At 41.3% G+C, this 62,841-nt stretch overlaps 7 protein-coding genes across 9 annotated transcripts; 6 read left to right on the plus strand and 1 right to left on the minus strand.

The window, feature by feature from the left end:
* Positions 1-10,455: 10,455 nt before the first annotated feature.
* LOC306927286 (N-acetyllactosaminide beta-1,3-N-acetylglucosaminyltransferase 3-like) lies at positions 10,456-11,613 on the plus strand (the record flags this gene model as incomplete). Its single annotated transcript, XM_079506995.1, has 1 exon — positions 10,456-11,613. One exon carries the CDS (start codon positions 10,456-10,458, stop codon positions 11,611-11,613), a length of 1,158 nt encoding a protein of 385 aa, XP_079363121.1.
* A 5,436-nt stretch (positions 11,614-17,049) lies between these two features.
* On the plus strand, positions 17,050-19,426 carry LOC306927287 (N-acetyllactosaminide beta-1,3-N-acetylglucosaminyltransferase 3-like; the record flags this gene model as incomplete). The annotated part of the gene is made up of 2 exons (XM_079506996.1): positions 17,050-18,181; positions 19,371-19,426. 2 exons carry the CDS (start codon positions 17,050-17,052, stop codon positions 19,424-19,426), a joined length of 1,188 nt encoding a protein of 395 aa, XP_079363122.1.
* LOC306925824 (serine/arginine-rich splicing factor 1B-like) lies at positions 19,243-22,988 on the plus strand. 3 transcript variants are annotated; one of them, XR_013790308.1, is made up of 3 exons: positions 19,243-19,886; positions 21,066-21,262; positions 21,448-21,588. XR_013790308.1 is itself a non-coding variant. In XM_079504925.1 (2 exons), exons 1-2 carry the CDS (start codon positions 20,451-20,453, stop codon positions 22,107-22,109), a joined length of 1,422 nt encoding a protein of 473 aa, XP_079361051.1. In that variant the 5' UTR covers positions 19,243-20,450; the 3' UTR covers positions 22,110-22,988. The 3 variants fall into 3 exon arrangements, 2 of the variants coding, with proteins under 2 accessions (XP_079361051.1, XP_079361052.1); XM_079504925.1 differs by having other exon boundaries at positions 19,243-21,262; positions 21,500-22,988; XM_079504926.1 differs by having other exon boundaries at positions 21,066-22,988.
* A 6,538-nt stretch (positions 22,989-29,526) lies between these two features.
* On the plus strand, positions 29,527-30,684 carry LOC306927288 (N-acetyllactosaminide beta-1,3-N-acetylglucosaminyltransferase 3-like; the record flags this gene model as incomplete). The annotated part of the gene is made up of 1 exon (XM_079506997.1): positions 29,527-30,684. One exon carries the CDS (start codon positions 29,527-29,529, stop codon positions 30,682-30,684), a length of 1,158 nt encoding a protein of 385 aa, XP_079363123.1.
* Positions 30,685-39,103: 8,419 nt separating this feature from the next.
* LOC306927289 (N-acetyllactosaminide beta-1,3-N-acetylglucosaminyltransferase 3-like) lies at positions 39,104-40,261 on the plus strand (the record flags this gene model as incomplete). The annotated part of the gene is made up of 1 exon (XM_079506998.1): positions 39,104-40,261. One exon carries the CDS (start codon positions 39,104-39,106, stop codon positions 40,259-40,261), a length of 1,158 nt encoding a protein of 385 aa, XP_079363124.1.
* A 6,774-nt stretch (positions 40,262-47,035) lies between these two features.
* LOC306925920 (arrestin domain-containing protein 2-like) lies at positions 47,036-49,985 on the minus strand. Its single transcript, XM_079505069.1, has 2 exons — positions 49,625-49,985; positions 47,036-48,162 (listed from the first exon to the last, which is right to left on the minus strand). Exons 1-2 carry the CDS (start codon positions 49,800-49,802, stop codon positions 47,966-47,968), a joined length of 375 nt encoding a protein of 124 aa, XP_079361195.1. The 5' UTR covers positions 49,803-49,985; the 3' UTR covers positions 47,036-47,965.
* Positions 49,986-54,811: 4,826 nt separating this feature from the next.
* On the plus strand, positions 54,812-57,109 carry LOC306926583 (arrestin domain-containing protein 2-like). Its single transcript, XM_079505935.1, has 5 exons — positions 54,812-55,161; positions 55,548-55,762; positions 55,898-56,000; positions 56,184-56,440; positions 56,698-57,109. The coding sequence occupies exons 1-5, from the start codon at positions 54,924-54,926 to the stop codon at positions 56,941-56,943; spliced, it is 1,059 nt and encodes a 352-aa protein (XP_079362061.1). The 5' UTR covers positions 54,812-54,923; the 3' UTR covers positions 56,944-57,109.
* Positions 57,110-62,841: the final 5,732 nt, after the last annotated feature.

Genomic DNA, 62,841 nt, shown 5'->3' on the forward strand with positions numbered 1-62,841 from the left:
CCTGTTGGTGGCGCTATAACAGGCCAATGTGAAAAGGGTGGGATATATTCCTCAGCCTAGTAAGAAAATGTGTGAAAGATTTCACGTAAATTGCATGCTGCGTTCATGATTTGAGGCTTTTGTTAAAAACGGGGCAATCTTGCAAACTGTGAAAGCCAATTATAGCCAATTAGGATGGAATATGAAATATCGGACAGATCCGACTTGAGCACATGACCATAGAGATACTGTGTAACGATTTGTGAGATTTTTGGACAGAATCTGGAGGAGTAATATAAAAAAATGTGTTTTACAAAAGTCGGCCTCCTGGTGGCGCTATAAAAGGCAGATGCGGAAAATGCAGGTCAAAGGTTTGTCCTTGGCCTCTAGGGAGTGTGCATGCAACGCGCAGATCGGTGCAGTTTTAGGTAAACAATGTGAAAAGCTGCCTCATGGTGGCGCTATAACAGGCCGTTCTGGAAAATGTGGGGCAGAGGTTCATCGTTGGCATCCAGGGAGTGTGTGTGCAAAGTTTGGCATTGATCGGGCCAACGGTGCCGGAGATTAGCTGATAACGGACGGACAGAAGGACGGACGGAAGGACACACACACACACGGACGGAGTGCAAAACATACTCTCTCCCCATGCCTTCGGCCTGGTGGAGACAACAATGATTTTCACATAGGCCTGAGTTTTCTTTCATGAGTGGGAGACTGTGGATTGTGCTCTCTGCCCTAGCTCCCCCTACTGGTGTGTTGTGGATATTCAACAGGCATGGGAACTGAGGAGATACAGTAATAGTATAGGTGTTGCGTCGTGCTCTCCCATTGAAACTAACTCCTCACTGTCAGGTGAAAGGAAGAGTCTAGCAGCCTCGATCCCTAGTCCTAGCGTATTGGAGGAGGAGGGTGTCTACACGCTCATTGTCTCCACCAGGCCGAAGGCATGGGGAGAGAGTATGTTTTGCACTCCGTCCGTGTGTCTGTCCTTCCGTCCGTCCGTCCGTCCGTCCGTCCTTCCGTCCGTCCGTTATCAGCTAATCTCCGGCACCGTTGGCCTGATCAATGCCAAACTGTGCACACACACTCCCTGGATGCCAACGACGAACCTCTGTCCCACATTTTCTTCAACGGCCTGTTATAGCGCCACCATGAGGCCGATTTAGGCAAAATACATTTCTGTAGATTACTCGTACACATTTTATCCATACATCACACAATTCGGTATACACTATCTCCATAGTCATAGATCAACACGGATCTGCACAATTTCCCATCTTCCATCCTGATTGGCTAAGATTGGCTTCCAAAGCTCACATGATTGGTCCGTTTCGAACAAAATGCCGCAAATCACAAACACAGTGTCCAATTTCAATGAAATTATACACACACATTTCCACTAGGCTGAGGACGACATGCCACTATTTCTTTCCCCAAATCAGCCTCACGGTGGCGCTATAACAGGCCAATTCCTGTTTTTACCTATAACTACATCGATCTGTATACAACTTATGTATGCGCACTCCCTAGAGGCCATGGAAAAACATTTTCCCCGAATCCCTCCACATCTGCCGGTTATAGCGCCACCATGAGGCTGATTTCTGCAAAACACATTGTTTATGTTAGTCGCACAGATTTCAACCAAATCTCACGCAAATCGGTACACATGATCTCTGTAGTGTAGTGTGATCAAGACGAGTCTGTTGGATTTCTCAGATTCTACACTGATTGGCTAACATAGTCTTCCAAAGTTTTCAGGAGTGGCCCGTTTCGTTCAAAATGCTACACATGTCCTGCTCATCCAGAATTCTATCCTCAGAGATGCTATGAGTTATCTGGCTCTGCATTTCCTCAACAAAATGAAGAAAATTGTTGCAAGAAACAAACAAACAAAAAAAACATGTTTATATTACTCCTAAACATTTTGCCAAACATCACACACACTCCTTTCTCCTGGTGGAGACCTGTGCCCAGAAGGGCACTTTTTCTAGTTTGCAATTGCTACCTATCAAAAAAATATATAAATACAAATATATACATACATACACAACACACATGTGGGCACATCAGAAGGCAAATTGCAAGAGTACAGCTGGGGCTCTCCAATCCAATGAATCACTTCCTTTATAAATCACAGTAGATAGATCCCTGGGCAAGTAATCTATCAGCGGTTGCCATATATTCATAAAGATATTTTCTCTCTCTTTTAATTTGGCACTGAGCCTTTCCATTGGAAGTACCACTGAGTCACTGATGGAGGTTTTTCGTGAATCCAATTAAACAAAATGCATTTTCTAGCTACACAGAGAAGCTTATTAAGTAGCTTAGCCCTTCTAGGATCTAGCACCCCAAATTTGGATGGCAGCCCTAATAAAAATTTCCCAGAATCTTTACAGATCGTAGACTTCATAATTGAACTCAATTATTTTGTCACACAAGACCAGAACCTGGCTATCTTGGGACATTCCCAGAAACAGTGTATATACGTACCAACCGCTTTTTTGCATTTAATGCACAATGGGGACCTACTGGGATCAATTTTATTCAAAATGTCAGGTGTTCTGTGTTGTCTATGAAGTATCATATACTGCATCTCTTTGAACCTGTTACTTAGAAAAGTAGACTGAGAAGATTTAATGCATTCAGACCAACAATCTTCATCGTACTCAGTTTGAAAGTCCCTTTCCCATTTCCTAGTCACATTATCGATATTATGTTTGTCGTAACTCAGAATAGTATCATAAAAATATGAAATCAACCCTTTCTTTTTAGTATAATGCATAATAGAGTCCTCCAAGGGTCCCGAGACGAGGCACATCTCGAGGAAACTTAGTGTCATTATTGATAAAGTGGCGAGCCTGTAAATAAGCAAAGAAATCTCTCTGTGGGACTCCAAATTTGTTCTTGACCATTTCAAATGACATGAAAACACCCTTGGCATCAAACAGGTTTCCTATAACTCTAATACCTTGGCTTTATGATACCATGAACAAAAAACGGCACTCCTGATTCCCGGGGCAAACTGTCTATTACCTATGAGTGGTGTCAAACATCACTTTGTTTAACAATTAAAAGGAACATCAGGCCTGGGCCATGGCTCAGCGGTCCAGGCACCTTGGCTGGTAACCCAGTCTGGCAGTGTGCCGCGGGTTCGACTCCCAATCCCGACGGCCCTCACTGCATGTCTTCCCCCCATCTCTCTCCCCATTTCCTGTCAGCCTACTGTCTGTCCCTCCATAAAAATAATAATATATATATATATAAAATAAAGGCTAAAGCCACAAAAAAACATTAGAAAAAAAGGAACATCAGATCCGAAAACATAGCTGAGCTTAGCTAAGTCAAGTGTAAACTTTAGGTGTCAGATTTTGAAGTTGGTTCATTGACAATGAATCAGTGACTATTTGTGTTTGTGGGTTGCTTTAAAGTACACCACAACAGGGAGTTTATCCAACAATCCGTGTATAAAGAGAAACAAACATAACCAAAGTGTAAAAAAGAGCCCTTTTACTGAGTCTTCAGTCATTCTATAAATGACTAAATATTGCCATCTATAGGTGGAAAAAAACATATTTTGTTGCATGGTTAAGTTCTAAGGTGAACCGAAATAATGTTTTGCTAGAATAAATGAGACACATTTTGGATTGTTTAGTTATTCATATTAGAAAGGTAAGAGAGATGGGTATTAATTAGACAGTTTTTGTTTCATTTTTAGCAATATAGCTTAAAGTTACAGTTAACAGCCTCAAACATCCAGAAGAAACACAAGACATCGACAATCTCCATCAGAAGAAGATCAGTAGTACGAGTGTATGAGAAGTGAGTGAAGAACATGAAACCATGATTAATCAAAAGATACAAAGAACGTCCCTGAGAAAGAAAGTAAGTAAGTAGATAGGTCGGAGAGGCTTATTTATTGCCCTTAAGTGCGTCCTGCCGACCCAATCAAACGTTATGGAGAATATACACACACACACACACACACACACACACACACACACACACACACACACACACACACACATATATATATATATATATATATATATATATATATATATATATATATACTTATTATGGAATACTGTAATCATAATTGTTAATTTTATTGACTGTCCTGCTACGTCAAACTGTGAATATCAGCAGTCAAAGGACAGCAGTGAAGCAAGACTTTTATTGGCAAGGACCATCATCTTTTAGGGAACTGTGTTGCTGTCTGACAGATTAATATTATACTGCATAATCAATATAAAAGCATAATTATCAAAAGGACAAAGGACACTGTACTTAATCATCTGTCAGACAGCAACACGGTCAAGATCAAGGTAAACTTTATTGTCCAATAAATGTCACTGCGGTAACGTGTGACATTGACAATCGTATGACTTTGACTTTGACAAGGGAAATTTGTCTTGGGCTTTCGCCCTAGCTGCAGCCACACATAAAACATCAGTGACAAACAAAAATACATAACAGAGGGGGCCACAACATTATACAATTGCACACATAGTGTGGATAATCTAACATCTCACTGTCACTGCTGTTTTAGAGCCTCGTTCAACATTTTAGTTGATGCTGGTACAAACGATTTCCTAAACCTGATGTACTTCCACTTTGGTTCTTTGTACCTTCTCCCAGAGGGCAGAACTCTCCATTTAAAATATGATTAACATCACCAACAAGTTTTTGTCTCCACCAGGCCGAAGGCATGGGGAGAGAGTATGTTTTGCACTCCGTCCGTGTGTCTGTCCTTCCGTCCGTCCGTCCGTCCGTCCGTCCTTCCGTCCGTCCGTTATCAGCTAATCTCCGGCACCGTTGGCCTGATCAATGCCAAACTGTGCACACACACTCCCTGGATGCCAACGACGAACCTCTGTCCCACATTTTCTTCAACGGCCTGTTATAGCGCCACCATGAGGCCGATTTAGGCAAAATACATTTCTGTAGATTACTCGTACACATTTTATCCATACATCACACAATTCGGTATACACTATCTCCATAGTCATAGATCAACACGGATCTGCACAATTTCCCATCTTCCATCCTGATTGGCTAAGATTGGCTTCCAAAGCTCACATGATTGGTCCGTTTCGAACAAAATGCCGCAAATCACAAACACAGTGTCCAATTTCAATGAAATTATACACACACATTTCCACTAGGCTGAGGACGACATGCCACTATTTCTTTCCCCAAATCAGCCTCACGGTGGCGCTATAACAGGCCAATTCCTGTTTTTACCTATAACTACATCGATCTGTATACAACTTATGTATGCGCACTCCCTAGAGGCCATGGAAAAACATTTTCCCCGAATCCCTCCACATCTGCCGGTTATAGCGCCACCATGAGGCTGATTTCTGCAAAACACATTGTTTATGTTAGTCGCACAGATTTCAACCAAATCTCACGCAAATCGGTACACATGATCTCTGTAGTGTAGTGTGATCAAGACGAGTCTGTTGGATTTCTCAGATTCTACACTGATTGGCTAACATAGTCTTCCAAAGTTTTCAGGAGTGGCCCGTTTCGTTCAAAATGCTACACATGTCCTGCTCATCCAGAATTCTATCCTCAGAGATGCTATGAGTTATCTGGCTCTGCATTTCCTCAACAAAATGAAGAAAATTGTTGCAAGAAACAAACAAACAAAAAAAACATGTTTATATTACTCCTAAACATTTTGCCAAACATCACACACACTCCTTTCTCCTGGTGGAGACCTGTGCCCAGAAGGGCACTTTTTCTAGTTTTAAATGTATTTTTTTTTTTAAGTGTAGAAAAATAGTAGTGTTGCAGGGGCTACCATATATTTGGATGTTCACGTTTATTTTTGAGTGGTGCAACCACTCCAAGGAACAGCAATGTCCCTATGGGACTATGGGACTATGTCCCTATGTTTAGAGTACCAGTAGGGGCAAAAGTGGCGCTGTTGTGCCAGAAACAGAGAGAGAGAGATAGTGTTGCACTGTTGCCTGCTAATTACACAGAGAGAGAGAGAGAGAGAGAGAGAGAGAGAGAGAGAGAGAGAGAGAGAGAGAGAGAGAGAGAGAGAGAGAGAGAGAGAGAGAGAGAGAGAGAGGCAGGGGGAGAGGGGAGTTGCACCACTCAGTTCACACGTGTGTGATTTTTCAGGGAATTTCAGCTGTGATTTACAACAGAGTCAGAGTGGAGGGAAATGGAGTGTGTGAGAGAGAGTTGACTGTTGTGAATTATCTCCAATTCTCCATGCTGTCAACAACTCACTATTGAACCTTGAGGTCAGAGGTCAGTGACAGACTGACAGTGACTGCGGGGTTGAACCACAAGGAGTGTTGGTGTTTTCGATGAATCAAACATGGTTAAAATGGAGTTTGAAGTTACAATGGGTTTGTATAGGAAGGAGGCGGGGCAGCCAAAATTAATATTAAATATCGAAATACGGAATCGAGCAACTTAAAAACTGTCCGGGGTGTTCACATAAGCCTGAGTAGACAATGAAATTACCTAAAGTTGTTTTTTTAAGTGAAATATCTGAAATATCTAATATATTGATCTTTTCATTTTTTGTTATTCATGTCCTCACTGTATTGCATTACTGCTCTTGTTTTTTAATGTTTATGCCTTGCTTTTATTTTATTTTTTTCTCCATTGCTCTGTAAAGCACTTTGAGCTGCATTTCATGTCATGAAAGGTGCTATACAAATAAAGTTTTATTATTATTATTATTATTTAATAGCACTATTAGCACATCTACTTCAGATTGTTAACAACTGTAGTATAGGATATACAAGAAGCTGGGGGAACAGACAGGCTAACAAATGTAACACTTGTCTCCGGATAGAGTGATACTGTAACTGGTGATACTGTCATGGTTCTGGGACTTGCTCTCTGGTGGCCATTTCTGGTCATTATCAGCCTTGTATTAAATCAATAAGCCACAAGAGGTCTCAGGTGACCGGGTATTTTATAATGGCTGAGAGGCATTAATCACGCTAAATTAGCGTGAGAGCTATAAATCCACCAACAGCACAGTAAACAGTACCACTATCCCACATATTTAGGACTATAGTAATGCATTTTACAATTCTGTACGGTAAATGTGAAGCTATTGATGTATCATAAGAACGGGCGAGAATGATGAAATAACTAGAAAAAGTGCCCTTCTGGGCACAGGTCTCCACCAGGAGGATAGGACTGTGTGAGATGTTTGGCAAAATGTTTAGGAGTAATATAAACATGGTTTTTTGTTTGTTTGTTTTTTGCAACAATTTTCTTTTGTTGAGGAAATGCAGAGCCAGATCACTCATAGCATCTCTGAGGATGGAATTCTGGTTGAGCAGGACATGCATCATTTTGAACAAAACGGGCCACTCCTGAAAACTTTGGAAGGCAATGTTAGCCAATCAGTGTAGAATCTGAGAAATCCAACAGACTCGTCTTGTTCACATGACTACAGAGATCATGTGTACCGATTTGTGTGAGATTTGGATGAAATCTGTGCGACTAACATAAGCAATGTGTTTTGCAGAAATCGGCCTCATGGTGGCGCTATAACCGGCAGATGTGGAGGGATGCAGAGACAATGTTTTTCCATGGCCTCTAGGGAGTGCGCATACATAAGTTGTATACAGAACGATGCAGTTATAGCTAAAAACAGGAATTGGCCTGTTATAGCGCCACCATGAGGCTGATTTGGAAAAATGAGTGGCATGTCGTCCTCGGCCTAGTGGAAATGTGCGTGTATAATTTCACGGAAATTGCACACTGTGTTTGTGATTTGTGGCATTTTTACAGAAATGTGTTTTGCCTAAATCTGCCTCATGGTGGCGCTATAACAGGCCATTGAAGAATATTGGAGGAGGAGGGTGTCTACACGCTCATTTTAAATGTATTTTTTTTTTAAAGTGTAGAAAAATAGTAGTGTTGCAGGGGCTACCATATATTTGGATGTTCACGTTTATTTTTGAGTGGTGCAACCACTCCAAGGAACAGCAATGTCCCTATGGGACTATGGGACTATGTCCCTATGTTTAGAGTACCAGTAGGGGCAAAAGTGGCGCTGTTGTGCCAGAAACAGAGAGAGAGAGATAGTGTTGCACTGTTGCCTGCTAATTACACAGAGAGAGAGAGAGAGAGAGAGAGAGAGAGAGAGAGAGAGAGAGAGAGAGAGAGGCAGGGGGAGAGGGGAGTTGCACCACTCAGTTCACACGTGTGTGATTTTTCAGGGAATTTCAGCTGTGATTTACAACAGAGTCAGAGTGGAGGGAAATGGAGTGTGTGAGAGAGAGTTGACTGTTGTGAATTATCTCCAATTCTCCATGCTGTCAACAACTCACTATTGAACCTTGAGGTCAGAGGTCAGTGACAGACTGACAGTGACTGCGGGGTTGAACCACAAGGAGTGTTGGTGTTTTCGATGAATCAAACATGGTTAAAATGGAGTTTGAAGTTACAATGGGTTTGTATAGGAAGGAGGCGGGGCAGCTAAAATTAATATTAAATATCGAAATACGGAATCGAGCAACTTAAAAACTGTCCGGGGTGTTCACATAAGCCTGAGTAGACAATGAAATTACCTAAAGTTGTTTTTTTAAGTGAAATATCTGAAATATCTAATATATTGATCTTTTCATTTTTTGTTATTCATGTCCTCACTGTATTGCATTACTGCTCTTGTTTTTTAATGTTTATGCCTTGCTTTTATTTTATTTTTTTCTCCATTGCTCTGTAAAGCACTTTGAGCTGCATTTCATGTCATGAAAGGTGCTATACAAATAAAGTTTTATTATTATTATTTAATAGCACTATTAGCACATCTACTTCAGATTGTTAACAACTGTAGTATAGGATATACAAGAAGCTGGGGGAACAGACAGGCTAACAAATGTAACACTTGTCTCCGGATAGAGTGATACTGTAACTGGTGATACTGTCATGGTTCTGGGACTTGCTCTCTGGTGGCCATTTCTGGTCATTATCAGCCTTGTATTAAATCAATAAGCCACAAGAGGTCTCAGGTGACCGGGTATTTTATAATGGCTGAGAGGCATTAATCACGCTAAATTAGCGTGAGAGCTATAAATCCACCAACAGCACAGTAAACAGTACCACTATCCCACATATTTAGGACTATAGTAATGCATTTTACAATTCTGTACGGTAAATGTGAAGCTATTGATGTATCATAAGAACGGGCGAGAATGATGAAATAACTAGAAAAAGTGCCCTTCTGGGCACAGGTCTCCACCAGGAGGATAGGACTGTGTGAGATGTTTGGCAAAATGTTTAGGAGTAATATAAACATGGTTTTTTGTTTGTTTGTTTTTTGCAACAATTTTCTTTTGTTGAGGAAATGCAGAGCCAGATCACTCATAGCATCTCTGAGGATGGAATTCTGGTTGAGCAGGACATGCATCATTTTGAACAAAACGGGCCACTCCTGAAAACTTTGGAAGGCAATGTTAGCCAATCAGTGTAGAATCTGAGAAATCCAACAGACTCGTCTTGTTCACATGACTACAGAGATCATGTGTACCGATTTGTGTGAGATTTGGATGAAATCTGTGCGACTAACATAAGCAATGTGTTTGGCAGAAATCGGCCTCATGGTGGCGCTATAACCGGCAGATGTGGAGGGATGCAGAGACAATGTTTTTCCATGGCCTCTAGGGAGTGCGCATACATAAGTTGTATACAGAACGATGCAGTTATAGCTAAAAACAGGAATTGGCCTGTTATAGCGCCACCATGAGGCTGATTTGGAAAAATGAGTGGCATGTCGTCCTCGGCCTAGTGGAAATGTGCGTGTATAATTTCACGGAAATTGCATTTTTACAGAAATGTGTTTTGCCTAAATCTGCCTCATGGTGGCACTATAACAGGCCATTGAAGAATATTTGGGGCAGAGGTTTGGTATCCAGGGAGTGTGTGTGCAAAGTTTGGCATGGATCGGGCCAACGGTGGCGGAGATTAGCTGGTAACGGACGGACGGAAGGAAGGAAGGAAGGAAGGAAGGAAGGACACACACACACACACACACACACACACACACACACACACACACACACACACACACACACACACACACACACACACACACACACACACACACACACGGACGGAGTGCAAAACATACTCTCTCCCCATGCCTTCGGCCTGGCTCAACCGACCTTTGTATATAGTGTACATTGTACTGTATATCACACAAGGCAGTAATAAACCTTTGAGGTGAGAAATGGATACGGAGCAGCAGCGTGTCTGCAAAGTAGAATATGTCCCGAATTTACAAGACGGTTGCTTCAACAATTGTGGTGGAATTCACGGTCAATCAGTGATAGAAAATAAGGGCTCAGAGGCACTACTTAAAAGGTGATGGTGTTTTTGTGATTTAATACATGAGTGGACAAGGGAGATGTACAAGGGAGAGGCTGTCTGGTAATCAGAAGGTCACTGCTTTTCCATTGTTTTTTCTGTCCCATTATAGTGTGAAGGATGAGAAGGAAACTTTCTCGCAGGGTGGAGCGGATGGGCTTCATGCTGGTTGGAGCCACTGCGGCGTTGTGCTTGGTCGTCCTTCTTAGGCAAAGCCCTCCTACCAACGGCACCACGGGAGAAGTCACAGCAGGTCTGACGATTACAGCAGCCAAGCAAAGCACCTCCTCTCCATCTTCCTGGCCATTAATCTGCCAGAGGAACACGTCCATGGCAGACAACGTGACAGGCTTCTCCACTTTTCCCGCTCACATCCAAGACTTCCTGTACTACCGCCACTGCCGTCACTTCCCACTGCTGCTGGACGTCCCTGATAAATGTGGAGGGCCAGAACGATCCGGGGACGTCTTCCTCCTGCTTGTCATTAAGAGCTCCCCTGAGAACTACGAGCGACGAGAGGTGCTGCGTAAGACCTGGGGAGAGGAGAGGATAGAGAGGGGCAAGCAGATCCGTAGGCTGTTCCTCGTTGGGACAACAGGCAGTGGGTTCGAGCGGCAGAGGCTGAATCAGATGCTAGAACTGGAACAACACGAGCACAGAGACATCTTGCAGTGGGACTTCAACGACTCCTTCTTTAACCTCACTCTGAAGCAGGTCCTCTTCCTGGAGTGGATGGACATGAAGTGTCCACACGTCCACTTCCTCCTCAATGGGGACGACGACATTTTTGCCAACACGGACAACATGGTGGAGTACCTCCTTGGCAGCAACAAGGACGGAAACGGCACACACCTCTTCGTAGGATACCTGAATACGGACATGATCCCCATCCGTGATCCGCCATCAAACAAATACTATGTCCCTGTTCAGGTGCAGCAGTCAAACTTGTACCCTCCATACTGTGGCGGTGGGGGGTTCCTCCTGTCAGGATATACAGCCTCAGTCATATACAACATGTCCAAAAACATGCCTCTTCACCCCATCGATGATGTGTACATGGGGATGTGTTTGGCCAAAGCAGGTCTCAAGCCTGCTCACCATATGGGTGTTATGATTTTGGGGCTGGAGGTCCCATCAAAAAAGATAGATCCCTATCACCCCTGCTTTTACAGGGAGATTCTGCTGGTACACCGTTTTATGCCACTTCAGATATACCTCATGTGGCACAAGGTACGAGACCCTAACATAAAATGTGGGCCGTCACATTTCACCGTTTAGGTCAGGGCTCAGCAAGTTCATTTAGCATCGGGCCAAGTCTTTTCTAAGGCATTTGATGGCGAGAGATGTTGATAAAAGATGTTGCTGGTGTGATTGGATAGCCGTGTGTGTGTGTGTGTGTGTGTGTGTGTGTGTGTGTGTGTGTGTGTGTGTGTGTGTGTGTGTGTGTGTGTGTGTGTGTGTGTGTGTGTGTGTGTGTGTGTGTGTGTGTGTGTGTGTGTGTGTTGACACTTGGTCTCAAAGATCATGCAACAAAGACATTCACAGAGGTGTGAAACAGACCCATGATGAAAACAATTAAAGGAATGCAACCCACACTATGCATGATATCATAATGTCCTGTAGTAGGCCTACTATCTATCTCTGAATGATAGCCAAATCCATGCAAATGGTGTTTTCTTTACAAGAGTTTTAACTTTGACTCCAGTTATTTTTGCTATGATTCCCTGCTTTCATACGACATAAAAATCCACAATGACAGTCCTTCTATAGTTCTAATAAAAGTTTTTTTTTTAAAGTATGGAGAGGGGAGGTGTATACCGCCATCTAGTGACTGAATGTTGTCTATATGGATTGATTGATTGATTGAAATATTTATTAACAGTTTGCAGAATTACAGTACATTTCAAGCACAAACTCAATACTGTGAGTGGACAACCCAATTAAGCATTACACTTGTTTACAAGAGGGTCCACCTTGTTCAATTCATCAAAACATTTAGAGACGTACAAATAGACACTTCTATATAGTCAAAGAACAGAACAGGAATTCATCATAAAGGAGGTAAAAAGGGAAAAGAAACATATACAGTGAGGGGAAAAGGGGGTGGGCGGTGGGGGGGCGATTCAAATTTTTACGGGGGCCAGTTTCGAATTGCAGCCGTCCGTAGGTGCCCTTTGAGAGCGGTTTTGAAGGAGTCAAGGGATTCGCATGTCTTAATGACTGTTGGTAGGGCGTTCCACATTTTGGTGGCATAGGAGCGAAAATAATTTAGTCCCTTGTTTGTGCCGAATCTGGGTTGTACATGGTTCGTAGCACTCCCTCTGGTGTTGTGGGTGTGGACCAGACCCATTGCAAGATGCTGTACTAAGCCATTCCAGCCTGTCAAAGTGGGCAGGGGTGAGGTGGGTTCGGGGGGTGAGGCCAAGTAGGAGCCTGACCAGTTTGTTTTGGGAAGTCTGGAGCCTAGTTTTAAGGGCCTTTGAGGTGCTGTGGTACCAAGGATAGTCTAAGAAGGATGAGACGCGAAGACCGTACGGGCGACGCCATGTTGCTTTGGAAGGAAAGAAACATGCGCAGTTGTGCATGTCCAACTTCCTGGTCTCAACTGCGCATGTTTCTTTCCTTCCAAAGCAACATGGCGTCGCCCGTACGGTCTTCGCGTCTCATCCTTCTTAGACTATCCTTGTGTGGTACCAGGAGGTGCATGCATAGTCAAAGAAACCTTGTACGAGGGCTCCTGTTAAGGTCTTCAAGGTGTTTTTGTTGGTGTAAAGGTAGTTTGTTATCAGCGAGACAGGTGCGGATTCTACCGAGTTCAGAGCTGAGGGCCTTTTCAACCTGCAGTTTGTTCCTGTCCGAGACTAGCAGTGCAGAGTCATCTGCGAACAGGAACAAGTTGCAGTCACAAGCTGATTACATATATTAGGAACAGTAAAGGCTCTAGTATGCTTCCTTGTGGAACGCCGGCCCATGGTACTTTTACATTGTTTTGGCACGCATATTTGCCATGATTACTTAGTACATAGTTTGCTTGATTACTTAGTACTTAGTTTGCTTGATTATTTTTTGGTATATGCACCCTGGAGAAAACAATGCACTCAACTGTACCCTGTCACACAATATGACAGAACTACAGCTTGAATTGCACTCAACATATACAACACAAGCAGTAGCAGCAAAGAAAACCAGTTTTCTAAAGAAAGAAAGAAAGAAAGAAAGAAAGAAAGAAAGAAAGAAATAACGGCCATGAACAAAGGCCTACATAGTGTTGCCACCAAGCCAATCATATGAATACATCCACCCTGTCACAACTTTAACAACACCACAACATAATACAGCCTAGTATACGTATACTGTGCCTTCAATTCCAGAGCCAGAAACAGTTAACTACACAACATACAGCACAATATGACAACAATCCATCAACAGCATGAATCACAACACAATCAGTAGCAAAGAAAATAAATAAATAAACATGGTTCCTACCCTGAGATGTCTTCTGGCTTCATCAGTTGTGTTATAAGCTGTAAGTGATGGCCAGGTTCAACTTTGGATTCTTCTAGGTCAGGGATCCCAACCACAAGTACACGGACTGGTGCCATAAGAATTTCCCCCCTTCCATCACCAGGATTTTCCAAACAGCGGATAAAAGTTGTAACATTTGATTAGATATAGTCTTCTAGGTCATCCTCGGACGAGCCCTCCAGTGGTGTCTCCAGTAATCTCCATCCTTCATACATCTGTCTTGCTCACCAATACTTTCCTCCCCTGTATCTTTCTTTATAGTATCTCCATGTAGGTATAGGTGTGGGATCATTGGGATGCCCTTCTGATCATTGATCAATACCTGTGTTTTGGGTATCATAGAACAGGTTTGCTGGCTGGGAGCTCCCAGTGTCGATGGCAGTGGCCAGCCTCATTCTCCTGGCTGCTCTCTTTTCGCTCACCCTCAGTAGCCCTCCATACAGATGTTTGTTGGTAACGTGTTCATCCTGGTTGATGTTTAGTGCTGCACATAGCATGCTGGTGTACCCGTGTACATGGCTGCTATGGTCCGGAGCACTAGGGTTGGAAGGGACACCTAAGCCCTGAGAATGAAACACAAAGAAACAAAAAGTGGTTTATATTGGATAGTTGACACATATTCAACGTATTAGTATTAAGTAATTACAAATTTCAATAGCTTCTATACCAGATGAGAAATAGAACTTTACACACTCACACTCACAAAGAGATTTGGTGTATATGGGGTAAAAAAAGATCTTAACCAAGCATAGAGCCCTGGGGGACCCCGGTCAACTATGTAGGGTTCAGGGCTTAAACTTTAGGTGGTTAATTGGTTGATTGGTCTGTTGCACTACTGTACTTCAATTTCCACTAGATGGCAGCAGAGTCTTCTTTTATGACAGGTTGTGATAGGCTGCAGTAGAAGCCTACATTGAAACATCAGACAATATTAAGTTAATTTAGGACCTTCTAGCAGTTAATTTCGTTTTATTAAACACATTTCTTCCATGTAGCCCATGTTTTGTAATGGCATCATCATGCTATAATGCCCATGGATATACATTAACAATGATAAATGAATATGATAATACCTTTTATAACAAAAAATATATACATCGCATGGATGCACCTGGGACGTATCCTCAGTGATGTATCCTGAGGTCAACGCGGTTTCGGGTCTACCCACATCATACCCCTCACTCAGGCGACCCAGCCGGGGTGATCAAGTCCCGATTTACGTCCCAGTAGCTACCTGTCAGACGATATTAAGATCCTCTACTTCAGTTGTTCTAAAAGTGTGGTAATGGGACCCACAGGGGTCCCAGAGGGTCCCCAGGAAAAAGGAAATGTATTCAGATATTCAAAAATACCCAGCGTGTTAATTGTGACAGTGTGAGATTGTAGATTGGCTATTAAAAGAATAATAATAATCTCGAAAGATTACAACAAAAAAGGGGAAAAATAAAAACGGAAGTTTTACAATTATACAAATTGTAAAACTTATACATCCATACCGTTCATTATCACTTTGTTTGTTGAGAGCTGATGCTCTAGTCTAGCTTTATTCTCTCTTCTACAGTAAAAAGGAACTGAGAGTTTAATAACTATGAGGTTTCATAAAAGGATATTTGGAGCTGTACAGTATGTTACTGTCATGTGTTTGTAATGTATTTTTGTTACTTAATAAAAAAATATATTGTCTCACGTCTGGCAACTATATCAGGATTCCTGTAAATGCGCAGGTCCAGACTCCAGAGGGCAGGTGTATAAAACAAATAAGACAGAATCGTAGTGAAACTAAATGAACAATAAAACGAAGCCTCTGCACACTCAAACATGTTAAAATATCTGATTTTATTTTTTCACAGCAAGCTTTCATTCTTCAGGCATGAAGCAATCAGTGAATATATACTGTCACATGATTGCTTTATGCCTGAAGGTCTATGACCAAAAGCTTGCTATAAAACAATTAAAAAAATCTGATTATATTGATTTGTTTTATCCACCTGCCTCTCTGGACCTTTGATGATGATATACCGTAGGTTGATGTTAATATGTTATAGGTTTTTTGATGGTGGGTGGACCGTGATGGGCGCATTCTGTTTATGACTTTTTTGCTGCCCTTGTTCAATAAAACAGTCCATGCCAAGGTTTCACACTAGAATAGATCCATCTATGGGTGAAACAAACCCTCTCTGCACATAGAACGGCCTTGGTAATGTAAACATTTAATTATTGTGCTGTGTATATATAAAATTATTTCAGTGTGGTATGCAAATCAACATGCATTTACTTGAAACTTTCTTGAGATAGGTAGACTGCACAGTACATGCAACTAGGACTGCAACTATCGATTGTTTCTAAGTCATTTTTGTATCGATTCCTTTTTCAATTAATCAAATTAACTGAATCTTTGTATAGTTTTTTTGTATTCTTTATAGAATGTGATCAACTAAATGGATTAGTCTGATTAACCGTTGCATCTGACATTATATTATGCATTTTGTAAATTTGTGTGTGTGTATATTGGCTGCGCAACAGTGACACTTGGTTGTGAAAACAACGATATTTTCGTGCTCGGCCCCCATATGAGGGACCAGGGAGTGGGACCCAGCTAGGGACCCAGCCGGGACAGACACATTTGTTCCATGAATTAATTGACAATGTTCATTTCAGGCATAAAGTACTATAAGAATCATATACAGTAGTTTTGACCTTCATTCATCCATATCAGTATGGTATGCATTATACAAATCAACATGCATTTACTTGAATCCCTTTTTCATTATTCAAATTAACATTTTCAATTTTAGACACCAAGAGACACCAATAATTAATAATTGTAACTACAAGAGTCTCTAAGAGAAGCTCAACCGACCTTTTTGTATATAGTGTACATTGTACTGTATATCACAAGGCAGTAATAAACCTTTGAGGTGAGAAATGGATACGGAGCAGCAGCGTGTCTGTAAAGTAGAATATGTCCCAAATTTACAAGACGGTTGCTTCAACAATTGTGGTGGAATTCACGGTCAATCAGTGATAGAAAAAAAGGGCTCAGAGCTCAGAGGCACTACTTAAAAGGTGATGGTGTTTTTGTGATTTAATACATGAGTGGACAAGGGAGATGTACAAGGGAGAGGCTGTCTGGTAATCAGAAGGTCACTGCTTTTCCATTGTTTTTTCTGTCCCATTATAGTGTGAAGGATGAGAAGGAAACTTTCTCGCAGGGTGGAGCGGATGGGCTTCATGCTGGTTGGAGCCACTGCGGCGTTGTGCTTGGTCGTCCTTCTTAGGCAAAGCCCTCCTACCAACGGCACCACGGGAGAAGTCACAGCAGGTCTGACGATTACAGCAGCCAAGCAAAGCACCTCCTCTCCATCTTCCTGGCCATTAATCTGCCAGAGGAACACGTCCATGGCAGACAACGTGACAGGCTTCTCCACTTTTCCCGCTCACATCCAAGACTTCCTGTACTACCGCCACTGCCGTCACTTCCCACTGCTGCTGGACGTCCCTGATAAATGTGGAGGGCCAGAACGATCCGGGGACGTCTTCCTCCTGCTTGTCATTAAGAGCTCCCCTGAGAACTACGAGCGACGAGAGGTGCTGCGTAAGACCTGGGGAGAGGAGAGGATAGAGAGGGGCAAGCAGATCCGTAGGCTGTTCCTCGTGGGGACAACAGGCAGTGGGTTCGAGCGGCAGAGGCTGAATCAGATGCTAGAACTGGAACAACACGAGCACAGAGACATCTTGCAGTGGGACTTTAACGACTCCTTCTTTAACCTCACTCTGAAGCAGGTCCTCTTCCTGGAGTGGATGGACATGAAGTGTCCACACGTCCACTTCCTCCTCAATGGGGACGACGACATTTTTGCCAACACGGACAACATGGTGGAGTACCTCCTTGGCAGCAACAAGGACGGAAACGGCACACACCTCTTCGTAGGATACCTGAATACGGACATGATCCCCATCCGTGATCCGCCATCAAACAAATACTATGTCCCTGTTCAGGTGCAGCAGTCAAACTTGTACCCTCCATACTGTGGCGGTGGGGGGTTCCTCCTGTCAGGATATACAGCCTCAGTCATATACAACATGTCTAAAAACATGCCTCTTCACCCCATCGATGATGTGTACATGGGAATGTGTTTGGCCAAAGCAGGTCTCAAGCCTGCTCACCATATGGGTGTTATGATTTTGGGGCTGGAGGTCCCATCAAAAAAGATAGATCCCTATCACCCCTGCTTTTACAGGGAGATTCTGCTGGTACACCGTTTTATGCCGCTTCAGATATACCTCATGTGGCACAAGGTACGAGACCCTAACATAAAATGTGGGCCCTCACAATTCACCGTTTAGGTCAGGGCTCAGCAAGTTAATTTAGCATCGGGCCAAGTCTTTTCTAAGGCATTTGATGGCGAGAGATGTTGATAAAAGATGTTGCTGGTGTGATTGGATAGCTGTGTGTGTGTGTGTGTGTGTGTGTGTGTGTGTGTGTGTGTGTGTGTGTGTGTGTGTGTGTGTGTGTGTGTGTGTGTGTGTGTGTGTGTGTGTGTGTGTGTGTGTGTGTGTGTGTGTGTGTGTGTGTGTGTTTTATGAAATTAATTTAGCATTTTTACATTTAGTTACTTTGTAGATTTTGATTATTTTATACAAAATAATATACGTCATAGCACTTCATAGTATATAGTGTATAGTAGTCATAGCACTTCATAGTATATATGTACAGCATAGTATAGCATATATGTGTAGTTTATATGTATAGTGTCATTATATAGATATGTTCTAGTTATAGTTTATATGTATAGTGTCATTATATAGATATGTTCTAGTCACGTTCTTAGCTTACGCATGTTTCGCGATAAATGCTTTTTTACATATGTGATGTATTCCCATGCTTTTTGTTCTTGCTTATTGTAAATCGCTCTGGATTAAGAGCGTCTGCTAAATGCCTAAATTGTAAATTGTAAATTGTAACCACTTCAGCCATACAGTATATGCCAACAGTAGCCTATACGTTTTGTCTAGGGATGTCCCGATCGGATCGGGTGATCGGAAATCGGAGCCTATCATGTCATTTTCAAATGATTGGGATCGGGAGAAATACATCTGAGATTTTCTTTTTTTATTTCAATAAAATAGTGTGTCTAAATAGGCTTGTGTCTAATGTAAATATCAAAGAAAGATGTATAAACAATGATATTTTGTGAAAACTGTCATGTTTATACTTGATGTTTGTCAAGTATATACATATACCCACCCCCTGCAGAGTGTGTGTGTGTGTGTGTGTGTGTGTGTGTGTGTGTGTGTGTGTGTGTGTGTGTGTGTGTGTGTGTGTGTGTGTGTGTGTGTGTGTGTGTGTGTGTGTGACGGGGGTCAACTGTCCTTTTTCTTTCTTTTTTTGTGTTTTCTAATGGCCTTATTTACTACCTGTTAATCAGTAATATTGTTTTCCCTTGTGTCATTTATATTACTCTTAATGTGTTGTGTGAGATCATATAATGGTTGTGTTCCCCTTTAAGCCCTTAATTACTTGACCAGTGCCAGCCCTGTCAATGAGGGGGTGGAGCTCCAGTGACTATAAATGGGGCCAGAGAATTCATTCAAAGGAGGACAGTAAAGGGAGTGGGTCTGTGGTGTGCGGACGATTGGACAAAGGAGGAGACAGCTCCCAGGCTAAGCCATGGAGTTTACTGGCTTGCGTGGCTGTTCATGGGACGTGATCGAGGGACAGGAGGACTTGTGCAACTAACCAAGGATCTGGACTGGCAGACGAGACAGTGACAGAGGGGAAGCCAAATCACCGCAGCAGAGGGGCTAAGTTGCGACTTGCCCCTCTCCAAGCTAAGTACCCCCTCTGTGTCCTTCAAGTTGACCTTGACAACATATACTGTCTGTAGCTGTCATTGTGGAGTGAGGTTATTGGGACTGGATGAACTGGCGGTGTGTCTTGTGTGTTCACAGTGATGCGGAGAAGAACGGAAGACTAGAAGTTCCCTTGCCACAACCTGGCTGCCAATGGACTAATTACCCCCCTTGCAAGTTACACATTTTGATAACTATGTTTTAAGAGTTGTTTATTGTTTGGTTAGTTTGTTTATAGGATATAGGTAGGTTAGGCTTTTAGATTTCCTATTGTATTTTTAATTGGCCATCTTAGAGTGCCCCTATGTATAGGACTAATAAAATCCATATTGTTTTGTACCTTCAGTACCTCAGAACCGTTTCTGTTCCAGTTATTCCTGGGTTTCATATGTTTAAATGCTCTTTTACCTGGTATAGGACTAGAACCTGTGTGCATCTTTATATCGAAGTTAAGAGTTATGCAGAGGACCATCCTCGTAAAAAAAAAGGTGGCGTAGTCGCAAACCAGCTTTATTGGGTTTCACAATTATGCACCCTGCACTTTTAACAGTGCACCACGAATTTATATATTGTGTCTCTCATGAAGTAATTCAATTCATGTTCTATGTGGCTTTAATCGGCCCAGGTCACATATTTGGCTGTAGTCGGCAGGACCAGGTAAAAACAGAGCCTTTTGAAACCAGGAAAAACAAGCTGAATGTAATTGTATTTGTGTTTTTGTTTTGACCTCCGTCAGGATGATGATGCCCGGGTATATGGGGCCGGGTGCCCCATGGCTGCCTAGATTTGAGGGCACAGAAGGTAGAGAGAGATACACGGAATGGAAAGAACAGATTGGATGGTTGATGGGTACAACCATCCGATGGTTGACTGAGGCAGAGAAAGTAGCTATTGTACTAAGTACGTTAGCATGCGAGGCTAAACGGCAGGTTATGGTAGTTGAGGAAGAAGGACGCAATACGACAGCGAAGATCTTTACTTATTTAGACACTTTGTACGAGGCAGCAATTCCAGCTTCTAAATTACGCAGACAGTTCTATAGTTGTGTCCAGCAGCCAGGAGAGACTGTGGCGTCTTTTAGTTTGAGGCTTAGGGAATTGGCTGGCGGGCTGCGGCAGCGTGGCTCGGACAATGCTCCCTCCGATGCCGTTCTGAAAGACCAATTGCTGATGGGGTTGGCTGATGGCCCCCTGAGCCAAGCTCTGAAGCTCTATTCTAGGCAACACCCGGATGATGATTTTGCCACCCTGCATCAAGAGGCCCTATTTCTAGACCGTGACTATGGAGGTATCAACATTACTAGTGTTAATTGCCATGCCATTAACCCGACATGCGTTTCCAACCCAACACAGGCAACCCAACACCCAACACCCAACGCAGATTGGAGAGAAAGTCTAAAAAGGGAGATCTTGGATGAAGTTAAAACACAGATACAGGGACTGATTAAGGAAGTGATGCGGGAAATATGCCCACTTCTGCAATCCATTACTGAGATGCACCCTCGAGCCTCTCCTCCACCTAAGCGCCAACGCACGCCATCTAGAGACCGGTATGTACCCTACCAGTATGAAGCAGGTGCCTTAGAACCAAGTCGCCCTGTCGCCGAGGTCCGGGAGGCCGGGGTGGAGTATCCAGTCATGGAATCTAGGGCCAATGGTGTTTCTATCGGACAATGTGTGTCAGGAGGTGTTACGGGAGGCCCTGTTGGAAATAATAACTGTCGCATTTTCGTAGGAAATCTCCCCCCTGATATCCATCCCAAAGATGTTGAGGATGTGTTCTACAGGTCTGGCGCTATCCGAGACATCGACCTGAAGGACAGGAGAGGAAGACCGCCGTTCGCTTTCCTTGAGTTTGAGGACCAGAGAGGTGCAGAGGATGCTGTCCATGGGTATGATGGATATGTCTACAATGGCTACCGCCTGCGGGTGGAGTTTCCTCAACGCGGCAGGCGAGGAGGGGGTGTAATGGAAGGATCCGCCAGGAGAAGATGCGGACCCCCTAAACAACGCTCAGACCACAGGGTTGTTGTATCGGGACTCCCTCAGAGTGGCAGCTGGCAGGATCTGAAGGACTGCATGCGGGAGGCAGGTGATGTATTTTATGCTGACGTCTTCAGAGATGGAACTGGGATGGCGGAGTTTGTACGTAAGGAGGATGCGACCTGTGCTGTTGGACAGATGGACGGTGCCAGGTTCCGATCACATGAAGGGGAGGTTGCATTTATTCGTGTAGAGATGGACGGCCCCCGAAACCCAAACTATGGAAGTCTGTGCTCCCCACAGCAGAAGCGTATCTATGGCAGCGGACCAGGTCCAGGGAATCCTGTTGGTCTCCGACGTCCAAGCCGAGCCCACCTGGGAGCCGTCCCGCCGGCCAGATATAGAGCAGCGTGAGGTTAGTTAACAGGGACTGCTAACGATAAAGTCAGGGGGAGTGTGACGGGGGTCAACTGTCCTTTTTCTTTCTTTTTTTGTGTTTTCTAATGGCCTTATTTACTACCTGTTAATCAGTAATATTGTTTTCCCTTGTGTCATTTATATTACTCTTAATGTGTTGTGTGAGATCATATAATGGTTGTGTTCCCCTTTAAGCCCTTAATTACTTGACCAGTGCCAGCCCTGTCAATGAGGGGGTGGAGCTCCAGTGACTATAAATGGGGCCAGAGAATTCATTCAAAGGAGGACAGTAAAGGGAGTGGGTCTGTGGTGTGCGGACGATTGGACAAAGGAGGAGACAGCTCCCAGGCTAAGCCATGGAGTTTACTGGCTTGCGTGGCTGTTCATGGGACGTGATCGAGGGACAGGAGGACTTGTGCAACTAACCAAGGATCTGGACTGGCAGACGAGACAGTGACAGAGGGGAAGCCAAATCACCGCAGCAGAGGGGCTAAGTTGCGACTTGCCCCTCTCCAAGCTAAGTACCCCCTCTGTGTCCTTCAAGTTGACCTTGACAACATATACTGTCTGTAGCTGTCATTGTGGAGTGAGGTTATTGGGACTGGATGAACTGGCGGTGTGTCTTGTGTGTTCACAGTGATGCGGAGAAGAACGGAAGACTAGAAGTTCCCTTGCCACAACCTGGCTGCCAATGGACTAATTACCCCCCTTGCAAGTTACACATTTTGATAACTATGTTTTAAGAGTTGTTTATTGTTTGGTTAGTTTGTTTATAGGATATAGGTAGGTTAGGCTTTTAGATTTCCTATTGTATTTTGAATTGGCCATCTTAGAGTGCCCCTATGTATAGGACTAATAAAATCCATATTGTTTTGTACCTCAGAACCGTTTCTGTTCCAGTTATTCCTGGGTTTCATATGTTTAAATGCTATTTTACCTGGTATAGGACTAGAACCTGTGTGCATCTTTATATCGAAGTTAAGAGTTATGCAGAGGACCATCCTCGTAAAAAAAAAGGTGGCGTAGTCGCAAACCAGCTTTATTGGGTTTCACAATTATGCACCCTGCACTTTTAACAGTGCACCACGAATTTATATATTGTGTCTCTCATGAAGTAATTCAATTCATGTTCTATTCTCATGAAGTAATTCAATTCATGTTCTATGTGGCTTTAATCGGCCCAGGTCACGTGTGTGTGTGTGTGTGTGTGTGTGTGTGTGTGTTGACACTTGGTCTCAAAGATCATGCAACAAAGACATTCACAGAGGTGTGAAACAGACCCATGATGAAAACAATTAAAGGAATTCAACCCACACTATGCATGATATCATAATGTCCTGTAGTAGGCCTACTATCTATCTCTGAATGATAGCCAAATCCATGCAAATGGTGTTTTCTTTATAAGAGTTTTAACTTTGACTCCAGTTCCATAAGCTGTGGTTGCAAGATTCACTCAATCTAATTAACCAATACATCATTATTTTTGCTATGATTCCCTGCTTTCATATGACATAAAAATCCACAATGACAGTCCTTCTATAGTTCTAATAAAAGTTTTTAAAAAAAGTGTGGAGAGGGGAGGTGTATACCGCCATCTAGTGACTGAATGTTGTCTATATGGATTGATTGAATGATTGAAATATTTATTAACAGTTTGCAGAATTACAGTACATTTCAAGCACAATATATAAATACAAAGACTGTTAACTGTGAGTGGACAACCCAATTAAGCATTACACTTGTTTACAAGAGGGTCCACCTTGTTCAATTCATCAAAACATTTAGAGACGTACAAATAGACACTTCTATATAGTCAAAGAACAGAACAGGAATTCATCATAAAGGAGGTAAAAAGGGAAAAGAAACATATACAGTGAGGGGAAAAGGGGGCCAGTTTCGAATTGCAGCCGTCCGTAGGTGCCCTTTGAGAGCGGTTTTGAAGGAGTCAAGGGATTCGCATGTCTTAATGACTGTTGGTAGGGCGTTCCACATTTTGGTGGCATAGGAGCGAAAATAATTTAGTCCCTTGTTTGTGCCGAATCTGGGTTGTACATGGTTCGTTGCACTCCCTCTGGTGTTGTGGGTGTGGACCAGACCCATTGCAAGATGCTGTACTCGACCCTAAGCCATTCCAGCCTGTCAAAGTGGGCAGGGGTGAGGTGGGTTCGGGGGGTGAGGCCAAGTAGGAGCCTGACCAGTTTGTTTTGGGAAGTCTGGAGCCTAGTTTTAAGGGCCTTTGAGGTGCTGTGGTACCAGGAGGTGCATGCATAGTCAAAGAAACCTTGTACGAGGGCTCCTGTTAAGGTCTTCAAGGTGTTTTTGTTGACCACTGACCAGTGAGGAGATCCTGTAAAGGAATCTTGTTCTTTGGTTGACTTTTTTGATTACGTTGGTGGCCATTTTATCACCGGAAAGATTGGCCTCCAGGATGGAACCTAGGTAGGTAATTTCATCTTTACGTGTGATAACATTGTCACCCACTCTAACCAAGAAGCCATTTGCCTTGCTGAGATTACTATTATATCCAAAGAGAATGGATTCAGTTTTTCCCAGGTGTAAAGGTAGTTTGTTATCAGCGAGACAGGTGCGGATTCTACAGAGTTCAGAGCTGAGGGCCTTTTCAACCTGCAGTTTGTTCCTGTCCGAGACTAGCAGTGCCGAATCATCTGCGAACAGGAACAAGTTGCAGTCACAAGCTGATTACATATATTAGGAACAGTAAAGGCCCTAGTATGCTTCCTTGTGGAACGCCGGCCCATGGTACTTTTACATTGTTTTGGCACGCATATTTACCATGATTACTTAGTACATAGTGTGCTTGATTACTTAGTACTTAGTTTGCTTGATTATTTTTTGGTATATGCACCCTGGAGAAAACAATGCACTCAACTGTACCCTGTCACACAATATGACAGAACTACAGCTTGAATTGCACTCAACATATACAACACAAGCAGTAGCAGCAAAGAAAACAAGTTTTCTAAAGAAAGAAAGAAAGAAAGAAAGAAAGAAATAACGGCCATGAACAAAGGCCTACATAGTGTTGCCACCAAGCCAATCATATGAATACATCCACCCTGTCACAACTTTAACAACACCACAACATAATACAGCCTAGTATACGTATACTGTGCCTTCAATTCCAGAGCCAGAAACAGTTAACTGAAAATGTTTCCTTCCTACACAACATACAGCACAATATGACAACAATCCATCAACAGCATGAATCACAACACAATCAGTAGCAAAGAAAATAAATAAATAAACATGGTTCCTACCCTGAGATGTCTTCTGGCTTCATCAGTTGTGTTATAAGCTGTAAGTGATGGCCAGGTTCAACTTTGGATTCTTCTAGGTCAGGGATCCCAACCACAAGTACACGGACTGGTGCCACAAGAATTTCCCCCCTTCCATCTGGAAGAGATTATTATTCCTGGAAAATCAGTATATGCACCTAATGGATATATATATCTTTACCACTAAAGCTATTATGGAATTATTACCTTATATATAGAGTGAATAGGTAAATATAGGAGAAAATGATATTATGGTAAAACACACAGGCCCGCTCCAGCGTCATCCTCTCAGCACATGCACACACATACACAAACAGAGGAACACAGACAGGTTCCCTCACAGGTCAAAGTCACCTCGACTGGACCGGACTGAGCAAACAATGGGACCGGATGGTTCACACACACACACACACACACACACACACACACACACACACACACACACACACACACACACACACACACACACGTTCACACACACACACACACACACACACACACACACACAAGCTGACTTAATAAAACACGTACACAGCACTCACTCATGACAGAGGATGACCGGGAGAAGATGACCGGGACAAGATGACCACACGGTGGATCAGACCATCTGAGGAAAACTTGTGATTGGCCGAGTGGCGGCACTAAGAGACTATAATACTATGGAGGTTGTTGGTGAACTTGACTCATTGTCACTATAGGATGATGGGTCCAGAGCTGATAAATTCATTATGAGCTCTGCGGTAATCAATGTTGGTAACATCTGTCTCTGTTCGTTATAGTATGATTGTATAGGATTCATATATTATGATTTGGCTCAAGCACCATTGTAACTAGAAATAGGACATAAAACGGATTGACATAATCTTAACTTCTCCTGTGTATTATTCTGCCTGGTATGAGTACATTTTGGGAATAATCATCAAACGAACGCGTGTTGATTCCATGTTGTTTTGTCTATACCTCGTAAAGGGTGAGAAACGGACTGGGATCTCCAGCAGATGGTGACCCTGACGTGATTATTTCCACTTTGGACCGGGCAGAACACAAAAGGATCTAAGAGGGTTGAACGTCTTGCGGAGACAACCTGCCAGGTCAACACACGGTGTCCTTTTTCCTGTGAGACTCAATAGAGGTAAGCAGTTCTCTATTGTAATAAAAACTGCTAATTGATTTATTCCAAATTGAATTGAGTCTCACAAAGGAAAAATCAACTCCGTTTTGCCAAAAAACATAGAACTGTGTAACTGGACATTTTGTCATAGAACTGTAAAACCAGAAACCGGGGAGGCTGGTTAACGAATAATTGGACATTTTGTCATAGAACTGTAAAACCAGAAACCGGGGAGGCTGGTATAAGTGTAAAAAAAAAAAAAACCAGAAACCGGGGAGGCTGGTATAAGTGTAAAAGTAAAAAACCAGAAACCGGGGAGGCTGGTATAAGTGTAAAAGTAAAAAACCAGAAACCGGGGAGGCTGGTATAAGTGTAAAAGTAAAAAACCAGAAACCGGGGAGGCTGGTATAACTGTGTAAAAGTAAGTGTAAAAAACCAGAAACCGGGGAGGCTGGTATAAGGGAAACTGGACATTTTGTCTTAGAACTGTGTAAAAGTAGCTCAGAAACCAGAAACCGGGGAGGCTGGTAGAAGTGAAACTGGACATTTTGTCTTAGAACTGTGTAAAAGTAAGTGTAAAAAAATTAGCATAAAATCCCAACAATGCAATATGTACTGCGGAAGTTCATGTGAGGCATTGTTGGGATTTGGTGTTTTGAGGTATTGGTGATGATTTTGTTTGTTTGTTTGTGTAGTTTGTGTTGTTAGGGGTATTTTTACCTGCTGCTGGTCAAAATAGGTTGGGGAACTGTTTTTATGGTTTTGCCAGACCTCAGGTGGATGGCCTAAAAAGGGAGACGAGAGTCTTGCCTTTTGTAGCTACTAACAGAAAAAGGGGGGTTGATCCTCGCCTTATGGGCGCTGTATTTTTAGAAAAGACGTGACATGAGTGAATGGTCTGTCTGTGACAGCTGATTTGAGTCTTGAGTGTGATATTGTGTGGTCTGCCTGTGTGTGTGTATGTGTGAGAGGCAGACAGTGTGAAAGAAAAAGAAAAAAAAAAAGAAAAAAGAGAGAGGAAGAGAGAGTGTGAGAAAGAGTGGTGTGATTTACACTTTTCACCTTGGCACTCAGTTTTGGTGTGTTGGAATTATAAAATACTCTATTATAGATATTTTTCTGTGTCACATGTGGAGTTAAAGTAATAAAGAATAATAATAATAATCTCGAAAGATTACAACAAAAAAGGGAAAAAATTAAAACGGAAGTGTCTGCAGGCAAATTATACATCCATACCGTTCATTATCACTTTGTTTGTTGAGAGCTGATGCTCTAGTCTAGCTTTATTCTCTCTTCTACAGTAAAAAGGAACTGAGAGTTTAATAACTATGAGGTTTCATAAAAGGATATTTGGAGCTGTACAGTATGTTACTGTCATGTGTTTGTAATGTATTTTTGTTACTCAATAAAAAAAATATATTGTCTCACGTCTGGCAACTATATCAGGATTCCTGTAAATGCGCAGGTCCAGACTCCAGAGGGCAGCAGGTGTATAAAACAAATCAGACAGAATCGTAGTGAAACTAAATGAACAATAAAACGAAGCCTCTGCACACTCAAACATGTTAAAATATCTGATTTTTTTCACAGCAAGCTTTCATTCTTCAGGCATGAAGCAATCAGTGAATATATACTGTCACATGATTGCTTTATGCCTGAAGGTCTATGACCAAAGTCTAGCTAATAACTTATTAGCTTTGGATAAAAGCGTCTGCTAAATGACTGTAATGTAATGTAATGTAGCTAATAAAACAATTTAAAAACTCTGATTATATTGATTTGTTTTATCCACCTGCCTCTCTGGACCTTTGATGATGATATACCGTAGGTTGATGTTAATATGTTATAGGTTTTTTGATGGTGGGTGGACCGTGATGGGCGCATTCTGTTTATGACTTTTTTGCTGCCCTTGTTCAATAAAACAGTCCATGCCAAGGTTTCACACTAGAATAGATCCATCTATGGGTGAAACAAACCCTCTCTGCACATAGAACGGCCTTGGTAATGTAAACATTTAATTATTGTGCTGTGTATATATAAAATTATTTCAGTGTGGTATGCAAATCAACATGCATTTACTTGAAACTTTCTTGAGATAGGTAGACTGCACAGTACATGCAACTAGGACTGCAACTATCGATTGTTTCTAAGTCATTTTTGTATCGATTCCTTTTTCAATTAATCAAATTAACTGAATCTTTGTATAGTTTTTTTGTATTCTTTATAGAATGTGATCAACTAAATGGATTAGTTTGATTAACCGTTGCATCTGACATTATATTATGCATTTTGTAAATTTGTGTGTGTGTATATTGGCTGCGCAACAGTGACACTTGGTTGTGAAAACAACGATATTTTCGTGCTCGGCCCCCATATGAGGGACCAGGGAGTGGGACCCAGCTAGGGACCCAGCCGGGACAGACACATTTGTTCCATGAATTAATTGACAATGTTCATTTCAGCCATAAAGTACTATAAGAATCATATACAGTAGTTTTGACCTTCATTCATCCATATCAGTATGGTATGCATTATACAAATCAACATGCATTTACTTGAATCCCTTTTTCATTATTCAAATTAACATTTTCAATTTTAGACACCAAGAGACACCAATGATTAATAATTGTAACTACAAGAGTCTCTAAGAGAAGCTCAACCGACCTTTTTGTATATAGTGTACATTGTACTGTATATCACAAGGCAGTAATAAACGTTTGAGGTGAGTGGTAAACGAAATCAAAGTGGATACGGAGCAGCAGCGTGTCTGTAAAGTAGAATATGTCCCGAATTTACAAGACGGTTGCTTCAACAATTGTGGTGGAATTCACGGTCAATCAGTGATAGAAAAAAAGGGCTCAGAGCCAGAGGCACTACTTAAAAGGTGATGGTGTTTTTGTGATTTAATACATGAGTGGACAAGGGAGATGTACAAGGGAGAGGCTGTCTGGTAATCAGAAGGTCACTGCTTTTCCATTGTTTTTTCTGTCCCATTATAGTGTGAAGGATGAGAAGGAAACTTTCTCGCAGGGTGGAGCGGATGGGCTTCATGCTGGTTGGAGCCACTGCGGCGTTGTGCTTGGTCGTCCTTCTTAGGCAAAGCCCTCCTACCAACGGCACCACGGGAGAAGTCACAGCAGGTCTGACGATTACAGCAGCCAAGCAAAGCACCTCCTCTCCATCTTCCTGGCCATTAATCTGCCAGAGGAACACGTCCATGGCAGACAACGTGACAGGCTTCTCCACTTTTCCCGCTCACATCCAAGACTTCCTGTACTACCGCCACTGCCGTCACTTCCCACTGCTGCTGGACGTCCCTGATAAATGTGGAGGGCCAGAACGATCCGGGGACGTCTTCCTCCTGCTTGTCATTAAGAGCTCCCCTGAGAACTACGAGCGACGAGAGGTGCTGCGTAAGACCTGGGGAGAGGAGAGGATAGAGAGGGGCAAGCAGATCCGTAGGCTGTTCCTCGTTGGGACAACAGGCAGTGGGTTCGAGCGGCAGAGGCTGAATCAGATGCTAGAACTGGAACAACACGAGCACAGAGACATCTTGCAGTGGGACTTCAACGACTCCTTCTTTAACCTCACTCTGAAGCAGGTCCTCTTCCTGGAGTGGATGGACATGAAGTGTCCACACGTCGACTTCCTCCTCAATGGGGACGACGACATTTTTGCCAACACGGACAACATGGTGGAGTACCTCCTTGGCAGCAACAAGGACAGAAACAGCAAACACCTATTCGTAGGACACCTGAATACGGGCATGATCCCCATCCGTAATCCGCCATCAAGTAAATACTATGTCCCTGTTCAGGTGCAGCAGTCAAACTTGTACCCTCCATACTGTGGCGGTGGGGGGTTCCTCCTGTCAGGATATACAGCCTCAGTCATATACAACATGTCCAAAAACATGCCTCTTCACCCCATCGATGATGTGTACATGGGAATGTGTTTGGCCAAAGCAGGTCTCAAGCCTGCTCACCATATGGGTGTTATGACTTTAGGGCTGAAGGTCCAATCAAAAAAGATAGATCCCTATCACCCCTGCTTTTACAGGGAGATTCTGCTGGTACACCGTTTTATGCCGCTTCAGATATACCTCATGTGGCACAAGGTACGAGACCCTAACATAAAATGTGGGCCCTCACATTTCACATTTTAGGTCAGGGCTCAGCAAGTTAATTTAGCATCGGGCCAAGTCTTTTCTAAGGCATTTGATGGCGAGAGATGTTGATAAAAGATGTTGCTGGTGTGATTTGGATTGCCGTGTGTGTGTGTGTGTGTGTGTGTGTGTGTGTGTGTGTGTGTGTGTGTGTGTGTGTGTGTGTGTGTGTGTGTGTGTGTGTGTGTGTGTGTGTGTGTGTGTGTGTGTGTGTGTGTGTGTGTGTTTTATGAAATTAATTTAGCATTTTTCCATTTAGTTACTTTGTAGATTTTGATTATTTTATACAAAATAATATACGTCAACCACTTCAGCCATACAGTATATGCCAACAGTAGCCTATACGTTTTGTCTAGGGATGTCCCGATCGGATCGGGTGATCGGAAATCGGAGCCTATCATGTCATTTTCAAATGATTGGGATCGGGAGAAATACATCTGAGATTTTCTTTTTTTATTTCAATAAAATAGTGTGTCTAAATAGGCTTGTGTCTAATGTAAATATCAAAGAAAGATGTATAAACAATGATATTTTGTGAAAACTGTCATGTTTATACTTGATGTTTGTCAAGTATATACATATACCCACCCCCTGCAGAGTGTGTGTGTGTGTGTGTGTGTGTGTGTGTGTGTGTGTGTGTGTGTGTGTGTGTGTGTGTGTGTGTGTGTGTGTGTGTGTGTGTGTGTGTGTGTGTGTGTTGACACTTGGTCTCAAAGGTCATGCAACAAAGACATTCACAGAGGTGTGAAACAGACCCATGATGAAAACAATTAAAGGAATGCAACCCACACTATGCATGATATCATAATGTCCTGTAGTAGGCCTACTATCTATCTCTGAATGATAGCCAAAGCCATGCAAATGGTGTTTTCTTTACAAGAGTTTTAACTTTGACTCCAGTTCCATAAGCTGTGGTTGCAAGATTCACTCAATCTAATTAACCAATACATCATTATTTTTGCTATGATTCCCTGCTTTCATACGACATAAAAATCCACAATGACAGTCCTTCTATAGTTCTAATAAAAGTTTTTTTTTTTAAAGTGTGGAGAGGGGAGGTGTATACCGCCATCTAGTGACTGAATGTTGTCTATATGGATTGACTGATTGATTGAAATATTTATTAACAGTTTGCAGAATTACAGTACATTTCAAGCACAAACTCAATACTGTGAGTGGACAACCCAATTAAGCATTACACGTGTTTACAAGAGGGTCCACCTTGTTCAATTCATCAAAACATTTAGAGACATACAAATAGACACTTCTATATAGTCAAAGAACAGAACAGGAATTCATCATAAAGGAGGTAAAAAGGGAAAAGAAACATATACAGTGAGGGGAAAAGGGGGTGGGCGGTGGGGGGGTGATTCAAATTTTTACGGGGGCCAGTTTCGAATTGCAGCCGTCCGTAGGTGCCCTTTGAGAGCGGTTTTGAAGGAGTCAAGGGATTCGCATGTCTTAATGACTGTTGGTAGGGCGTTCCACATTTTGGTGGCATAGGAGCGAAAATAATTTAGTCCCTTGTTTGTGCCGAATCTGGGTTGTACATGGTTCGTTGCACTCCCTCTGGTGTTGTGGGTGTGGACCAGACCCATTGCAAGATGCTGTACTCGACCCTAAGCCATTCCAGCCTGTCAAAGTGGGCAGGGGTGAGGTGGGTTCGGGGGGTGAGGCCAAGTAGGAGCCTGACCAGTTTGTTTTGGGAAGTCTGGAGCCTAGTTTTAAGGGCCTTTGAGGTGCTGTGGTACCAGGAGGTGCATGCATAGTCAAAGAAACCTTGTACGAGGGCTCCTGTTAAGGTCTTCAAGGTGTTTTTGTTGACCACTGACCAGTGAGGAGATCCTGTAAAGGAATCTTGTTCTTTGGTTGACTTTTTTGATTACGTTGGTGGCCATTTTATCACCGGAAAGATTGGCCTCCAGGATGGAACCTAGGTAGGTAATTTCATCTTTACGTGTGATAACATTGTCACCCACTCTAACCAAGAAGCCATTTGCCTTGCTGAGATTACTATTAGATCCAAAGAGAATGGATTCAGTTTTTCCCAGGTGTAAAGGTAGTTTGTTATCAGCGAGACAGGTGCGGATTCTACCGAGTTCAGAGCTGAGGGCCTTTTCAACCTGCAGTTGTCCGAGACTAGCAGTGCCGAATCATCTGCGAACAGGAACAAGTTGCAGTCACAAGCTGATTACATATATTACGAACAGTAAAGGCCCTAGTATGCTTCCTTGTGGAACGCCGGCCCATGGTACTTTTACATTGTTTTGGCACGCATATTTACCATGATTACTTAGTACATAGTGTGCTTGATTACTTAGTACTTAGTTTGCTTGATTATTTTTTGGTATATGCACCCTGGAGAAAACAATGCACTCAACTGTACCCTGTCACACAATATGACAGAACTACAGCTTGAATTGCACTCAACATATACAACACAAGCAGTAGCAGCAAAGAAAACAAGTTTTCTAAAGAAAGAAAGAAAGAAAGAAAGAAAGAAAGAAAGAAAGAAAGAAAGAAAGAAAGAAAGAAATAACGGCCATGAACAAAGGCCTACATAGTGTTGCCACCAAGCCAATCATATGAATACATCCACCCTGTCACAACTTTAACAACACCACAACATAATACAGCCTAGTATACGTATACTGTGCCTTCAATTCCAGAGCCAGAAACAGTTAACTGAAAATGTTTCCTTCCTACACAACATACAGCACAATATGACAACAATCCATCAACAGCATGAATCACAACACAATCAGTAGCAAAGAAAATAAATAAATAAACATGGTTCCTACCCTGAGATGTCTTCTGGCTTCATCAGTTGTGTTATAAGCTGTAAGTGATGGCCAGGTTCAACTTTGGATTCTTCACTCTAGGTCAGGGATCCCAACCACAAGTACACCGTACACGGACTGGTGCCACAAGAATTTCCCCCCTTCCATCACCAGGATTTTCCAAAGCGGATAAAAGTTGTAAAATTTGATTAGATTAGTCTAGAGTGTAGGTCATCCTCGGACGAGCCCTCCAGTGGTGTCTCCAGTAATCTCCATCCTTCATACATCTGTCTTGCTCACCAATACTTTCCTCCCCTGTAGCTTTCTTTATAGTATCTCCATGTAGGTAGGTGTGGGATCATTGGGATGCCCTTCTGATCATTGATCAATACCCATGTTTTGGGTATCATAGAACAGGTTTGCTGGCTGGGAGCTCCCAGTGTCGATAGCAGTGACTGGCCAGTCTCATTCTCCTGGCTGCTCTCTTTTCGCTCACCCTCAGTAGCCCTCCATACAGATGTTTGTTGGTAACGTGTTCATCCTGGTTGATGTTTAGTGCTGCACATAGCATGCTGGTGTACCCGTGTACATGGCTGCTATGGTCCGGAGCACTAGGGTTGGAAGGGACACCTAAGCCCTGAGAATGAAACACAAAGAAACAAAAAGTGGTTTATATTGGATAGTTGACACATATTCAACGTATAAGTATTAAGTAATTACAATTTTCAATAGCTTCTATACCAGATGAGAAATAGAAGTTTACACACTCACAAAGAGATTTGGTGTATATGGGGTAAAAAAAGATCTTAACCAAGCATAGAGCCCTGGGGGACCCCGGTCAACTATGTAGGGTTCAGGGCTTAAACTTTAGGTGGTTAATTGGTTGATTGGTCTGTTGCGCTACTGTACTTCAATTTCCACTAGATGGCAGCAGAGTCTTCTTTTATGACAGGTTGTGATAGGCTGCAGTAGAAGCCATAAACATTGAAACATCAGACAATATTAAGTTAATTTAGGACCTTCTAGCAGTTCATTTCGTTTTATTAAACACATTTCTTCCATGTAGCCCATGTTTTGTAATGGCATCATCATGCTATTATGCCCATGGATATACATTAACAATGATAAATGAATATGATAATACCTTTTATAACAAAAAAGATATACATCGCATGGATGCACCTGGGACGTATCCTCAGTGATGTATCCTGAGGTCAACGCGGTTTCGGGTCTACCCACATCATACCCCTCACTCAGGCGACCCAGCCGGGGTGATCAAGTCCCGACTTACGTCCCAGTAGCTACCTGTCAGACGATATTAAGATCCTCTACTTCAGTTGTTCTAAAAGTGTGGTAATGGGACCCACAGGGGTCCCAGAGGGTCCCCAGGAAAAAGGAAATGTATTCAGATATTCAAAAATACCCAGCGTGTTAATTGTGACAGTGTGAGATTGTAGATTGGCTATTAAAAGAATAATAATAATAATCTCGAAAGATTACAACAAAAAAGGGAAAAAATTAAAACGGAAGTTTTAAAATTATACAAATTGTAAAACGTATACATCCATACCGTTCATTATCACTTTGTTTGTTGAGAGCTGATGCTCTAGTCTAGCTTTATTCTCTCTTCTACAGTAAAAAGGAACTGAGAGTTTAATAACTATGAGGTTTCATAAAATGATATTTGGAGCTGTACAGTATGTTACTGTCATGTGTTTGTAATGTATTTTTGTTACTTAATAAAAAAATATATTGTCTCACGTCTGGCAACTATATCAGGATTCCTGTAAATGCGCAGGTCCAGACTCCAGAGGGCAGGTGTATAAAACAAATCAGACAGAATCGTAGTGAAACTAAATGAACAATAAAACATGTTAAAATATCTGATTTTATTTTTTCACAGCAAGCTTTCATTCTTCAGGCATGAAGCAATCAGTGAATATATACTGTCACATGATTGCTTTATGCCTGAAGGTCTATGACCAAAAGCTTGCTATAAAACAATTTAAAAAATCTGATTATATTGATTTGTTTTATCCACCTGCCTCTCTGGACCTTTGATGATGATATACCGTAGGTTGATGTTAATATGTTATAGGTTTTTTGATGGTGGGTGGACCGTGATGGGCGAATTCTGTTTATGACTTTTTTGCTGCCCTTGTTCAATAAAACAGTCCATGCCAAGGTTTCACACTAGAATAGATCCATCTATGGGTGAAACAAACCCTCTCTGCACATAGAACGGCCTTGGTAATGTAAACATTTAATTATTGTGCTGTGTATATATAAAATTATTTCAGTGTGGTATGCAAATCAACATGCATTTACTTGAAACTTTCTTGAGATAGGTAGACTGCACAGTACATGCAACTAGGACTGCAACTATCGATTGTTTAAGTCATTTTTGTATCGATTCCTTTTTCAATTAATCAAATTAACTGAATCTTTGTATACTTTTTTTGTATTCTTTATAGAATGTGATCAACTAATTGGATTAGTCTAATTAACCGTTGCATCTGACATTATATTATGCATGTTGTAAATGTGTGTATATTGGCTGCGCAACAGTGACACTTGGTTGTGAAAACAAACCAAACGCTATTGTCGTGCTCGGCCCCCATATGAGGGACCAGGGAGTGGGACCCAGGGACCCAGACGGGACAGACACACATAGCTCCTTAATGAAGTGGTTGCACCACCATTTCACATGAAATTAATCAAAGTGAAACAATGATTTTCACATAGGCCTGAGTTTTCTTTCATGAGTCCACTGTCAGTGGACTAGCGCAGTGGATTGTGCTCTCTGCCCTAGCTCCCCCTACTGGTGTGTTGTGGATATTCAACAGGCATGGGAACTGAGGAGATACAGTAATAGTATAGATGTTGCATCATGCTCTCCCATTGAAACTAACTCCTCACTGTCAGGTGAAAGGAAGAGTCTAGCAGCCTCGATCCCTAGTCCTAGTGTATTGGAGGAGGGAGGGTGTCTACACGCTCATTTTAAATGTATTTTGTAAGTGTAGAAAAAAAGTAGTGTTGCAGGGGCTACCATATATTTGGATGTTCACGTTTATTTTTGAGTGGTGCAACCACTCCAAGGAACAGCAATGTCTCTATGGGACTATGTCCCTATGTTTAGAGTACCAGTAGGGGCAAAAGAGAGAGAGAGAGAGAGAGAGAGAGAGAGAGGGGCAGGGGGAGAGGGGAGTTGCACCACTCAGTTCACACGTGTGTGATTTTTCAGGGAATTTCAGCTGTGATTTACAACAGAGTCAGAGTCAGAGTGGAGGGAAATGGAGTGTGTGAGAGAGAGTTGACTGTTGTGAATTATCTCCAATTCTCCATGCAGTCAACAACTCACTATTGAACCTTGAGGTCAGAGGTCAGTGACAGACTGACAGTGACTGCGGGGTGGAACCACAAGGAGTGTTGGTGTTTTCGATGAATCAAACATGGTTAAAATGGAGTTTGAAGTTACAATGGGTTTGTATAGGAAGGAGGCGGGGCAGCCAAAATGAATATTAAATATCGAAATACGGAATCGAGCAACTTAAAAACTGTCCGGGGTGTTCACATAAGCCTGAGTAGACAATGAAATTACCTAAAGTTGTTTTTTTAAGTGAAATATCTGAAATATCTAATATCTTAAATTTTTTTGTTATTCATGTCCTCACTGTATTGCATTACTGCTCTTGTTTTTTAATGTTTATGCCTTGCTTTTCTTTTCTTTTTTTCTCCATTGCTCTGTAAAGCACTTTGAGCTGCATTTCATGTCATGAAAGGTGCTATACAAATAAAGTTTTATTATTATTATTATTATTATTATTATTATTATTATTATTATTATTATTATTTAATAGCACTATTAGCACATCTACTTCAGATTGTTAACAACTGTAGTATAGGATATACAAGAAGCTGGGGGAACAGACAGAGGCTAACAAATGTAACACTTGTCTCCGGATAGAGCGATACTGTAACTGGTGATACTGTCATGGTTCTGGGACTTGCTCTCTGGTGGCCATTTCTGGTCATTATCAGCCTTGTATTAAATCAATAAGCCACAAGAGGTCTCAGGTGACCGGGTATTTTAAAATGGCTGAGAGGCATTAATCACGCTAAATTAGCGTGAGAGCTATAAATCCACCAACAGCACAGTAAACAGTACCACTATCCCACATATTTAGGACTATAGTAATGCATTTTACAATTCTGTACGGTAAATGTGAAGCTATTGATGTATCATAAGAACGGGCGAGAATGATGAAATAACTAGAAAAAGTGCCCTTCTGGGCACAGGTCTCCACCAGGAGGATAGGACTGTGTGAGATGTTTGGCAAAATGTTTAGGAGTAATATAAACATGTTTTTTTGTTTGTTTTTTGCAACAATTTTCTTTTGTTGAGGAAATGCAGAGCCAGATCACTCATAGCATCTCTGAGGATGGAATTCTGGTTGAGCAGGACATGCAGCATTTTGAACAAAACGGGCCACTCCTGAAAACTTTGGAAGGCAATGTTAGCCAATCAGTGTAGAATCTGAGAAATCCAACAGACTCGTCTTGTTCACATGACTACAGAGATCATGTGTACCGATTTGTGTGAGATTTGGATGAAATCTGTGACTAACATAAGCAATGTGTTTTGCAGAAATCGGCCTCATGGTGGCGCTATAACCGGCAGATGTGGAGGGATGCAGAGACAATGTTTTTCCATGGCCTCTAGGGAGTGCGCATACATAAGTTGTATACAGATCGATGCAGTTATAGCTAAAAACAGGAATTGGCCTGTTATAGCGCCACCATGAGGCTGATTTGGAAAAAATGAGTGGCATGTCGTCCTCGGCCTAGTGGAAATGTGCGTGTATAATTTCACGGAAATTGCACACTGTGTTTGTGATTTGTGGCATTTTGTTCGAAACGGACCAATCATGTGAGCTTTGGAAGCCAATCTTAGCCAATCAGGATGGAAGATGGGAAATGGTGCAGATCCGTGTTGATCACATGACTATGAAGATAGTGTATACCGAATTGTGTGATGTATGGATAAAATGTGTACGAGTAATCTACAGAAATTTGTTTTGCCTAAATCTGCCTCATGGTGGCGCTATAACAGGCCATTGAAGAATATTTGGGGCAGAGGTTTGGTATCCAGGGAGTGTGTGTGCAAAGTTTGGCATGGATCGGGCCAACGGTGGCGGAGATTAGCTGGTAACGGACGGAAGGAAGGAAGGAAGGAAGGAGACACACACACACACACACACACACGGACGGAGTGCAAAACATACTCTCTCCCCATGCCTTCGGCCTGGCTCAACCGACCTTTGTATATAGTGTACATTGTACTGTATATCACAAGGCAGTAATAAACCTTTGAGGTGAGAAATGGATACGGAGCAGCAGCGTGTCTGTAAAGTAGAATATGTCCCGAATTTACAAGACGGTTGCTTCAACAATTGTGGTGGAATTCACGGTCAATCAGTGATAGAAAATAAGGGCTCAGAGGCACTACTTAAAAGGTGATGGTGTTTTTGTGATTTAATACATGAGTGGACAAGGGAGATGTACAAGGGAGAGGCTGTCTGGTAATCAGAAGGTCACTGCTTTTCCATTGTTTTTTCTGTCCCATTATAGTGTGAAGGATGATAAGGAAACTTTCTCGCAGGGTGGAGCGGATGGGCTTCATGCTGGTTGGAGCCACTGCGGCGTTGTGCTTGGTCGTCCTTCTTAGGCAAAGCCCTCCTACCAACGGCACCACGGGAGAAGTCACAGCAGGTCTGAGGATTACGGCAGCCAAGCAAAGCACCTCCTCTCCATCTTCCTGGCCATTAACCTGCCAGAGGAACACGTCCATGGCAGACAACGTGACAGGCTTCTCCACTTTTCCCGCTCACATCCAAGACTTCCTGTACTACCGCCACTGCCGTCACTTCCCACTGCTGCTGGACGTCCCTGATAAATGTGGAGGGTCAGAACGATCCGGGGACGTCTTCCTCCTGCTTGTCATTAAGAGCTCCCCTGAGAACTACGAGCGACGAGAGGTGCTGCGTAAGACCTGGGGAGAGGAGAGGATAGAGAGGGGCAAGCAGATCCGTAGGCTGTTCCTCGTGGGGACAACAGGCAGTGGGTTCGAGCGGCAGAGGCTGAATCAGATGCTAGAACTGGAACAACACGAGCACAGAGACATCTTGCAGTGGGACTTCAACGACTCCTTCTTCAACCTCACTCTGAAGCAGGTCCTCTTCCTGGAGTGGATGGACATGAAGTGTCCACACGTCCACTTCCTCCTCAATGGGGACGACGACATTTTTGCCAACACGGACAACATGGTGGAGTACCTCCTTGGCAGCAACAAGGACGGAAACAGCACACACCTCTTCGTAGGATACCTGAATACGGACATGATCCCCATCCGTGATCCGCCATCAAACAAATACTATGTCCCTGTTCAGGTGCAGCAGTCAAACTTTTACCCTCCATACTGTGGCGGTGGGGGGTTCCTCCTGTCAGGATATACAGCCTCAGTCATATACAACATGTCTAAAAACATGCCTCTTCACCCCATCGATGATGTGTACATGGGAATGTGTTTGGCCAAAGCAGGTCTCAAGCCTGCTCACCATATGGGTGTTATGATTTTGGGGCTGGAGGTCCCATCAAAAAAGATAGATCCCTATCACCCCTGCTTTTACAGGGAGATTCTGCTGGTACACCGTTTTATGCCGCTTCAGATATACCTCATGTGGCACAAGGTACGAGACCCTAACATAAAATGTGGGCCGTCACATTTCACCGTTTAGGTCAGGGTTCAGCAAGTTAATTTAGCATCGGGCCAAGTCTTTTCTAAGGCATTTGATGGCGAGAGATGTTGATAAAAGATGTTGCTGGTGTGATTTGGATAGCCGTGTGTGTGTGTGTGTGTGTGTGTGTGTGTCTGTGACTGTGACTGTGTGTGTGTGTGTGTGTGTGTGTGTGTGTGTGTGTGTGTGTGTGTGTGTGTGTGTGTGTGTGTGTGTGTGTGTGTGTGTGTGTGTGTGTGTGTGTGTGTGTGTGTGTGCGTGCGTGCGTGCATGTGTTTTATGAAATTAATTTAGCATTTAGTTACTTTGTAGATTTTGATTATTATTACAAAATAATATACGTCAACCACTTCAGCCATACAGTATATGCCAACAGTAGCCTATACGTTTTGTCTAGGGATGTCCCGATCGGATCGGGTGATCGGAAATCGGAGCCTATCATGTCATTTTCAAATGATTGGGATCGGGAGAAATACATCTGAGATTTTCTTTTTTTATTTCAATAGAATAGTGTGTCTAAATAGGCTTGTGAACAAATGTGAGTCATATGCATGCCTGCCTCTCCTGGCTTACAGTTGAGAATAGGTTATCTTTTAATACTCTTGTGTTGTTCAAAACAGTCATGAGTAGTAAAACTCCTGTTTTCATAAATTCACAGATTGTTTTTAGTAATACTGTGCATGATCATGACACTAGAGGCTCCAGTAATGGGCAGCTTGTGTTACCTCGCCCAAAATATAATTTTCTAAAGAGATCATTTATTTATAGATCATTGTCACTTTGGAATAACCTGCCTCAAAACCTCTGTTGCATTTACAGTAAATTAACGTTTAAAAAGCATCTAAAATTCCATTTGATACAGTGAAGTGTTGTGTGTTTTTCGTTTTTTTGTTTTCATGCTCTAACTTGTAATCTTAGCAATTTTTATTTTTATTTTATCTGAACTAATGTAAGTTGAATACTGACTTTTTAACAAATGTGTATTTGTAATTGTATGTCTACTGTAATGTGTATTCTTGTGTGGACCCCAGGAAGACTAGCTGGTTGCTATGCCACCAGCTAATGGGGATCCTTAATAAAAAATAAAAAAAAAATCAAAGAAAGATGTATAAACAATGATATTTTGTGAAAACTGTCATGTTTATACTTGTTTGTCAAGTATATACATATACCCACCCCCTGCAGAGAGTGTGTGTGTGTGTGTGTGTGTGTGTGTGTGTGTGTGTGTGTGTGTGTGTGTGTGTGTGTGTGTGTGTGTGTGTGTGTGTGTGTGTGTGTGTGTGTGTGTGTGTGTGTGTGTGTGTGTGGACACTTGGTCTCAAAGATCATGCAACAAAGACATTCACAGAGGTGTGAAACAGACCCATGATGAAAACAATTAAAGGAATGCAACCCACACTATGCATGATATCATAATGTCCTGTAGTAGGCCTACTATCTATCTCTGAATGATAGCCAAAGCCATGCAAATGGTGTTTTCTTTACAAGAGTTTTAACTTTGACTCCAGTTCCATAAGCTGTGGTTGCAAGATTCACTCAATCTAATTAACCAATACATCATTATTTTTGCTATGATTCCCTGCTTTCATATGACATAACAATCCACAATGACAGTCCTTCTATAGTTCTAATAAAAGTTTTTTTTTTTAAAGTGTGGAGAGGGGAGGTGTATACCGCCATCTAGTGACTGAATGTTGTCTATATGGATTGATTGAAATATTTATTAACAGTTTGCAGAATTACAGTACATTTCAAGCACAAACTCAATACAAAGACTGTTAACTGTGAGTGGACAACCCAATTAAGCATTACACTTGTTTACAAGAGGGTCCACCTTGTTCAATTCATCAAAACATTTAGAGACGTATACAAATAGACACTTCTATATAGTCAAAGAACAGAACAGGAATTCATCATAAAGGAGGTAAAAAGGGAAAAGAAACATATACAGTGAGGGGAAAAGGGGGTGGGCGGTGGGGGGGTGATTCAAATTTTTACGGGGGCCAGTTTCGAATTGCAGCCGTCCGTAGGTGCCCTTTGAGAGCGGTTTTGAAGGAGTCAAGGGATTTGCATGTCTTAATGACTGTTGGTAGGGCGTTCCACATTTTGGTGGCATAGGAGCGAAAATAATTTAGTCCCTTGTTTGTGCCGAATCTGGGTTGTACATGGTTCGTTGCACTCCCTCTGGCAGGGGTGAGGTGGGTTCGGGGGGTGAGGCCAAGTAGGAGCCTGACCAGTTTGTTTTGGGAAGTCTGGAGCCTAGTTTTAAGGGCCTTTGAGGTGCTGTGGTACCAGGAGGTGCATGCATAGTCAAAGAAACCTTGTACGAGGGCTCCTGTTAAGGTCTTCAAGGTGTTTTTGTTGACCACTGACCAGTGAGGAGATCCTGTAAAGGAATCTTGTTCTTTGGTTGACTTTTTTGATTACGTTGGTGGCCATTTTATCACCGGAAAGATTGGCCTCCAGGATGGAACCTGGGTAGGTAATTTCATCTTTACGTGTGATAACATTGTCACCCACTCTAACCAAGAAGCCATTTGCCTTGCTGAGATTACTATTAGATCCAAAGAGAATGGATTCAGTTTTTCCCAGGTGTAAAGGTAGTTTGTTATCAGCGAGACAGGTGCGGATTCTACCGAGTTCAGAGCTGAGGGCCTTTTCAACCTGCAGTTTGTTCCTGTCCGAGACTAGCAGTGCCGAGTCATCTGCGAACAGGAACAAGTTGCAGTCACAAGCTGATTACATATATTAGGAACAGTAAAGGCCCTAGTATGCTTCCTTGTGGAACGCCGGCCCATGGTACTTTTACATTGTTTTGGCACGCATATTTGCCATGATTACTTAGTACATAGTTTGCTTGATTACTTAGTACTTAGTTTGCTTGATTATTTTTTGGTATATGCACCCTGGAGAAAACAATGCACTCAACTGTACCCTGTCACACAATATGACAGAACTACAGCTTGAATTGCACTCAACATATACAACACAAGCAGTAGCAGCAAAGAAAACCAGTTTTCTAAAGAAAGAAAGAAAGAAAGAAAGAAAGAAAGAAAGAAAGAAAGAAAGAAAGAAAGAAAGAAAGAAAGAAAGAAAGAAAGAAAGAAATAACGGCCATGAACAAAGGCCTACATAGTGTTGCCACCAAGCCAATCATATGAATACATCCACCCTGTCACAACTTTAACAACACCACAACATAATACAGCCTAGTATACGTATACTGTGCCTTCAATTCCAGAGCCAGAAACAGTTAACGGAAAATGTTTCCTTCCTACACAACAATATGACAACAATCCATCAACAGCATGAATCACAACACAATGCAGTAGCAAAGAAAATAAATAAATAAACATGGTTCCTACCCTGAGATGTCTTCTGGCTTCATCAGTTGTGTTATAAGCTGTAAGTGATGGCCAGGTTCAACTTTGGATTCTTCACTCTAGGTCAGGGATCCCAACCACAAGTACACGGACTGGTGCCACAAGAATTTCCCCCCTTCCATCACCAGGATTTTCCAAAGCGGATAAAAGTTGTAAAATTAGATTAGATTAGTCTAAAGTGTAGGTCATCCTCGGACGAGCCCTCCAGTGGTGTCTCCAGTAATCTCCATCCTTCATACATCTGTCTTGCTCACCAATACTTTCCTCCCCTGTATCTTTCTTTATAGTATCTCCATGTAGGTATAGGTGTGGGATCATTGGGATGCCCTTCTGATCATTGATCAATACCCATGTTTTGGGTATCATAGAACAGGTTTGCTGGCTGGGAGCTCCCAGTGTCGATGGCAGTGACTGGCCAGTCTCATTCTCCTGGCTGCTCTCTTTTCGCTCACCCTCAGTAGCCCTCCATACAGATGTTTGTTGGTAACGTGTTCATCCTGGTTGATGTTTAGTGCTGCACATAGCATGCTGGTGTACCCGTGTACATGGCTGCTATGGTCCGGAGCACTAGGGTTGGAAGGGACACCTAAGCTCTGAGAATGAAACACAAAGAAACAAAAAGTGGTTTATATTGGATAGTTGACACATATTCAACGTATTAGTATTAAGTAATTACAATTTTCAATAGCTTCTATACCAGATGAGAAATAGACACACACACACACACACACACACACACACACACACACACACACACACACACACACACACACACACACACACACACACACACACACACACACACACACACACACACACACACACACACACACAACACACACACACACACACACACACACACACGTATATATCCTATGTTTTTATAACTTCAATTATGTTATAATTACTGTCATAACGGTAGGAGTGCATTTAGGCTACAAAAGAAAGTGTCAATGCCAAGGTTGAACATGTAGGCCTACTACTGCATGTATACATGTCCCAAAATTGATGTTTTTTTGGAAAATTATACATGATCAGATACAAAAGATATTGGGATATGAGGTGCCTATGAAGTGTGATTTTTTTTGTACTTAGGAAACTTGATGGGGGGAAAGATACGAGGAGAGGATAGATATCTGGTAAACATTTTATTGGCGGCAGGAAAGAAAGCTATCACAAGAAAATGAGGACAGATGGAACCTCCAACACAAGGACAATGGGAGGAGTTGATTCAGGAGATAAATCTCATGGAGAAACTGACACACCGTCTGAGACTGCAGGAAGAACTAATGGAGGACAAATGTTCCAAATGGACAACATTTAAGACTGAGCAGAAAGAATAAGGTTAGTAAATGCCTAGGAATATGTGATGTAACATGCAAATTTTGATACGCAATGTCGACTTTAGTTTATTTTATTTTTCTTGTTTATTTATTTATTTGACAGGGACAATGCTCATTAATCAACATTTCAGTTTTCACTTCCATGTAAATGTGCCAGAGTTAGCCATAAGCTAATTTTCATCTGTAGTCCCTGAATTACTGAACCTGATGCATTATGAGATTGTAAAAAAGATCTTAACCAAGCATAGAGCCCTGGGGGATCCCGGTCAACTATGTAGGGTCCAGGGCTTAAATGTAGGTGGTTAATTGGTTGATTGGTCTGTTGCGCTACTGTACTTCAATTTCCACTAGATGGCAGCAGAGTCTTCTTTTATGACAGGTTGTGATAGGCTACAGTATAGAAGAAGTTAATTTAGGACCTTCTAACAGTTAATTTCGTTTTATTAAACACATTTATTCCATGTAGCCCATGTTTTGTAATGGCATCATCATGCTATTATGCCCGTGGATATACATTAACAATGATAATTTAATATGATAATACCTTTTATAACAAAAATACATATCGCATGGATGCACCTGGGACGTATCCTCATTTTTACCTGTACTTTGAGCAGCTACCAGGCACCCCCGTAGTTGTCGCCGCTGGCAGCAGTCTCCTTTTATGACAGGTTGTGATAGGCTACCAGAAACATTGAAACATCAGATGATAAGATCCTCTACTTCAGTGGTTCTCAAAGTCTGTTAAGGGACCCACAGGGGACATTGAAGGGGTTCCAGAGGGTCCCCAAGAAAATGGGGAACAATTTATTGAGATTAAAAAAAAGAAATACAAAAAAATCCAGCCGCATGCAGCACGGTGTAAGCTTGTAGATCGGCTGTTTTAGAACCATTTGGAAATTTATATTGGCTATTTTTGGCTAATACAAAAAAAATCTTGAGATATTGCAACAAGAGAAATTGGTAAGGTTGACAAACTAGATAGAGGTAATGTACGTTTGTCAACCATAGGCTATATATTATTTAGAAAAAGATAATATAGCCTCAAGAGCTTTTCTAGGAGCTAAAACATAAATTATGAGGTTCCAAACGGAGCTAGGCCTCACGCACACTGGCAGTGGCTAAAGCAGCAATTTGGCAAGAAAACGACCAAGCAAGGCAATTCAACTTATCTTATCTTTCAACTGTCAGCGTACATGGCTGTAGCCTAGTTGTTTTGTAGGCCATAGTTAACTCCCTGGCGAAATTGACAACTGTTACTAAAAGCTGGTAATTAGGCGTTTGTATCAAACACTTGTCAGTGCAGGTGTGGTGGTGGGGCGACGACTCGGAAAACCTGGTGATATAAAAGAGCCCGCCCTGCTGCTTCTGTCTTGATTGATTGTGTTGTAGCCTATTTGATAAGTCAAATACAACACTGAAAATACCATTAGCCAGGGGATACGTGTCAAACTAGGGGGTTTTCATGATTCTGAACCCATTCAAGGCACCCCCCCCCACACACCCCCCAACACACACCCTAACTCCTGGTTGTCATGTAATCATCTGGCATGATTTGGCAATGCTGTACACTTTTATTCATCATGTAAAATGATTTTCTCTTATTAATCAGTCAGTCAAATTGACTTTAGGCTATACATTGTTTTTTTATGTTTTTTTTTTGGCTTTCGCCTTTATTTTATATTTTGTATGGAGGGACAGACAGTAGGCTGACAGGAAATGGGGAGAGACATGCAGTAAAGGCTGTCGGGAGTCGAACCCGCGGCACACTGCCAGACTGGATTGCCAGCCAAGGTGCCTGGACCGCTGAGCCACGGCCCAGGCCAGGCTATACATTGTTAATGGTGAGCAACAGACCGTGAATTAACTTTAAATGTAAAATGAAAGAAAGAAAGAAATAAAGAAAGAAAGAGGCTATTTGTTAACAGCCTCATCAACAAATATATGAAGTAGGCCAGATGAATCTGAGGATAACAATATCTTAACTCCTGTATAGGTTTAGGGCTTCAAATCGTCAGGGCTGTGTTTAACACAAAAAAGAAATCAAATCAAATCAAATAAACATTTATTTCGAAAGATGACATTTTTTAAATTATTTATAGTCAGTCAGAGGAAGTGTCAACATAATTTGTCCTGTTCTGAGAAATCACATTAGGCTACATGCTAAAAGTAAGCATTTAAAAAGGTTTAAAAAGGATTTAAAAAGGATTGAGAAAATGACCACTATTGAACAGAGTCAGACGTTGAAATAGTGGGATCCAATGGAAATTCCGACGGAGCATTAGTCCGACATGTGGGAACAACAGCGCTGCTCCCGTGCTTGCGGTTATGGTTAGGTTAAGGTTTGAGGTAGGTTGTCAGTCTAATGACTGTCGGATAATAATAAAAAAATCACACCCGTGTGAAGTGAGGGGCGCTAATATATTATGTAATGGTGATGTAAAACAAAAGGTGCCAACACAAACATTAATGCTATAATAAAAAAGACAATATGACGTAATGAGTTACATTATGATGTAAATTTTCCCTTCATTATCAAATGTGCATACGTGTATGAGGTTAAGTTTCAGGGAAGGGAGATTTCTTTATATGCCTATCACACATTGTACCCTAACTGCTCCTGATTGTCATGTCAGGGCTTCAGCCCTGAATAGCTATAGCCACACCCATTCAAAATAGCCACACCCATTTAAAAAAGCACACTGTGTGAAGTGTGACTTTCACACAGTGTGTGAGACTTTCATCACTTTCATCACAATGATGACGTCTGATGATTTCAACATGACGTCACAGACATTTCTTGCAAAACGGCTGCGCATTGGAGCGGCTGCACCACTCAGAAACATGTTCTGGTGAAACTTCAGGCTGAATGTCAGGCGATACTACATGTATGTACCTAATTGAATAAGAATGGGGTGAAACTATAGCGGTGATGTCTGACTGTGTGCACTGACAAGTCTCTTGGATTTCATCATCATTCAATATTCATTGTTGTCGATGGGCTCGATGATAGTAAACTCTTTCTTGGTCTTCTTGACGGCTGCCCAGGGTCGGTGGAGCCTCACTTTCACCCAGTAACGAATGGTGCCACCGTGTTTCTCCTCAAAGGACATCCCCATGCGTTCTGGGATCTGGAAACTGAAGGGGTACTCGTGTATGCCTGCAGAGAGTGTATCTGAGGGGAAATAAATAAATGTTAGTATGCTCTCATAATATTAATATTAGTGTGGTTGGCTACGGGGCAACAAGATTATTGTTAATGTCAGTTTATTGTATGTTTCTTTCTATAGTAACTTCTGACGTCATGTGGGTCTATGGGGTTTTCCATTATTATGTCACCACGCTTGATGCCATAATAAAATCTATGAGGTCTATGGGGTTTTCCATTATTATGATGTAGGCTATGACATACAGTATGACATCAGACTTATATAAAGTCTGTTAAAATGTCTTTACAGGAGGCAACCACACTTGCAATTGCAGGGCTCTCTCCATCTTCTCTTAGTCTTCAATAAACAGAAAATACATTTTAGAGAGAACTCATGCAGGAGGATACAGGATAAAAAGAAAAGTGTTTCCGTCTATTTCTGTTTTTCATTGACATCTTAAAATGGGTTTATTTTTGAGACATACATTGCAGCCAATTTTGCAGCCAACATGAATTGAACAATTGCTGCAATTTAATAGTCACAGTATATATTTCCCAAGGCTGTTTGTGTTTGTATTAGGATTGATATTATTTAGCCATAGCATTATTATTTACATTAGTTTAATAGATTACATATTAGTTAATTGGTTTATGTGGCAGCAAAGGGCACGCCTCCCCAGGCCTCGACAGCAAGGGCACGTAGGCCTTTGTGATTGGGGAACGGAATGCACCTGTGTGGACCTCCTTTTATATACTCTATGGTGTGGACAGATGGTTTTTACCAGTGCTAGAGCCACTTTGCCAGAGAATGGCCATCATGAATAACCTGAGGCTGATGTCACGCAAGGTTAGGAATAACCTGTTTGTATCTGCATTCTGCACATGCTTGGATAAGAATACGAGACTGCTCGCCCCTTTACCAATGTAGTTAACAGTTAGTTAATTTAGTATTTCCCTCCCTATCTGAAATTATCTTCTTGTATACAGATTTATTTGATTGCATAGTAGTCGATCTCTATACTCTGTGAAATTTATGTTAATGTCACAGAGACGGTGACTGCTCAATTAAGTTAATTTAGGACCTTCTAGCAGTTCATTTCGTTTTATTAATCACATTTCTTCCATGTAGCCCATGTTTTGTAATGGCATCATCATGCTATTATGCCCGTGGATATACAGAGTGAACTTAACAATGATAATGATAATACCTTTTAAATAAGCACAAACATGAATTATGTTATTTACAGCTAGGTCCTCCTGCCTGCATACAGCTTGCAGTGTGCATCATTGGGGTTTGTAAATTTGTGTGGAGCCACAAAGCCTTCAAATACTAGGCTACACATAACACATTTTAAACTTTGAATTGTCTGATTCATCCTCGAAGGAAACAAAATAGCCTACTAAATTGTGCACATTTAACATTTTCGTCCAAATTAATTTCCAATAAGCACCACAATGAATATATGATATGAGAATAATTGATAGTGACCTGCATGCAGAAGCTGTTCTCTCAGGTTCAGATACTTAACGTCCAGTTTGACAGCGTGCACTTTGCTCCGTCCGTTTAGCTCCAGGATCACCTTGCCGGACACCACATCTCCATTGCCGAACTCCGGGGGAGAGCTGAAGACGATGGAGAAATGTCTCACGTTGCCGAAATAAGGCATCTTGACTCATGAGATCTCTAATATGTTCGTTGTATTCCCACGCTAATGTGATTTATATCCTTCTTTTCCAGGGATAAGTTCGGCTTGCTTCTGTTGAGTTGAGATAATGTGAGATCTGATGAGCGGATCTTCCTTAATAGTCTGCAACTCTGCGTGCATGGAGGGGGCGGAGTCTAGTGTCAGTGACAGGCTGTGCTTGATGTTTCTTTAGGTGAAACCACTGAGCTTTGTTTGTTTGTTTTTGTCATATATAAAACAGAAACAATTATTTGCATTTCGCATCACAAAGAAAAACAATTCAAATAATTAGATTAAAATATAGCATGAATAATAAAAGGAAAGGAAAAAAAACAAAGTATTCAAATAATTAGATTAAAATATAGCATGAATAATAAAAGGAAAGGAAAAAAGACAAAGTATGAAAGCATATCTAAGCATATCCGAAAAGGAGTGAGAAGAAGTCAAATTTATAAACTCCCGAGTCCCACCCCTCTGTAACTGAAATTACTCGCTGGATTCTGTGCTTCAAATTAAGCTCTTCTAAGAAAAGTTCACTTTTAATGGATGTTCATGGATGTCTCAGACTCAGAGAAACTTCTCATATAACAATTTAAATGAGTCCAGGTTGATTACCTGTTGCACTGGTTTGTGGTCCACAGACATGAGTCTGACATGATAGGCCTCCTATAGACAAATTACAGGTGAACCACGGGAAATGTTAGACAATATTGTAAAAATATATTTTTAAAAAAAGCCATTTTGAACAAATGGGCTATGCAATATGCTATAGATAGTGTGGGGACACTGGGGAGGGAGCTTAAACTTAGAACACTAAACTTAACTTTTGTCAAACCATCACTAAACCGGGTAGGCCTATATTTTACCCAATGAAATATATAGGCTATCATAAAAACAAATCTCGTAAAAATATATTGAAGTAGGCCTACAGCAATACCGTACATGGCAACTTGAGGTAGGCTATCTTCTTTAATATTTCACCATGACTTTTCACAGAACGAATCATGGGGGCCCTATCATATATAGGGGGACAACATCGGTGAAAAATGTGGGTAGCCTATTTAAAAAATATTCCTAAAAAAAGAATGGAGCTCCTTTGGTAGCCTATTCACCTGTTTCCTAGGCTGTGTGTTTTCCACTTCCTGTCGATTTGATCCAATGAAATCCAATGAAACTGGTCAGATGACCAATGATATCCAATGACATCGACAGGAAGTGGAAAACACACAGCCTAGGAAACAGGTGAATACATTCGAAGCGGGTGCCTGCATGGGGACATGTGAGAATGGTCCAGTGAAAAAAAGAAAAGGAGAGAAAAAAGAAAAGCCCATAGTGGAGGTATCACTCTAGTCTATCACTATAAACGCGGGTGGCATTCACCCGAACACCTGCCTGTAGAACAAAACAGGAATGTGGGCAGGGAGAATACAAACCTACCTTAATTCTATTATGTCACATTGTCACTGCAGCATCATGGAGGTATAAAGACCCACCCAGCTCAGACATCAGCAACATTATCATTATGAAAATATTACAAAAATATTGTCCGGGTGAAAATCATGCATACTGTGTGTGTGTGTGTGTGTGTGTGTGTGTGTGTGTGTGTGTGTGTGTGTGTGTGTGTGTGTGTGTGTGTGTGTGTGTGTGTGTGTGTGTGTGTGTGTGTGTGTGTGTGGTGGTGGCGGCGGGGGGGGGGGGGGGGGGGGGGGCGTGCATCAAGTGCTTCTACCTATTTTTATAAGTGTATATTTGTGTCTTTATGTTATGATGAATTTGTTGTAAACAATTAAGTCTCATGGTTTCGTCCATAGCAGTTTTTGTCTTTGAGTTGTGCTTTCGTTTGAAATGTACCCATTCTGCATACTGTGAAATAAAAATTTCAATCAATCAATGTGCTAGGTCTGTTTATTTTCCCTTATGACATATCACTCTTCATTTATACCTTAACTAATTTAGCTAGTTTTTATAAGGTGTCTTCACTGTCTTTGTTAAGTTATGCATAATTATAAACATGTATAAGTGTTATAAGTGTTATAATTATGGCCTATAGGTACATTATAATGCATTATACTGTAATTACCTGTACCTTTATAATGTGCTGGTCCACTGAGTTTATAAATGCATTATGACCATTACTAATAGCCTGTACTAGGAACACCCTACCAAGTACCAACAGTCATTAAGACATGCAAATCCCTTGACTCCTTCAAAACCGCTCTCAAAGGGCACCTACGGACGGCTGCAATTTGAAACTGGCCCCTGTAAAATCACTAAATTCACTGGGGGGCCTGCAATGATTTTTTAGGAAGTGGGCACTGAGCAAATAGGCTATTGTCTTAAACAATACACTTAATTACTCAATTAATTAAAGGGATAGGCCTTTAATTCAGTATTTAGATAGGCTATTTGATTTTCACTTTGGCTGCCCCGCCCCCTTCCTATACAAACCCATTGTAACTTCAACCTCCATTTTAACCATGTTAGATTCATTGATGCCCATGTTTTTTTTAATACTTTTTTATGTATAATTTCTTTCAGTGGTTTCTCAGGCATTTGAAAACTTTAGTTTATAGTTACTTTGCAGATTTTGATTTTACAAAACAGACTACATTAACCACTTCATTTTTAACTTTTATATATATATACATTTTAGACACAGCTAGCCTATATAGCCTATATGATAACTGTCTGCATAATGAGTACTTTTACTTTTAGTTCAATAATTACCTGGCTTTTACTTGCAGAATGTTTCTACATTGCAGTATTGATACTTTTACTTAAGTTAAAAACAAAGAGTAGGCCTACCTTTTCCACCACTGATAATAAATGTGCATACGTATGAGGTTAAGTTTCAGGGAAGGAGGGGTTGTTTAAATGTGTATAGCCTGTCTGACACACATAATTGCTCCTGATTGTCATGTACACACATGTAATGTGTGGTGTGATGTGATGATGATGATGAAACTTGGCATCGCACATATAGTCAGACATCACTAGTTTCACCTCATTATTATTCAAGTACATGTACATGACAATCAGAAGCAATTATAGTACAATGTGTGTCCAGACAGCCTATAGAAATGTTGACAAATCCCCCTTCACTGAAACTAAACCTCATACAACGGGAGCGTACCTATGTTCCCCACCATGAAGGTGGGGAAACCATGAAAAAGGTTCTTTGTTCCCCACTTAGAATAAACCTAAACCACCAGAAACCTAACCTAGTAATTCTAGTAAGAGTATTTTAGCAACTTAGTCTTAGTGTTACTTTTAGTAGCAAATTCTGATTTAAGCTCAGTCTTTGAACAATCCATTGAACTTTAGGCCTGCCTATAGGCTATACTTAAACTATCTAGTCTTAGCCAACTAAAATTTAACACTGGCATAAAATAAAATAAAACATAATTGCTCAGACTCTTCAACAAAGATGGCAAAAACAAACATTCTTTGTTCTGTACTTATACATACAATTGTGTGTACAAAACACTGAAGTCCTTAAACCAGAAACCTAACAAACCCTAAGGTAAGTGGGGAACATAGAACCTGGGGAACATAGGGATGACCCCCACACAACACATATAGGATGCACACTTGCACAGTTGTGGAAAGTACTCAATATACTTATAGGCTTACTGCAATGTAGCAAAAACATGGTGATGTCTGACTATAAATCCTGACAGTTTTCTGAAAAACCTGTTTCTGTGTCAGTGCATGTGGTGCTCAACCTTTTTCACGTCAAGGACCCCCAGAATTATCTGTATTTGGCTGCGGAGCCCCATCTGAAAATATATAGTTCCATGGACCCACCAGAAGCAAAAATTTGAGTTAAAAACGTTTTTTTCAACAAGTTTAAAAAAAAATAGCAGATCTACAAGCTCGGTGCAGCGCTATAAGCAGATCTGCTAGCTAAAGTATTAGGCCTACATGATGCTTAAAACACCAAAAGGGGTTCCCGTCCTTAAAGTATCAAAAGTGAAAGTATAGGCTCATTATGCAGAATGTCCTGTTTCACAATACCATAATTATGTCTAAAATGTATTACAAAAATAGCCAAAGGTTAAATAATAATCAAAATATACAAAGTAACTATAGCTAAAGTTTTCAAAAAAAATGTAGTGGAGTAAAAGTACAACATTGGAAATTAAGCATTAGCCTATAAATTGGAGTAGCTAATTATGAAGGTATATATACACCAGGCGTGAAGCATGCCTTATAATCACATGTATAATGCATCATTACCTACATTATAATGTAGACTTAATAAGAGTTATTATGCATAACTTGTAACAAAGTAACTACCTAACAACATTAATTATAATGTTCCACTGACCTTATGCATTATGACCAATACATAATAAAGTTGCCATACATGAATCATGATTATTATAAAGCATATATAAAAGAGTCTTATAAATCCTACACAAGCCTATAATATGCCTAGCACACATATTAAGCCTTTTGCCTTTATAACAGTCATTATTTAATTTAAACTCCCCCTCCTATGCCTATTTGTTCAAAAGGTCTTACATTTTATGGGCACATTTTTGATAAGGAAAGTAACAAATAGCCTATGTTTACAATTTTTTTTTTTTTTTAACATTTCTTGTGGATCACCTGTAATTGTCATGACCACTTGTGGTCCATGGACCACTGGTTGAGAAACTGTTCTAAAATAACTGAAATGTGTTTAACTTTAGTATAGGCTTATGCCCTGAGTGTTAACTTGCCAATTTGGGTTTGAATTCCATTTGTATGATTTTAAAATGATAGGCTAGTATTTACAAACGAGTGCAACAGGAAATCAATCTGGACTAATTTCAATTGTTATTCTAATTGAGAAGTTTCTCTGAGACACCCCCCATGATGCTCAAGCGGTTTCACTTCTTTCCCCTAAAGGAACATCAATCACAGCCTGTCACTGACACGAGGCTCCGCCCCTTCTGCTATAAAGACGCTCATCTCAGATGCAGATCTTATCCACACATCTTTTGCTCAACTCAACAACAGAAGCAAGCAGAACTTACCTCTGGGTTAGGGAAAGGAAGGAAGGATTAAGAAATCACATTGTGTTGTGGACGCACACATTTAGAGATCTCACTCAAGATGCTTTTCGACAAGGTGAAAAAGTTCTCCATCGTCTTCAGCTCTCCCCCGGAGTTCGGCAGTGGAGATGTGGTGTCCGGCAAGGTGGTTCTGGAGCTGAGCGGACACAGCAGAGTGCAGGCTATCAAACTGCACGCCGAGGGCATCGCGAAAACCCGCTTCCTCATCGCTGCTGACGCCTGTTACTACAGGGAGGACGTGGAGTATCTGGACCTGAAAGAAGAGCTTCTGCATGCAGGTCACTATCAATGTTCTCATATCATGAGATTCATATCCATTGTGGCGCTTATTGGAAATAATATAATTAGGACGAAAATATCTTTAAAATGGGAATTCAGTGATTTTAATTATTTCCTTCGGGCATGAATCAGATGATTAAAACAGACATAAAACACATTTTGTGTTTTAACATTTAAATTGCAGCAATTAGTGTTCATGTTCATGTCTCAAAACAAACCCATTTAATGTGTACAGAAATAGACTGAAACACTTTGTTTATCCTGCATTAATGTAGGCCTATATGGTTAGGGAAGGGTAGTAATTTGTTACTATTTATTACTATAATAATGAAAATTATTATTATGAGAGCATACTAACGTATTTATTTGTTTATTTCCCCATCAGATAACGGAGAGCTGACAACACTCTCTGCAGGCATACATGAGTTCCCCTTCAGTTTCCAGCTCCCAGAACGCCTGGGGACGTCCTTTGAGGGGAAACACGGCAGCATTCGTTACTGGGTGAAAGTGAAGCTCCACCGGCCCTGGGCCACTGTCAAGAAGACCAGGAAAGAGTTTACTGTCATCCAACCCATCGACATCAACACACCCGCCCTACTGGTAAGAAGATGCATGCAGTTCAACTGTATCCCTTTCATAGATCAATGCATGGCTGTGACAAAACATTTCCTTGTTTCTATGGCGTTTACCGGTATAGTCATTCATGTAAACATGTTTTTGTTTTTCCGATTTCAGGCGCCACATGGTTGCACCAAAGACAAGAAGGCACGTGTGTGGGTCCAAAACTTTGGACAGGTGTCCATACGGGCTAAGATCGACCGCACAGGTTACACACCAGGTAAGAGAGCTCTTTTCTAATCAACATGCCATTTCGGTTACTGCCATGCAGTCAATAAAAGTGTTTTCTTTGTTGACTGAGATCAGAACAGGATATCTTAACTGAACCTCTTGAATGAAATGAACTGAATGAAAGTACTACCATCCTAAATCTCTATCCCCCCCACCCCCATTGTGCTTGCAGGCGAGGTCATTCCTGTGTTCGCAGAGTTCGACAACTCCACCCCTCGGCCAGTGGTGCCCACGGTCTACATCACCCAGGTGCAGACCTATATCAACGAGGGAAACTTGAAAAAGAAGCAAGTCGTGGTGACGACGCTGCAAGGTGACATGGTTGGAGCACACCGCAGGCAGATGTGGCACGGCTGCGCCATCAAGATCCCCTCTGTTGTACCCTCCATTCTGCATTGTCGCACCATCAAAGTGGAGTACATGCTCAGGGTAAGCATTTTTCTCTCTGTTCTTAGTGGGTTTATAATGAGGGAAAAAAATAGGCCACTTGATGGAAGATGTACCGAAATCAGAGTGCATGTAATTTCTTTTAGTATCAGTTTGTGGTCCCAGTGGGAACGGAACCCTGTGCTCTGCTCTCCAGTGCTCTGCTGATTGTGATACTCAGGAAATAGATGTTTTATATAATACATGTGCTCATATACAGCCAAGAGTTTATACTAAAACTGTCCTCTCCCTTTCCTCAGGTTTGTGTGGATGTTCCTGGGACGTCTAAGCTGTGTGTGGAGCTGCCGCTGGTGATGGGAACCAACCGTCTCCACCCGTCTGGCAACTGCACCTCCACCAGTGTCATGAATAACCAGTACAGCGGCAACCAGAAGTGGCTCGACCATGCCATCCCAGAGCAGCCTGTCTGTCACAAGTGTCAAATCCGTGACAGTGTTACTTGTAAAAATACTACTACAAAATTTATTGTGAACAAATTATTATGAATAGAAATTTGGGTGACACTGGCATCACATCTTTATATTTGAATATGTTTTAGTATTTGATATGTCCTTTTTTTCCCTCTACTGATTATCCATTTTGTAAATGTAATACGTGGGAGCTTGTACAGAAAATAATTGACCCACTCTTTAATACTGGTATGCTTGCAATGTGACAATAAACTTAAAGTTGAAGTTAGAAATTAGTTTTTCAGGGTCAAGTCATTTCAGGGGACACTGGGGAGGGAGCTTAAACTTAGAACACTAAACTTAACTTTTGTCAAACCATCACTAAACCGGGTAGGCCTATATTTTACCCAATGAAATATATAGGCTATCAGCAATACCGTACATGGCAACTTGAGGTAGGCTATCTTCTTTAATATTTCACCATGACTTTTCACTGTCACTGTCACTGCAGCATCATGGAGGTATAAAGACCCACCCAGCAACATTAGCAGACATCAGCAACATTATCATTATGAAAATATTACAACACTAGAAAAAGTGCCCTTCTGGGCACAGGTCTCCACCAGGAGGATAGGAGTGTGTGTGATGTTTGGCAAAATGTTTCGGAGTAATATAAACATGTTTTTTTGTTTGTTTGTTTCTTGCAACAATTTTCTTCGTTTTGTTGAGGAAATGCAGAGCCAGATCACTCATAGCATCTCTGAGGATAGAATTCTGGATGAGCAGGACATGTGCAGCATTTTTTTTACAAAACTTTGGAAGGCAATCTTAGTGGCTCGTCTTGATCACATGACTACAGAGATCATGTGTACCGATGTGCGTGAGATTTGGATTCAATCTGTGCGACTAACACAAACAATGTGTTTTGCAGAAATCGGCCTCATGGTGGCACTATAACCGGCAGATGTGGAGGGATGCAGGGAAAATGTTTTTCCATTGCCTCTAGGGAGTGCGCATACATAAATTGTCGATGCAGTTATAGGTAAAAACAGGAATTGTCCTGTTATAGCGCCACCGTGAGGCTGATTTGGGGGAAAAATAGTGGCATGTCACCCTGTCAACAACTTATCGTTATCGCCCATGTGCTTCAACAAGTTGACATTCAGTCACAGTGCTGTGAGAGCTCGGGCCTGATGTGACATCACATCTTAAATCTGAGGCTTTTTTTGTATACTATTTAAATAGTCTTGTGAGTCTTGCTATTTGTCCCAAAGTGACTATAATACATTGCTGCTATTTGTTTCAAAAAAGCTTTATACCCAGCATTTAACATGGACCAAAAAAACAAAGGAAACTGTGCCTTAACAAAGCATCTGATAACATCTCAACTGCTGAACTGATCACACAACCGACACACCTGCTCACCTGATTCAATCTCACCTGCTAATAATTCCTGCTCACCTGCTGCCAATCGATCTTCCATCTGATAGCTCTTACCTCACTCACCTGTCACTAATCCATCTGATATAACAACTCTTACCTCACTCACCTGTCACTAATCCATCTGATATAACAACTCTTACTTCACTCACCTGTCACTAATCCATTTGATAACAACTCTTCCCCCGCTCAGCTGTCACCAATCCATCTGATAATAACTCTTCCTCACCTGTTGCCAATCTAGAAAAAGTGCCCTTCTGGGGACAGGTCTCCACCAGGAGGATAGGACTGTGTGAGATGCTTGGCAAAATGTTTAGGAGTAATATAAACATGTTTTTTTGTTTTAGTTTTTTGCAACAATTGTCTTCATTTTGTTGAGGAAATGCAGAGCCACTCATAGCATCTCTGAGGATAGAATTCTGGATGAGCAGGACATATGCAGCATTTGGAACGAAAACGGGCCACTCCTGAAAACTTTGTAAGGCAATCTTAGCCAATCTGTGTAGAATCTGAGAAATCCATGAAATCCAAATCTGACTACAGAGATCATGTGGACCGATTTGCGGGAGATTTGGATGAAATCTGTGCGACTAAGCAATGTGTTTTGCAGAAATCGGCCTCATGGTGGCGCTATAACCTCCAACCGATGTGGAGGGATGCAGGGACAATGTTTTTCCATGGCCTCTAGGGAGTGCGCATACATAAGTTGTATACAGATCGATGCAGTTATAGCTAAAAACAGGAATTGGCTTGTTATAGCGCCACCGTGAGGCTGATTTGGGGGGGAAAAAATTGGCATGTCGTCCTCGGCCCTAGTGGAAATGTGCATGTATAATTTCACGGAAATTGCACACTGTGTTTGTGATTTGTGGCATTTTGTTCGAAACGGACCAATCGTGTGAGCTTTGGAAGCCAATCTTAGCCAATCAGGATGGAAGATGGGAAATGGTGCCGCTCCGTGTTGATCACATGACTATGAGATAGTGTATACCGAATTGTGTGATGTATGGATAAAATGTGTACGAGTAATCTACATAAATGTGTTTTGCCTAAATCGGCCTCATGGTGGCGCTATAACAGGCTGTTGAGGAATATTTGGGGCAGAGGTTCGTCGTTGGCATCCAGGGAGTGTGTGTGCAAAGTTTGGCATGGATCGGGCCAACAGTGCCGGAGATTAGCTGATAACGGACGGACGGAAGGAAGGACGGACGGACGGACGGAAGGAAGGACACACACACACACGGACGGAGTGCAAAACATACTCTCTCCCCATGCCTTCGGCCTGGTGGAGACAAATATTGTCTGGGTGAAAATCATGCATACTGTGTGTGTGTGTGTGTGTGTGTGTGTGTGTGTGTGTGTGTGTGTGTGTGTGGTGGAGGGGGGGTGCATCAAGTGCTTCTACCTATTTTTATAAGTGTATATTTGTGTCTTTATGTTATGATGAATTTGTTGTAAACAATTAAGTCTCATGGTTTCGTCCATAGCAGTTTTTGTCTTTGAGTTGTGCTTTCGTTTGAAATGTACCCATTCTGCATACTGTGAAATAAAAAAATCAATCAATCAATGTGCTAGGTCTGTTTATTTTCCCTTATGACATATCACTCTTCATTTATACCTTAACTAATTTAGCTAGTTTTTATAAGGTGTCTTCACTGTCTTTGTTAAGTTATGCATAATTATAAACATTATAAACATTTAAGTGTTATAATCATGTATAGGTACATTATAATGCATTATACTGTAATTACCTGTACCTTTATAATGTGCTGGTCCACTGAGTTTATAAATGCATTATGACCATTACTAATAGCCTGTACTAGGAACGCCCTACCAACAGTCATTAAGACATGCGAATCCCTTGACTCCTTCAAAATCACAAAATTCACTGGGGGGCCTGCAATGATTTTTTAGTAAGTGGGCTCTGTGCAAATAGGCTATTGTCTTAAACAATACACTTAATTACTCAATTAATTAAAGGGATAGGCCTTATTTCACCCGAGACAGTGTGTTTTGCTTCATTCAGTATTTAGATAGGCTATTTGATTTTCACTTTAGCTGCCCCGCCCCCTTCCTATACAAACCCATTGTAACTTCAACCTCCATTTTAACCATGTTAGATTCATTTATATATATTTATATATAATTTCTTTCAGGGGTTTCTCAGGCATTTGAAAACTTTAGTTTATAGTTACTTTGCAGATTTTGATTATTATTTTTTACAAAACATTAACCACTTCATTTTTAACTTTTATATATACATTTTAGACACAGCTAGCCTATATAGCCTATATGATAACTGTCTGCATAATGAGTACTTTTACTTTTATTTTTAGTTCAATAAATAATTACCTGGCTTTTACTTGCAGAATGTTTCTACATTGCAGTATACTTTTACTTAAGTTAAAAACAAAGAGTATAGGCCTACCTTTTCCACCACTGATAATAAATGTGCATACGTATGAGGTTAAGTTTCAGGGAAGGAAGGGTTGTTTAAATGTGTATAGCCTGTCTGACACACATAATTGCTCCTGATTGTCATGTACACACATGTAATGTGTGGTGTGATGTGATGATGATGATGAAACTTGGCATCGCACATATAGTCAGACATCACTAGTTTCACCATTATTATTCAAGTACATGTACATGACAATCAGAAGCAATTATAGTACAATGTGTGTCCAGACAGCCTATAGAAATGTTGACAAATCCCCCTTCACTGAAACTAAACCTCATACAACGGGAGCGTACCTATTCCCCACCATGAAGGTGGGGAAACCATGAAAAAGGTTCTTTGTTCCCCACTTAGAATAAACCTAAACCACCAGAAACCTAACCTAGTAATTTTCGTAATTCTAGTAAGACTAAAAGTATTTTAGCAACTTAGTCTTAGTGTTACTTTTAGTAGCAAATTCTGATTTAAGCTCAGTCTTTGAACAATCCATTGAACTTTAGGCCTGCCTAGGCTATACTATACTTAAACTAAAATTTAACACTGGCATAAAATAAAATAAAACATAATTGCTCAGACTCTTCAACAAAGATGGCAAAAACAAACATTCTTTGTTCTGTACTTATACATACAATTGTGTGTACAAAACACTGAAGTCCTTAAACCAGAAACCTAACAAACCCTAAACCCTAAGGTAAGTGGGGAACATAGAACCTGGGGAACATAGGGATGACCCCCACACAACACATATAGGATGCACAGTGGTGGAAAGTACTCAATATACTTATAGGCTTACTGCAATGTAGCAAAAACATGGTGATGTCTGACTATAAATCCTGAAAAACCTGTTTCTGTGTCAGTGCATGTGGTGCTCAACCTTTTTCACGTCAAGGACCCCCAGAATTATCTGTATTTGGCTGCGGAGCCCCATCTGAAAATATATAGTTCCATGGACCCACCAGAAGCAAAAATTTGAGTTAAAAACGTTTTTTTCAACAAGTTTAAAAAAAATAGCAGATCTACAAGCTCGGTGCAGCGCTATAAGCAGATCTGCTAGCTAAAGTATTAGGCCTACATGATGCTTAAAACACCAAAAGGGGTTCCCGTCCTTAAAGTATCAAAAGTGAAAGTATAGGCTACTCATTATGCAGAATGTCCTGTTTCACAATACCATAATTATGTCTAAAATGTATTACAAAAATAGCCAAAGGTTAAATATGGCTGAAGTGGTTACATTATGTTTTTAAATAATAATCAAAATATACAAAGTAACTATAGCTAAAGTTTTCAATTTTTTTTGTAGTGGAGTAAAAGTACAACATTGGAAATTAAGCATTAGCCTATACATTGGAGTATCTAATTATGAAGGTATATATACACCAGGCGTGAAGCATGCCTTATAATCACATGTATAATGCATCATTACCTACATTATAATGTAGACTTAATAAGAGTTATTATGCATAACTTGTAACAAAGTAACTACCTAACAACATTAATTATAATGTAATGTGCTGTTCCACTGACCTTATGCATTATGACCAATAAATAATAAAGTTACCACATACATGAATCATGATTATATAAACATTTATAAAGGAGTCTTATAAATCGTATATGCCTACACAAGCCTATAATATGCCTAGCACACATATCAAGCCTTTGGCCTTTATAACAGTCATTATTTAATTTAAACGGTTCCCCCCTCCTATGCCTATTTGTTCAAAGGTCTTACATTTTATGGGCACATTCTTTTATAAGGAAAGTAACAAATAGCCTATGTTTACAATTGTGGATCACCTGTAATTGTCATGACCACTTGTGGTCCATGGACCACTGGTTGATAAACTGTAAATGTGTAACTGAAATGTGTTTAACTTTAGTAGGCTTATGCCCTGAGTGTTAACTTTGGGTCAAAGCCATTTTGGGTTTGAATTCCATTTGTATGATTTTAAAATGATAGGCTAGTATTTACAAACGAGTGCAACAGGAAATCAATCTGGACTCATTTAAATTGTTATTCTAATTCTAAGTTTCTCTGAGACACCCATGATGCTCAAGTGGTTTCACTTCTTTCCCCTAAGCCTAAAGGAACATCA

Source organism: Electrona antarctica, assembly GCF_951216825.1.
Source record: "Electrona antarctica genome assembly, chromosome: 7".
In the NCBI taxonomy this organism is placed as follows: Eukaryota; Metazoa; Chordata; class Actinopteri; order Myctophiformes; family Myctophidae; genus Electrona; species Electrona antarctica.

What these genes read in the sequence shown, in the direction of transcription:
- LOC306926583 (XM_079505935.1), top strand. Translation starts at nt 54,924, where the DNA reads ATGCTTTTCGACAAGGTGAAAAAGTTCTCCATCGTCTTCAGCTCTCCC. An exon ending in TCAACACACCCGCCCTACTG is followed by an intron (nt 55,763 to 55,897) that starts GTAAGAAGATGC and finishes TTCCGATTTCAG; the next exon opens with GCGCCACATGGTTGCACCAA. An exon ending in AAGTGGAGTACATGCTCAGG is followed by an intron (nt 56,441 to 56,697) that starts GTAAGCATTTTT and finishes CCCTTTCCTCAG; the next exon opens with GTTTGTGTGGATGTTCCTGG.
- LOC306925824 (XM_079504925.1), top strand. Translation starts at nt 20,451, where the DNA reads ATGATGATGCCCGGGTATATGGGGCCGGGTGCCCCATGGCTGCCTAGA. An exon ending in CGCACGCCATCTAGAGACCG is followed by an intron (nt 21,263 to 21,499) that starts GTATGTACCCTA and finishes TGTGTTCTACAG; the next exon opens with GTCTGGCGCTATCCGAGACA.
- LOC306925920 (XM_079505069.1), bottom strand. Translation starts at nt 49,802, where the DNA reads ATGCCTTATTTCGGCAACGTGAGACATTTCTCCATCGTCTTCAGCTCT. An exon ending in AGAACAGCTTCTGCATGCAG is followed by an intron (nt 48,163 to 49,624) that starts GTCACTATCAAT and finishes ATTTCCCCTCAG; the next exon opens with ATACACTCTCTGCAGGCATA.